Source organism: Myripristis murdjan, chromosome 23 (genome assembly GCF_902150065.1).
Source record: "Myripristis murdjan chromosome 23, fMyrMur1.1, whole genome shotgun sequence".
NCBI lineage: Eukaryota > Metazoa > Chordata > Actinopteri > Holocentriformes > Holocentridae > Myripristis > Myripristis murdjan.
In genome coordinates, this window is record NC_044002.1 from 399,989 (window position 1) to 472,077 (window position 72,089).

General features: G+C 41.6%; 1 protein-coding gene and 2 long non-coding RNA genes across 7 annotated transcripts; all 3 read right to left on the reverse strand.

The window, feature by feature from the left end:
* Positions 1–217: 217 nt before the first annotated feature.
* LOC115354949 (oocyte zinc finger protein XlCOF6.1-like) lies at positions 218–52,364 on the reverse strand. Of its 4 annotated transcripts, none has more exons than XM_030045506.1 (2): positions 51,916–52,364; positions 218–1,894 (listed from the first exon to the last, which is right to left on the reverse strand). In XM_030045506.1, the coding sequence occupies exons 1-2, from the start codon at positions 52,199–52,201 to the stop codon at positions 636–638; spliced, it is 1,545 nt and encodes a 514-aa protein (XP_029901366.1). In that variant the 5' UTR covers positions 52,202–52,364; the 3' UTR covers positions 218–635. The 4 variants fall into 4 exon arrangements, with proteins under 4 accessions (XP_029901366.1, XP_029901367.1, XP_029901369.1 ...); XM_030045507.1 differs by lacking the exon at positions 51,916–52,364 and adding an exon at positions 16,397–16,407; XM_030045509.1 differs by lacking the exon at positions 218–1,894 and adding an exon at positions 24,092–25,029 and having other exon boundaries at positions 51,916–52,360.
* On the reverse strand, positions 7,354–8,495 carry LOC115354952 (uncharacterized). The gene is made up of 3 exons (XR_003927832.1): positions 8,243–8,495; positions 7,917–8,021; positions 7,354–7,825 (listed from the first exon to the last, which is right to left on the reverse strand). It is a non-coding gene; the product is annotated as an uncharacterized LOC115354952 (long non-coding RNA).
* Positions 52,365–58,767: 6,403 nt separating the features above from the next.
* LOC115354951 (uncharacterized) lies at positions 58,768–60,369 on the reverse strand. 2 transcript variants are annotated; one of them, XR_003927831.1, is made up of 6 exons: positions 60,001–60,369; positions 59,427–59,542; positions 59,294–59,335; positions 59,080–59,151; positions 58,916–58,981; positions 58,768–58,829 (listed from the first exon to the last, which is right to left on the reverse strand). It is a non-coding gene; the product is annotated as an uncharacterized LOC115354951 (long non-coding RNA). The 2 variants fall into 2 exon arrangements; XR_003927830.1 differs by lacking the exon at positions 60,001–60,369 and having other exon boundaries at positions 59,427–59,736.
* Positions 60,370–72,089: the final 11,720 nt, after the last annotated feature.

Below are 72,089 nucleotides of genomic sequence, written 5' to 3' on the forward strand. Positions count from 1 at the left end.
TTTGATGCCTTCAGTGAGAATCTACAATGTAAATAATTATGAAAATAAAGAAAAAACATTAAATGAGAAGGTGTGTCCAAACTTTTGACTGGTATTGTACATATAAAAACTCTGTAGGTATGCAAATGCCATTAAATCAGAGATAGGTGTTATGGACTACTTTTATGTCATCATGATAAATATTTTTTAATTAATACATAAAAGAGTTAATCTACGGTGAAAGATGCATGAGAGGACTGACCACAATAATACAGGAAAAAAACAGCCACACTCCTCAAAGATGGTAATCACAAATATTGTTACATACTGAAGGCCATGGCCATGTTTGCATCTACAAAATCACATCATGAAGAAACACAGATGTTCATTTCATAGCAATATATTACATTATAAAGCATACTATTATTTTATTATATTTTCAAAAACAGTCCCTCCCATCTGTCCTTCCCTCTAATGTGAGTCTACATTAACACAAGATGTGTATAAGAAGTGTCCAGATGTGGCAGCATCTCTAACCACAACATTGACTAGAGGAGTTTGCGTTTCCTCCTGAATGCTGGACTGTAATCAAGTGACTCTGGTGAATTGCCCTGTAATTTGTTGAACAACTGAGTTCAAGCAGCAGTTCTGCAGCTTCACCTGCTGCTGCTCTCACCAGCACACTTATGGCTTCTAACATGTTCACGTCTCCTGAAACTTCTCCCACACACACTGCAGTGGAATGATTTCTCCCCTGTATGGATTGTCATGTGTCTGTTGAAGTCATCTTTTCGTGTAAAACCTTTACTACAGAACAAGCAGCTGAACGGTTTCTCTCCAGTGTGGATTCTCATGTGTCTGTTGACCTTTTGTTTTTCTGTAAAACATTTACCACAGACTGAGCAACTGAACGGCTTCTCTCCTGTGTGGATTCTCATGTGTCTGTTGACCTTCTGTTTCTCTGTAAAACATTTACCACAGACTGAGCAGCTGAATGGTTTTTCTCCTGTGTGGATTCTCATGTGTGCACTGACATTCTGTTTCAATGTAAAACTTTTACCACAGACTGAACAGCTGAATGGTTTCTCTCCTGTGTGGACTCTCATGTGTATGTTAACACTTTGTTTCTTTGTAAAACTTTCACCACAGACAGAGCAGCTAAATGGTTTCTTTCCTGCGTGGACTCTCATGTGTGCTTCTAAGTTTACTTCCAGTGTAAAACTTTTGCCACAGACAGAGCAGCTATATGGTTTCGCTCTCTTGTGCATCATCATGTGTATTTTGAAGTTTACTCTGTGTTTACAATTCTTATCACAAACAGAGCAACTCAATGGCTTCTCTCCTGTGTGTTTCCTCTTCAAACACAAAGATGGTTTTGCCACAATATTAGATCTATCATGACTGAAAAGGGTATCATTTGATGTTTTAAAACAAGACGCACATTCTCTGGTCTCTCCCTGGTCATCTTCACTGTCCTCAGTCTCAGGTTCAGAAGAGTGTGAAGAGAGGAGCTGGCCATCAATAGCTGGTTGTAATTCACCAACTGGATCTAAGTTCCTAGCTGGTTCTGATCCTACACAGTCCTCTCCATCAGTTTCTGTCTCTATGTGTTCAGATGAGCTGCTTGATAGAGGCTCTGCTTCCCCGTTCTCCTCAGTTGGCCTTTGATAACCCTGTGAGGACTCAGCTTTCTCTTCATCATCTTCACTCTTCACAGTGACAGGAGTGAAAAGTAACTTGGTGATATCAGCCTCCTGCATGCTTTGATGCTGCCCTCTCTCCTGACTGGTTGGGAGTTCCTCCTGTTCCTCTTTAATGTGTTGGTGCTCTGGCTCATCCTGGTCCAGACTGGGGCTGCACTCCTGCTGCTCAGGGGGAACCTCTTCTTTAATCACCATCAGCTGCTGAGGCAACACTGAAACACACACAAACACACATTCAGGAAAACCATGCTTGGAGGTTTCCATCAGCCTGTCACCGTTACTTAATATTAATGAGATACACAATACTACCTTTGCAGCATGGTCATCACATACAGAAATACAATGACATGTTTCCCTTAAGAACTGATAACAATAAAGAAAAGCTGACTCAACAATTTTTATACTGTCTTAAAATCACAGTGCTGACATCCATGGAGACTGTACAATGCAATTTACGGGCATCATCACATAGGATCATTACATTTCCATGCATATTTATTGCTTTCATGTATTTATCAATCATTAAACTCAATAAATGCCAGTTCTATCCTTGCATTTTACCAGGTTGTTAAGTCAGGATTTTACTTCCAAAGAGACTAAACTTAATCAAATTTCATTCTGTCAATCAGACCTAGCACACTTAAGCATTTTTTTTTTTTTTGCTATTATTTTGTTCTCATAGTATTGGCCATTATCCTGTTCAACTAAATTTTCTAATTTGACTGCACAACTGTCAAACATTTTACTGTGTGAATCGTTTCACCAGTGCTGGCTCAGGCACAGGAGATGAAGCTAGCCCCACTAGCTTTTTAAGCAAGTGGGGCTAGTAGAGCTGGTAAAGCTTCACATACTCCTGCCGTGTGAGCAGAAGTGTGGGGTTTTGTATTTCAAAAGAACCATGAATATGCACTGCAAATTTTGAAAATGGTATTTACTACATGTTGAGTGTTAAATGTCCTTTGAGACAAAACAGGGGAGAACTTTCAAGGATAAGAAAGACAAAGCAGGATCCATCAAACATACAGTGGTGGAAAAAAGTTTTCGGACACCCTTAAAATTTTACACAATCTCAAATACACTATATTACCAAAAGTATTCGCTCACCTGCCTTTACTCATACTATGAACTGAAGTGCCATCTCATTCCTAACCCATAGAGTTCAATATGATGTCGGTCCACCTTTTGCAGCTATTACAGCTTCAACTCTTCTGGGAAGACTGTCCACAAGGTTGAGGAGAGTGTTTATAGGAATTTTTGACCATTCTTCCAAAAGCGCATTGGTGAGGTCACACACTGATGTTGGTCGAGAAGGGCTGGCTCTCAGTCTCCGCTCTAATTCATCCCAAAGGTGTTCTATCGGGTTAAAGGTCAGGACTCTGTGCAGGCCAGTCAAGTTCATCCACACCAGACTCTGTCATCCATGGCTTTATGGACCTTGCTTTGTGCACTGGTGCACAGTCATGTTGGAAGAGGAAGGGGCCCGCTCCAAACTGTTCCCACAAGGTTGGGAGCATGGAATTGTCCAAAATGTTTTGGTATCCTGAAGCATTCAAAATTCCTTTCACTGGAACTAAGGGGCCAAGCCCAGCTCCTGAAAAACAAGCCCACACCATAATTCCTCCTCCACCAAATTTCACAGTCGGCACAATGCAGTCTGAAATGTACCGTTCTCCTGGCAACCTCCAAACCCAGACTCGTCCATCAGATTGCCAGATGGAAAAGCGTGATTCATCACTCCAGAGAACGCGTCTCCACTGCTCTAGAGGCCAGTGGCGGCGTGCTTTACACCATTGCATCCGACGCTTTGCATTGCACTTGGTGATGTGTGGCTTGGCTGCAGCTGCTCGGCCATGGAAACCCATTCCATGAAGCTCTCTGCGTACTGTACTTGGGCTAATCTGAAGGTCACATGAAGTTTGTAGCTCTGTAGCAATTGACTGTGCAGAAAGTCGGCGACCTCTTTGCACTATGTGCTTCAGCATCCGCTGACCCCTCTCCGTCACTTTACGTGGCCTACCACTTCGTGGCTGAGTTGCTGTTGTTCCCAAACGCTTCCATTTTGTTATAATAGAGCTGACAGTTGACTGTGGAATATTTAGGAGCGAGGAAATTTCACGACTGGATTTGTTGCACAGGTGGCATCCTATGACAGTTCCACGCTGGAATTCACTGAGCTCCTGAGAGCGGCCCATTCTTTCACAAATGTCTTGTTTCACAGTCTGCATGCCTGAGTGCTTGATTTTTTTCACCTGTGGCCAGGCCAAGTGATTAGGACATCTGATTCTGATCATTTGAATGGGTGAGCGAATACTTTTGGTAATATATTGTATATATATATATATATATATATATATATATATATATATATATATATATATATATATATATATATATATACATATGTGCACACACACACACACACACACACTCATATATACATATATATACATACATACATATATACATACGGCTGTATTTCTAAAGGAAACTTAAGAAAGCAAAATTCCTACGCCAAGTTCATGTCAGCTTCTACAAAGGAGCGATTGAAAGCATCCTGACTGGAAACATCACAAACTGGCATGGGATGTGCACGGCCCAGGACAGGAAGACTCTGCAACGAGTGATTAAAACTGCCCAAAACATCATTGGCACCCATCTACCAAGCATCAGTGATATCGGGGAGGTGAGGTGCCTGCACAGAGCCAAAAGGATCCTAAAAGACAACAGCCACCCCAGCCACAGCCTGTTCACCCTGCTGCCGTCAGGCAAAAGATACAGAAGCATTCGCTGCCGTACCACCAGACAACAGAGCAGCTTCTTCCCTCAGGCTGTGAGACTACTAAATGCACCATCTGAACTCCTCCAGGCTTGATAATTCTATTTTCTACACAATCAATCAATTAATCAATCAAGAGGGAACCACACTTTAATTTCATTATTCAACCTGTTGTATAATGACAAATAAACTTCCTTGTATCCTTGTATATGTATATATATATATATATATATATATATATATATATATATATATATATATATATGCCTTGTGTGTGTATATATATATATATATATATATGTATATGTGTGTATATATATATGTGTGTATATATATAGCATCTATCTATCTATCTATATATGTATCTATCTATATATATATACATACATACACATACATATATCTATATCTATATATATATCTATATCTATATATATATACATATATTATATATATAGACATATACATATATATATCTATATATATAGATATATATATACAGATATATATATATATATATATATATATATATATATATATATATATATATATATATATATATATATATATATATATATATATATATATACATATATATATAGATAGATAGATATATATAGATATATACAGTACAGGCCAAAAGTTTGGACACACCTTCTCATTCAATGCGTTTTCTTTATTTTCATGACTATTTACATTGTAGATTCTCACTGAAGGCATCAAAACTATGAATGAACACGTGGAGTTATGTACTTAAAGGAACAGTGTGTAATTTTACACACTGTGTGTAAGATTTAGCGGCATCTAGCGCTGACGTTGCAGATTGCAACCAAATGAACACCCCGCTTCGCTCCCCCTCCCTTTCCGACCAAGGAGGAGCAGCTACGGAGGCCTTCGCGTGCCATACAAGTGCCATCATGTCATCTACGGGTGCATCGAGTCTCATTGAGTCTTTGACGTCGGGTGATGAGGTTCGCTTAGATAAAACTTATTTATGACTCGTGTTGTCTGTATGTCTATATGTAATATCGCTAATATTACTGTTACTTGTTCCGCATTGTGATAGCAGTTCATTGCTAACGTTGGCTAGCTGGTTCGCATGCAAGTACAAGCTAAGTTTAGCTAAGTCGTCTGGTAGTGATGGAAGTTAGCAGGACGATTTCCCCCCCTCGGTTTGCAGCGGAGAGGACCGGATAGACCTCCCGGTAATGTGGCGGAGGAAAGAGGGAGAGGGAGAGGGAGACGGCGGAGAGGAAGACGTGGTGGAGCGGGCAGGGCGAGTCGAGGGAGAGGAGCCGGAGCGGCATCTTCTAGAGATGAAGATGAGGAGAGAGTGGAGGCCCTGCAAAGCCGACGAACAGAAGCGACCAAGGTCGGTAACGTTTCTTATGAAATGGTTTTATTGTATGTTTTTTCCCTATCTGGTCTGTGCGATATGAACAGTACCAATACAATACAAAGTGGTATTCATATAGCAGCTCAATGGTTACATTACTGTAATTTGTAGGTCGATGTGTTATTGCAGTGTAACGTGAGTCATTGTTTGGGAAATGTTAATAGTGGCGGTTCTGCCCATGTTGCCGCCCTAGGCGAAATTACTGGCTTGCGCCCTTTCATGTTACTACTCCTACCTCCCCGCGGCCGCGGCACCGGCCGACATCAGGCAGCTCACCTGTCAGATCCTGCAGACCTGACCGGGTGGGCGCGGTACCGGTGCCGTTGCCGCGGCCGGCCCGCCTGTTGCCGACTGATGGTGCCGCGGCATGTGCGGGTCAATGTGGTAGTCTAGAAAACTTTTTTTTTTTTTTTTCTTTTTTCTTGCGGGCGCCCCCAAGTAGATTGCGCCCTGGGCAGTTGCCCACACTGCCCATAGGAAAAACCGTCCCTGAACGTTAACAAGGCAAATAAATCATTTTACACACTACAAGAACAGTATGAAGAGATATTTTGGTATTTTGTAAATGCCTGTCATTGTTTTAGACGTTGACAACATGCTAGACAGCTTACAAACTATTACAGTGTTATTACCATACTGACATCATGGAACTTATTTGCGTTTTTCCTGGGTTTTATTTCCTCAGAAATTTCTTCAGGAGATGACCCTTGAGGAACACAGGGAGCTCACCTCACAGCTTCTGGAGAGGCAGCCAGGCCTGGTTTTTGATGCCCTGGCGATGTATCAGCGCAGGCATGGTGCCCCACCTTTTGCTGGAGTGCCAGGGGTGCCATGGTGTACTTGTGGTAACTGTAGGGATATGCCTACGGACCTAGAGAGGAAGTGCTGTGGCCAGGATCCAAATAATTGTGTCAGCCTATTACCACACTTCTCCCAGTACTGCCTTACTGAAGGATTTCTGCGTATTCACAGGCAGTACCGGGAGGACATTACGGTATTAGGCCAAGCCAGTGGGCCTGGAGATGACAACCGGGAGTACCGCTATGCTGCCTATAGACACATGGTTCCTTAGGGCAGGGAAACCGACGTGTCATCCCCAGCTGCTGTGTTTGGAGGATCAGGGACAGGTTCCCTGATCCCCAAGGACACTACACTGGTTTCGTACCTGGCATCTGAGTTTCCTTTCAGGCCCTCTGGTATGTCCATACATTACCACAAGTACTTACATACCTGCATGTCCATCATCAGGGCATCAAAACAATATCAACATCCGGTACTTTTTTGAAGGCAAAAAAATGTTACGGTTATAGTTTTAATTCATTATAATTGTTATTATTCTCTATATTTATACATTTGCTTTTATAATTATTTATTCATTTGTATTTGTTCCATTGAAGTTTTTTCAAAGTGCAATAAAAAAAGACAATCATCAAATATATGTGCTTTATTTACTGCAATTATATACATGTAAACATAAACTTAGTATATAGTGACTTTATATATAATTATATGGTAAGTATGACAGTACTGCAGTTACCTTTTAATTACTATCATTTGTCACTGTGACATATTGCCACACACAATGTATGCATGTACTGTTCATTACAAGGGACAAGTGTACCTTACAATTTTGATACCAAAAATGTGTAAAAAAAACTAAATACTGACATTTGTAAAATGAAAGACTTATTTATAAAGAAATTGTAGGCCACACATTTTTATGTAGACAATAGCAATAGATCTGCTGGCACACAATCATAAAAATGCAGCATTTAGTGTCAAACAGACAAAACATTTCAAGAGCTTATTATGTCTTATTTTGTAAACGATGTCCACCAGCGCATTGTGGCACTTCGAGTCCCTCTTGATCCACTCCTTTTCACGAGTGTCTTCCAGGTGGTCATGTTGGCAGCTTCCATATTCCCAGGTGTGATGGTTACAGACATGATGAAGGATACCAGTCCACAGTGTCTGCGAAAACCAAGAGCACTATAAATCAAGCATTTATATGGCATTGAATTAACTTATTGAGAGAAAAAAAATACATAAATTGTGTGCCTACAAGAAACTCCTCGGTTGTGTCAGCTGTCTTACAGCACCACCAAAAATGGTTTATGATGTCTTTCAGCCAGTTGAGGAGAAGGGACTGTCCTTTTATCTTTGCTGCCTTGATGAGACAAAACAAACAAACAAACCAACCAACCAAACATAGTATTAGACATGGGTATTAACACACCTTCAGCCAGAAATCAACTTTTGCTGTCTTTGATTAAAATGAAAGTGTGCATAATCTCTGCCATCAGTGTCACATTGCTGAATACTGATGTAAGGCAAATCAATTTTAAGACAGATATGTAGGTAATAACATGATCCACTTATTAAACTTACTGCAGCAATTTTTTTGGCCAGGTTTTTGGCACCATGCCACATGTCAAGACTGTGATGATGATCCATATATCACACATACGGAGAGGAAACATGAATTTAGAAAGAAAAACTTATAAATAAGCTACTTTACTTATAATCAAACATATTAGGACGGCACAGTTAATTCACTGAAATTACTTGCCTGTCTGTCCCACTTGAAGTACCTATCCTGGACAATGCTGGAGCTGGCCTTGAGGGGTTTTTCCCTTCATAGGGGTCGATGTTGCGGGACCTCGCTCATAGCTAGAGAAATAACAGCAACATTAAAAATATAAGTGCTACATGATACATTCGCACATTCTGTTGTGTCCCAACCTGCGGGGATCAGGCTTTCTCTACAAACATACCAAAATAAATCAAGTATAGCACTGCTGGCAGATCAACTAAAAACATGATATTGTGCGGAGCCCCCCGGTGTCTGCGGGAAAGAAGGCCCACGCGTAAATCTGTGCCCTGGGTTTGGAACTCTGTGCCTACCGCCTGATTACCAATTTGTGCCCGAGTAGTTTGAGCCCATGGACTGCAAACCCGATGGCACACCCGATGCGTGGGCATGGATTTGTAACGCCAGGACAAACATTTACACGTCTTCTCGACTAATCCCCGGGGGCAGGGGGCTTCGTAAATATTTTTCAACAGTGACAACATGGTAACTTGGGCTACTTGTGCTGGTAATTAACGTTATCCCCATGGCCAGGTTCAAGCTAAAGCAAGCATACACCACGTAACGTAGCAGTTACATAGAGAGTCTACATTACCTGTGAAGCAGAAAGCAGGCGACTCCGGCGTCACTGTTGAAATGTTTGTCCCTCATTAGTGATTTCCACCTGGGAAAGGCCACGCCGATGTTTACTCGTGTTTTCTGTCTTCATCTGTCTCGAAATCGTTTGGCTTCTTCGCGTTTTCGCTTCTTTGAAGGGGAAGGTTCGCCCTTCCTCGCTCTTTCTTGTGCTGAATAATACGTGTGATCCTCCATTTATCAAAGTTCTCACACTCAACTCTCAAAACACTCTCTTCCAGTCCTCGAAAGACGAAATGGCAAGCCTGCGTGCGGCACACAATATATACCCGGCTTCGTTAGCCGACTTCCGATCTACCTGTGCATTTGCACAAACGCGAAAGGCGCTCTCCAGAGGTCCTGTCTGGTTTATCCGTTCTGGGCTACTGTAGAAACATGGCAGCACAACATGGCAGCCCTAGCGGAAGTCGACCCGCACCCTAATGTAGATATAAATGGCTTATTCTAAGCGAAAGGAAACACACAGATTCTGATTTCCACATAATTGTACACTAATAAAAAAAATATATGAATACTAAGTTCCATTTCTACCCAAATATCACTGTAAATTCTACACATTGTTCCTTTAACAAAAAAAGGTGAAATAACTGAAAACATGTTTTATATTCTAGTTTCTTCAAAATAGCCACCCTTTGCTCTGATTACTGCTTTGCACACTCTTGGCATTCTCTCCATGAGCTTCAAGAGGTAGTCACCTGAAATGGTTTTCCAACAGTCTTGAAGGAGTTCCCAGAGGTGTTTAGCACTTGTTGGCCCCTTTGCCTTCACTCTGCAGTCCAGCTCACCCCAAACCATCTTGATTAGGTTCAGGTCCGGTGACTGTGGAGGCCAGGTCATCTGCCGCAGCACTCCATCACTCTCCTTCTTGGTCAAATAGCCCTTACACAGCCTGGAGGTGTGTTTGGGGTCATTGTCCTGTTGAAAAATAAATGATGGTCCAACTAAACGCAAACCGGATGGGATGGCATGTCGCTGCAGGATGCTGTGGTAGCCATGCTGGTTCAGTGTGCCTTCAATTTTCAATAAATCCCCAACAGTGTCACCAGCAAAACACCCCCACACCATCACACCTCCTCCTCCATGCTTCACAGTGGGAACCAGGCATGTGGAATCCATCCGTTCACCTTTTCTGCGTCTCACAAAGACACAACGGTTGGAACCAAAGATCTCAAATTTGGACTCATCAGACCAAAGCACAGATTTCCACTGGTCTAATGTCCATTCCTTGTGTTTCTTGGCCCAAACAAATCTCTTCTGCTTGTTGCCTCTCCTTAGCAGTGGTTTTCTAGCAGCTATTTGACCATGAAGGCCTGATTGGCGCAGTCTCCTCTTAACAGTTGTTCTAGAGATGGGTCTGCTGCTAGACCTCTGTGTGGTCTGGTCTTATCTGGTCTCTGATCTGAGCTGCTGTTAACTTGCGATTTCTGAGGCTGGTGACTCGGATGAACTTGTCCTCAGAAGCAGAGGTGACTCTTGGTCTTCCTTTCCTGGGTCGCTCCTCATGTGTGCCAGTTTCGTTGTAGTGCTTGATGGTTTTTGCGACTCCACTTGGGGACACATTTAAAGTTTTTGCAATTTTCCGGACTGACTGACCTTCATTTCTTAAAGTAATGATGGCCACTCGTTTTTCTTTAGTTAGCTGATTGGTTCTTGCCATAATATGAATTTTAACAGTTGTCCAATAGGGCTGTCGGCTGTGTAGTAACCTGACTTCTGCACAACACAACTGATGGTTCCAACCCCATTGATAAATCAAGAATTTCCACTAATTAACCCTGATAAGGAACACCTGTGAAGTGAAAACCATTTCAGGTGACTACCTCTTGAAGCTCATGGAGAGAATGCCAAGAGTGTGCAAAGCAGTAATCAGAGCAAAGGGTGGCTATTTTGAAGAAACTAGAATATAAAACATGTTTTCAGTTATTTCACCTTTTTTTGTTAAGTACATAACTCCACGTGTTCATTCATAGTTTTGATTCCTTCAGTTAGAATCTACAATGTAAATAGTCATGAAAATAAAGAAAACGCATTGAATGAGAAGGTGTGTCCAAACTTTTGGCCTGTACTGTATACACACAGACACACACACAGACACACACACACACACACACACACACACACACACACACACGCCAGTAGTCCTTGCTCAGGTCCAGCATAGTGATGAATGTGGATCTACCCACTTTCTTAGCAACTCATTGATGGGCAGCATGGGGTAAAAGTCAAACCAGGAGACTGCATTGAGGTACCTGAAATCAATGCAGAATTGCAGTGAACCATCTTTTTTTTAGGGACCAAGACAATGGGACTGCATCACTCACTGGTTGAGGGTTCAGTAATGTTAAGTTGCAGCATGAGGTCAATCTCCTTCCTCAGCTTTGGCACGAGATGTTCAGGTATCCTATAGCACTTCTGGCAAGGAGTGGCATTGCCTGTCCTCTTTCGTCCTCCTTGTTGAGGGCATTGATATTGAAAAGCTGCTGCTGGGCAGGCTGCTGGGTTGGCTGTGATGGCATCTAAAACTCCTTCAACAGGTTAGCATGAAAACGCTGATGCTTATTCAACTCATCAGGCATATACAGTTCATAGGTAGCCTTACCCAGGCACTTGGTAATTTGGTAAGGCCCCTGCCACTTGGCCAACAGCCCACAGTTGCTGGTGGGAAGTAACAGCAACACCTGCTGGCCTGGTTGGAAAGTCCTTTATCTGGCCTTTCTGTCATACCAGCTCTTGAATGAATGAATGAATGAGTCATTTATTTTTTGAAGATGTAGATCACACAAGCTCAATCATCAAAGACATGGGCTGGAAAATAGGAAAAAACAAAAAAATGTCTACAAGTTCAAAAAAAGGAGTAGGAGGAAGCTAAAGCTTATTATATCCTACCCCATTGTAACGTCATACATCTTCTGACTGGCTTGCACCCTTTTCATGTGCTCCTGTTAGAGCTGGGAATTTTTGGCCACCTAACTATTCAATTATGATGAGGGCAACGCTGCGATTATGAAGTGATTAACGATGCATCTTGATGCATCTCGATGCATATTTTTGTGATTGTCATTGAATCATTTTTTGCATCATTTTTCAGACAATTTGTTTTTTTACTGTGCGACAACTAAAACAAGGTGTATTTGTAGTGAACTATGATTAAAAAGAATGCTAAATAATTAATTCACTGTTATTTACTGTAATTTCATGTTGCCAAAATATTTCAGTGTTGTGTGACATAACTTATACACTGTTGGGCTCTTATCCAGGTCTTTTGTCACTTCCTCTTCATAAAATCTGAAATGCTTCCAAACTCTCGCTTTTAATGCAGAGGGTGCCGGTTTGATGTTTCTTTCAGCTTGTTCAGCTATCTTCACGTGATTGTTTTCTGTTGTGTGCGTCCTGTAATTGCCCAGCTGGACGCTGCTCTCTCACACTTAGGTTCTGTGATTTTGTTCCGCAATGTAACTGTCCGGCTAGACGCTGCTCATATACTTCAGTTCCGCATTTTTTAATCATTTTATAAGCATCGATTATTGACATTAATGCATTGATGTCAGCTCGCCCCACGTCCGCATCGCGATGCATTTGAAAATCGATTTTTTTCTCCCATCTCTAGCTCCTGTGCCAGGGCCGTCATTTGTTCAAGTTTCGCCCTCATTTTGTCCACATTGGTAATGATGTGCTCTTGGGCTGGAGCTGGATTCTCCCAGTGCTCCTTCAGGAGGTCCAGGGGCCCTGTCAACTGGCAACCATAGAGGAGCTCAAAGAGAGAGAAACCTGCAGCATGCTTTCCAGTGTCTGGTTGAATCTTTCCACCAGCCTATCCATCTGGGGGTGGTATGGGATGGCCTTGATGCCCCTGACTCCTAGCAACTGATAGACTTGTTGAAGCAGTTTGGACATTAAGTTTGTATCACAGTCTGTGAGGACCTCAATCAGTATGCCAACTATTGAAAGCAGTTGCACAAGACAATTAGCAACCTGTTTGGCCTTAACAGATCTCAGGGGAAAGGTTTCTGGGTAACAGGTAGCATAAGGCTTCTGGGTAACAGGTGGCATTATCACAAATCACCTAAATGTACCAGTTTCCAGAGCTGCTTCTCTCCAGGCACCCCACTACATCCATGCCTATTCTGTCACACAGTGCGTCAGTAGCTGGGTTTCCATCCACCTATATTTATTCGCATTTTCAGAAATTGCGAAAAAAAAAAAAAAACTTGGATGGAAACGCCAGAAATTCGAAAAAACGGCCGAAAATTCGCAAAAAAGTTTTTACGCTTGGAGGGGGTGGATTTCTCAGCGTATCGATAAAAGAAAATGCGACTTTTTGCTGTGGAAACAGATTTTGCGAATAAACGATGACTGGACCGGATACCACGTCACACTTCTACACTACAGTCTTATTATTAGTTATTGTTACTATTATTATTAGTCTCTTATTCCTTATTTAGGATGGTTCGGTACGAAGTTAGCGCTGTTAAAATAGTAAGCAGACTTCTCCCAAGAGCCGACGAGTTCAGCGGGAATCTGTCCATGATCAGCTGCTGAGTGTCAGCTGAGTGTTTGTTGTTGTTCAGTCGACACACAGACGCTATCTTATGATGTCATCTCACGGCGCACTCTTCTCCCAATAATCGCAAAACAAAACTAATGGAAACAGGCATAAATTGGCATTTTCCTTTGCGCATTTTTACAAAATGCGCTCAAAAATTTCAATATATTTGGATGGAAACCCAGCTACTGATTGGCAATGGTTGCAGCTGGGCATGGGCTCGTGTAGATGCCTGGCCACACAAACCTACTAGCAATTCTGAGGAGGGATTTCTGAAATGCTAGGTGGCCTGCCCGGAGCATAGAATGACGTAGCTCCATGATCTTCTGTGTAAGATATCGTGGCAAATCTAAGGCCTCAACCTTTCCCTGACGCTGGTAAAGAATGCCATTTTTGAGCACATAGCTGGCATCAGCTACACAGTCTGCCTTGCACTGTCTCTTGCCCCCAACCTCCGAGACCTTGTCAAACCAGTTTTAGCATAAGACTTGTTGCCTGCTGCAACAAGTCTAGCAGTGTGGAGACATCATGACCAAGGATGACTGAGTATGGCAGTCTGGGCACTAAAGCAACGGACAGGATGTTAGACTGACCACCTACACTGAAAAAAGTGAAACAACTGTGTCATTCACTTAAAGTGTATTTTTATATTAGTTTAATGGAAAATCATGATTTCCGGTTTAAAGTTGCTTTTTTCACTTTTCTTAAAAGCAAATGACACTTCCTATAGATAAAATTAAAAGCAATACTTCTTTTTGAATAGTATTTTCACCTCAAACCAGAGGTTTTCGTGTCACGTGACCTCATGACGTCACGTCAGCAGGCTCTCCTCGAGATTTGCCGTCCACCATTACTGTTCCCTCACTTGGAAAGTGCTGTGCCACAAAAACTCGTTTTAACAAGGTAAGAATTCAAAATTGTATTGTTTTATGGGCAACGTGGGGGTTCCATGCACATTTATGGTTACTGGAAGGACTGCCAGCTAACTTTACTTTAAAAACTGTCTTTGTATTTTGCACGCTAGCGCCAACGCTAACGCTAGTGCTAGCTAAACCAGGGTATTTACATTTATTTATCATGTAAAAGGGCAATGCTTTCGTCGCTTCTGTTTGAAAAGTGCAACGTTAAAGTTGTTGCTGATGTTATTTTGTTGTCACGTAAGGAAAAAATAAGGGGAAGTTAGTATGATAAGGCTCAATTTTCTGTAAAGTTAATACTTGAATAAGCTAGGAGCTGGAGCAGGCATGCCCGGGGCATGTCGGGGCTGCGGGCTCCGCAGTTACACACTGATTGAGGGGAAGAGGGTGAAACCCCGCGGATATTTTATATTGACCGAAAAGGACATTCCTGTAAGTGACAGAAAGCTTTAGAGTAAAAAGAATGACTTCTTAAAACCACTAGTATGCCTAAGACCCAATTAATAAATTGGAGTCTGTAGTGACAATTGTGGATAATAACTGTCCTAACAAAAAACTTAATGTGAAATCTCACGTTTTCCTTTCTGTTTGCAGGTTTGCGGCTTCGTGAAGAATTTTCTAGCCATATTGCTGAATTTGGTACGTCCCAAAATGAACAACTGTGAACATTATTTTCATGAATGTTGAAATAGAAATGACAAACACAATATTGAAATGCAGAATTTTAGAAAAAAGATTTGAACTTACCACAGATGTGTAATTAGTTATATAGTATGTAAATGTAATGGCAGGTCCACTTCACATTAGTTTTTTAAAATATTTTTTATTTATTATATACTAGGCAAAAAAAGTTCTGCACCGCTTTTTCAATCTATAATTTCTCCCCTTTATTTATACCCAATAGTGTTGTATCTTATTGTTGTAAAGCCACATTTGTCCTCTTTCCAATTAGATACAAATTGTAAGGATCCTGCATTTATGGAATGAGTGACACTGGTAACTGTGTGGGAAACGACCAATTTTTTTTTCGACAAAATATTGAAAAAATATGCAATATTTTTTCAGCTGATCATTTCTCCCATTAAACAATACCGATTGGTGTTGTCTTTCATACCGTTAGAAAGCCTGATTAGTCCCCTTTTCAATGAGAAATAAGTTGTAAGGATTGTCAATTGATTGGTATGACCAACATGACTAAACATGTCCCCTCCCCCCTTTTTTGAGGGGAGCAAAATCCCAGTCAGTGTTTGACTTTCACAAATATTGGTAATTTCCTGAAATTAATATTTAGTGTGAAATTTCTTCTTTCTCCACCAGAATTGTGAATCAGTGACTTTGTGAATAGGAATTGGATTTACGTTATGGCCAATTTTGTACTACAACTAATACTGCTGTTTGTATCCTTGCCTGTGCTAGATCCTTTTGGATGGGCTGACATGGCAGTGAAAAGGCCAGCCAAGCTGCGAGTTATTCTGAATCCTGATGACACCAGGAAGCTAATTCTGCATGATGGAATTCCAGAGACAGTGGAGCATCTTATGGAAGAAGTCAGGAAAGTGTGTGGGTTAAAAGGGAATTTAAGACTGCAGTACCAAGACAAAGACTTTGGAGATGCACTAATGAACTTGACATCTACTGCTAAACTTGAGGGTTTGGCAACTATCAAGGTCATCCCAATAACAGATGATACCAGCCAAGCCATCACTCTCTCTGATGATTTAGCATCTACTCAAACAGATGACACAGAGCTGCTGTCCTCACCCTCCAGCTCTGTCTCTACGAGGATCCTCTCCAGCCACCATATGACATTGGGATCATTATTGAAGGTGTGGAAGTTCTTAATGAGTTGCCATTACATGCTCATGGATGTGCCATGTTGTTTGGCCTCATCTATGCTCTAAACGTGAGCTATCCACGTAAGCTCAAACACACTTCTGATGCGCTGCAGAAAATATTCATGGACATATAACCACGGAAAATGACACGCAAAGTGTGCAATCTGAGTGTCAAGCTGTATATATTGGGTCGCTCATAGAAAGACATTTGGATGTTCTTTTTTATCGCTTGTATTCAAATACATTCCAGGATAATGGAGGGGTTTATTGTTAAATTGTTTGTTAAATGAGAGAAACCGGCTTTTATTCAAAACTTTCTTTATTTTTGATTTTCTCTTTTAACAGAATTCTTTCTGTGGTAAAAATATTGTGGCACTGACATTAGCACTGAAAATGTTAATAATGCTGAATTCAGAATGACTAGCAATTTAAGAGCACCAGTAATGGTTATGTGTTTTTTTTGTTTGTTTGTTTGTTTTAAATTGGCCTATGCACTTTGGCAAAATGATGAGAATGCACAAATATCACATTACTTTTAACCATTACAAAAAATTGCAAAATTCATTGTGGTTTTTATAAAGCTTTTTTGGTGTCTTTTTTTTTTTTTTTTTAGTAAATAATAAATAGAAAAAGGTGATGTATATCATAATAAACAAGGTCTTTTGAAGAAAAAAATCCTGTCTTCATATTGTAAGTGCGCTAAATTAAACATTGACTGTAACAATGTTTTTAGTTGTGTCTTAATTGAAAATTCTACTTTATATTATAGCGAATTTAGCTTTTATTTATGGTAAAATTTTAAGTTGTAAAAAAGCAAAAATGATGTTATATTGACCTACATTAAGTAATGTTTTGGCTTGTGACCAAAGAAAATATGTTGATTGTTGTAATTAAAAATTATAGTTTGTACTGAATCAGAAATTTAACTTGAGAAAACTTAATAGAATTGCATGTAACAAAATTACAGCAATTCAGTTAGTTAATTCCAAAGTAAAACTATACTTAAATGTAATAGTAAATATTAGGTATTTCCAAAATGAAAAATTACATTATAACAAAGTAAAAAATGGTTTATGGTCTTCATAATAAATAATATTTTTACTTTAAGTGAATGTAAATTTCTGTCTTTGGTTAAACAAATATTTTGATTGATATTAAATCAAAATTTAAGGTTCAACAAACTTATGAATGTAATTTGAGAGAACTTAAAAATTTAGATGTAACAACTTACAGTAATTTTTTAAGTTGATCCAAAGTATCATTTTTTTCAGTGTACAGTAAGATACACCTCTGCTTTACCACCCCTTTCACCCCTATTAGACTAACTGTGTCCGGTGAAGTGGCTGTTATGGCAGAGGGTGGGTTGTCTGCTCCCAGTTCTGGCAGACAGAAAGACCTCTGCAAGTCGGGCTGCATCCGCTGCTGACTTAAACTATTTATTACTACTGACTATCATTACTATCATTACTACTTAATTACTTATCGCTGACTATCACCACTTGTTGCACAGGGTGCAACAAATGGTGTCAACCCAAAAACTGCCGCAACAACTTCACCAACTTATCAAACATTATTGAGCATGGGAATGGCCATCATATGCTTCCATCCTAATGTTCTAACCTTATATACTCTAAAAAATAAATATAAAAAGTAAGCACCTAACCAAAACACAATGTTTATTACAGGTTTATGATTATAATAACACAGTTTGTTGAACTGCATCTCAAATTGATCTTCAGGTTCTCAGCTTTCAGATGGGAACCTGTTTTCCTTTTATCCTCTGGCCCCCTGAAGATCTTTGGTAAATCATCTCTGATACAGACCCTAACACTAACCCTAACCCACCCCCTTGAATTATAGTTATAATTAAATTATAATTCATGGAGTCTGGAAACCATGCGATTCCTTATGCCAGCCTATTCATCAAAACACATGAAAGGCAAACATCAGTTGTTTATTTGAAATGCCAGTTTGTCTTGCTAAACACCAAGCTGAAACCAAAGCCCTGACTCCACCTGCAAAGAGGGACAAAAAAAGAGAAGTTGACATAGCAGAAAAACAGTCAAGCTGGATGAACAGTGAGTCTCATGCTTTTCACTGCTTGGTCTATCTAACCTACATGGTCATAATTTGTTGGGCTGTGTATTTGGGGTCTAACTTGACTGATTATGTGGTGAAAATCATGGAAACAAACATATTTAAAGGTGCTACATCCCCTTGCAAGAGGCCTCTCTCTTTGCAAGTACTTCTGCCTAAGGAGCTGTAGAGTCTGAATATGTGATTGCAAGCCTCCTACTGTTCTGCAATTACTATTACTACTATAATTATAATAGTCCAATCATTATCAGTCATATTATCATTTTTTGTTCAGCCCTACCATAATCAGTCCTATTATCATTTTTATTGGCAGTAATATTTTCATTATTATAATCATTAATATTACTATATATCTCTATATGGAACTTGCATTGTACTATGTTCTCTCTCCTTCTCTGTGCCCCTTTCGCTCTCTCCCCATTTCTCTTTCTCTCTACAGCCATCTGGTAGTGGCAGATGGCTGGCCACGCAGAGCTAGGTTCTGCTCAAGGTTTTTTCCATTAAAATGTTTTTTTCCTCACCACTGTCACCAAGTGCTTGCTCATGGGAGAGATTTTGGTTCATGGGATGAGCCAAAATTTGTTGAGTCTCTGTAACCTCTGCACCTTGAGATAAAATCTGTTCTGATTTTCAACCATAGAAATAAAACTGAATTATATTGAAAGTGGCTTTACAAGTCTCAATCTTTCTATGCACTACTACAACAGCTTTTTAAATTTGGAGGTTGATATGTTGTATTAAAACACTGAAAAAGAAATGTGACATGTATTAATAATTGTATTGCTATGGATGTGGTGACTGAGTTATCTTTCCATGGAGAACACATTAATAAACACTTATTACAAATGACACTTACTTGTTGCACTCCCACCAACCTAAAATACTAGCTACTAGACAATAACAGAACCCTCCCTCGTCCTCATTTTGGTCAGTCAGACCACATCTCCTTGCTTCTCCTGCCTACTTACATCCAGCTGACAAAAAGGTCTCAAACCAACTGTAAAAACAGTTCAAGTGTGGACAGATGAAGCTGCAGCAGCTCTACAGGACTGTTTTGAATGCACAGACTGGCAGATGTTTAAAGATGCTGCTACCCAGGAGAACCATACGACACATCATCAGCAAATGTGCTGATGATGTGGTAAAAATAAGTTAAATCATTCCCAAATGAGAAAGCCTGGATGAATGGAGAGGTGAGAGCTCTATGTAGAGCCAAAAAAGCTGCCTTTAAGTCAGGTGACAAAGAAGCCTACAACACTGCCAGAGCAAAACTGAAAGCTGGCATCAAGGAGGAAAAGAGAAGGCATCAGCAGAGACTGGAGAGAGACCTCAACACCAACAACAGCAAAGACTTGTGGCAGGCGGTCAAAAGTGTTACAGGCTCCAAAAGCAGGAGCGCTCCCATCATGTGTGAGGCCACGTTACCAGACGAGCTAAACGCATTTGATGCTCGCTTTGATCTCCTCAAAAGAGAGTCAGCTGTAAAGTCTACTCCGCCTCCAGAGGACCGGCCACTGTCAGTATCCACAGTGGATGTGAGGAAAGTCCTGCTTGAAAGTGAATATGAGTAAAGCTGCTGGGCCTGACAACATCCCTGGCCGTGTACTAAAAACATGTGCCAACCAGCTAGTAGATGTCATTACTGACATTTTCAACATATCGCTGTCACAGGAGAGTGTTCCCACCTGCTTCAAGACAGCCACCATCATCCCTGTGCCTAAAAAGTCTGCAGTGTCTGATCTAAATGACTACCGCCCTGTGGCACTCACCCCCATCCTGATGAAGTGCTTTGAGAAACTGGTTCTCCAGCACATAAAGAACATCATCCCTGCCAGTCTGGACCCTCAGCAGTTTGCATTCAGAACCAACAGATCCACAGAGGATGCCATCTCCACTGCTCTCCACTCAGTCTTCACTCACCTTGAGAAAAGCTGCACCTACACCAGAATGCTGTTTGTTGATTTCAGCTCAGCTTTCAACACAATCTCCCCCATGAAGCTGATTGGAAAACTGAACACTCTGGGCATCAGTACCACTCTCTGCAAGTGGATACTGGACTTACTCACAAACAGACCCCAGTCAGTTCGGATTGGCAGTCTCTCCTCCTCCACTCTAGTGCTCAACACTGGAGCCCCCCAGGGCTGTGTGCTCAGCCCCCTCCTGTTCACGCTGTACACCCACGACTGCAACCCCCGACATTGAGAGAACTCTATTGTGAAGTTTGCGGATGACACCACCATCATCGGTCGGATTTCCAACAATGATGAGTTTTCATATTGGGAGGAAATCAACCATCTTGCAGAATGATGCACAGAAAACAACCTACTGCTCAACGTCAGCAAAACCAAAGAGCTGATAGTTGATTTTAGAAAAAAGGAGGCAAAGACACACAACCCTGTCTACATCAGTGTAGCTGAGGTGGAGCAAGTGAGCAGTTTTAAGTTCCTGGGAATCAACATAACAGAGAACCTGTCATGGACTTCACATATCTTTGCCCTGGTTTAAAAAAGCTCAGAAATGGCTGTATTTCTTAAGGAAACTTTAGAAAGCAAAATTCCCACGACAAGTTCTTGTCAACTTCTACAAAGGAGCGATTGAAAGCATCCTGACTGGAAACATCACAAACTGGCATGGGATGTGCACGGCCCAGGACAGGACGAGTAACGAGTGATTAAAACTGCCCAAAACATCATTGGTACCCATCTACCAAGCATCAGTGATATTAGGTGAGGTGCCTGCGCAGAGTCAAAAAGATCTTAAAAGACAACACCCACTCCAGCCACAGCCTGTTCACCCTACTGCCGTCAGGCAAAAGATACAGAAGCATACGCTGCTGTACCAACAGACTTCAGAGCAGCTTCTTCCCTCAGGCTGTGAGACTACTAAATGCACCATCTGCACTCCTCCATGTTTAATAAATCAATCAAGAGAGAATCACATTTTAATTTCATTGTACAACCTGTTGCATAATGACCAATAAACTTCCTTCTATCGTTGTATAATCTAGTATATTCTCTTATCAACATAATCATCGCTTTTGGAACTGGGATGGTCATCTGAATGGTCATGTAAATGAGCAGGATGAGTCATTAACCAAACATACAGTAAGTGTAGCTTCTCTGTTGAGTTGGTGGCTAACTCAACATTCTCACCCAGTACGCATTTCTTCAACCTGCATCTAGACTGGCATGTCTAAAAGCAATAGAGTTTGAACTGTTAACCTTGGGAAAATATTTTGAATACCCACAATCATCAAGAGCTTTACCCAATATAGCTTTGCATGTAGTAATATCCCTGCACACCACTGTATTAGTTAATTAAGATTTTTTGAGATACTGAATCTATGGCAGCCATTGGTTTTAACCCATCTGCCCCTTCCACTTGATATCTACTGTCTGACAGACACACAGTCACAAGCCTATATGTGGAATTCTATCTTTCATTGTTCAAGGATTAAGTAAAAATCACATAATTTAGCCTGGTTTTGCACCGCGGAGTATTAAGATACTCGGAAACTACTTTGACATTCATTCAATAAAAAGCCATTTCTTACTTAAAATACCTAGAACAGACCTATTCAACTAGCGGCCCGTGGGCCAGACACAGCCCTTTTTATTTTTTCGGTGGCCCGCCACACACTACCTGCAAAACAGGTACGTATTTCCAGTGTTGGGCAGTAGCGGCATGACTAGTTTGACTACATTTTTCAGTAGCGTGGTCGTAACGTCACAGTTTTCGAAATCAATTAGCTTTTAAGTAGTGAAACTATTTTACTGATCAAATAGCGCGGTAGCATCCACAGAAGCTACATTTTCCCAGGCATTTCTAAACTTTAAATGCAGTGGAGCTTTTGCTGCGGTTTGAAATCTAACCAGGAGCAGCAGGTGACATCACCGCCGCTCACGGACCTGTACGTGTAGCCGACAGACTGTCGTCTTCTGTGTGATGTCGCGTACCTGTCCTGCCGCTGATGTGGATTTGTCGGCTGCAGCGGGAAATGTGCATGCAGGCGACAAAGATGACATGAGATGCCGATGTTGAAAAGCTTCTGTTGTGTCACGTGAACAAGCAGCTGTAAGAAAGATCAGGATGCCTGGCCTCCATATCCACTGAAAGGAAAAAAGTTTGGAATGCAGAGGTTTCTTCTTTTGCTCCTGTGGTTTGAACCAATTTATTGAGTTTTAAGGTCATTTACACTTTGTCCTCCAAATGGGCCCTAATTTTAGCAGACATGCAAACACAGGTGTGCACACACACAAACACACACACTAACATGTATACACACTTCCCCCACATTAGTATGTACACACCACCTGCTTTTTGTCATTATGTGAAGCATGTTGTTTGTTTTTGTTGCCGTGGTTTGTAGCAGTAAAAGCAGAGTTTCATAAACTATTGAACTGAACTTTTTTTGTCTATCTGTTTGACTGACACTTTATTGACCACTAAGGTAGCAATAACTTGAAATGAAGTTGGTTTGATGGTTAAAAAAAATAAAATAAAAAAAATAGTAGCTTTGATGTAGTAAAGCTACATTTTGTCATTGTATTGTAGCTTAGCTTGCTACATTTCTCTGGAGGGTAGCTTCAGTGTAGTGAAGCTTTATGTAATGCAGAGTAAGTGGTAGCTTAGCTAACTACAAGTAGCTTGCCCAACAATGCATATTTCTGAGCCATAGACGTATAATATATCTGCTGAGATTTTTTTTTGAGACATTGGAACCATTTCCTGTATGCAGGGATCTCAAGTCTCACGCATTTGGTGTGAGACACACGCATTTCAGCCCGTTCACGCGCTCACACACCACACCTTGTATTTCTCAGATGTCAACTGTTTATTTTATTTATAAATAAATAAAATAAACACTTGCGAATACTGAAATTCCTAAATATTACACAATTGTAGCTTGCTTCTGTGTCTTATATTCATCCTAAAATATAATGGCCATTGCATCAGAAATGCATTTATTTGTCACAACATCAACATTTTCATGAACATTTTACCAAATCTCTTAAGCTGCACATTCATACAGTAAGGGTTTTCGATTCCAAATGGCTATTTCCACATTGAAAAAATTGTAAAATGTCAAACAGAATGGGCACTGTTCTTCATTTGTTCAATTTTGAAGATAATCACACCAAAATGGTTTCAATTTGTAAAGTAGTCAATTTTATGCATATTTTATGTATGGTGAAATTCAGAATGGGTTACTGTGGAAATAGCCACAGTAAAGTACCTGAGTGATTCTATAATTAGGGGTACATTTCGTATCAACCAAAAAGTGAGAAAATCAGTTTTCTTTTTTGATAAACAATTTTTTTTCCATAGTATACCACTTAAATGCGCAAAATTCATCAATTGCCAAGCTTAAATTTTAATGATTTTTTAAATATTTTAATGAAAATATGCATTTGAGTCATTCTTTTGTCAACTGTGCTACGGACAAATGTTGTATCATACAAAACATGAATGATGTCCTACACATTTGATAATATATTTGTTTTAAAGTTTTGGAGTCTATTCACCATGGGTTTTATGGTTGCCTGTGCAGCTGATTTGAAAATAAAAAAAAGTGAGAAAATCAGTTTTCTTTTTTGATAAACAAATTTTTTTCCATAGTATACCACTTAAATGCGCAAAATTCATCAATTGCCAAGCTTAAGTTTTAATGATTTTTTAAATATTTTAATGAAAATATGCATTTGAGTCATTCTTTTGTCAACTGTGCTACGGACAAATGTTGTATCATACAAAACATGAATGATGTCCTACACATTTGATAAAATATTTGTTTTAAAGTTTTGGAGTCTATTCACCATGGGTTTTATGGTTGCCTGTGTAGCTGATTTGAAAATATTAGTTTTGAGCTAAATAATGAACATTCTGTGGGACGGTATCAGGAAGGAAGAATCAACATAAATCCACATTACTCGTAATTTAGAGTTATTCACCATCCTTATGCAAGACTACCCCCTCCATATCCCCCACTTTTTTGTTACAGTTTAGCCAACATTTAAGAGATTTATGACACAAAAACCACACAGTTGACATGTAAAGTAACACAGCTGAAGATCAACACAGTTGACAGGACACATTTGGAAAGAGAAACCTTTCTTTAAAATGAAAACTTTAATTTGATTACATAAATTTGAGGGTCATATGCATTAAGCTGATGAGTTCAATTTCAATTGAATAGATTAAAAATATTACATCATTAAAACTTTGACAGAATGTTTATGGAAGCTCAATCTTAGGAAACTTGAACATTTTTAATGCGTAGTTCTTTAACATGTTGTTAATACTGAATTATTATCAATTTTAAAGTCCTCACCAACTCATCCTAATAATAATCTCTTAATTATTCACAAAACAGTCCAGATGCATTTCTCTGTGGTGTCTCTCCAGTCCAGATGTGTGTCTCTGTGGTGTCTCTCCAGTCCAGATGTGTGTTTGTTCTCATGACAAGTCTCTCTGTGTCTCTGTAAACGTCTCTCAGGAGCAGCTTTACGCTGAGCTCTGTACTATTGCTGCTTCTCAGCAGCAGATGAATCGCCTCCCTGAAACACAAATCAGTCTGTTTAATATTATGTTTAATATTATGTGAGGATAATTTCAACCCACTCAATCACCTCAAAATTATCCGTACTCCATGAAATCATTGTGATACAGAGTGTTTAGATCAGTTAAGTTAATCCCTTCTGATGCAAATCATGTTTTTAGGCAATTCTTATGTAATTGTGTAATTTCTGTTTTATAACAATAGCTCATGACTCTTTTTTTAATTAACAACACTCAATATAAGGATAACTTTGCCAACATTGTCAACTGTGTTACAGTTGATGGGTAACACAGTTGACAGGTAACGAAGTTGACATTTTGGCCATCTTAGGACTTTTTGCTAACTGTAGACTTTGGACCGGTCACCACATACCTCAATCAACTCCCATACACATTTTCTGCATTTTTATAAATATAACATCTAAAGCAAATTCACAGAAACATGTTGATAACACAGTTGACGATCAATTTACCCGCTCTACGTGCACACAGTAATATTGATTAAGTACTGAAGAGAAGGAGTAAAAACTCACCACAAAGTAGAGCTGAAAACAATTACTCAAAGTAATCTAGTACCTCGATTACTTTTTGCCTTGGGTAATTTTTCCTGCCTCGAAGAATCGTTTAATAAATAAAAAAATAAAAATATAAATCCGGTGTTTCGCATGGACTATTTTTAATGTGGCACAACCGGCGCAACGTGCTTACGTCACGCACGCAAAGGAAGGAGGAAGGCAGGCGTCTTTTTAAAGTAGCGGCAAGATGTCAGAAGGGAAGCGAAATGGGGATGAGGAAAGCGAAGAGAAATGTGTTAGAAAAAGGCAGAAAACATCCAAAGTATGGGAGCATTTTGATCTCAACACCAAGATGCATACAGTGACCTGCGTTCACTGTAAGATGGTCCTTATGTACCACAATAGATGCTCCAACACCTCCACCGAAGACACCCGGGATCAGGGTCGGAGACCTGGGGTCTGTTTCACGAAGCAGGTTCAACAAACTCCGAGTCTTACCCCGAATTGAGTTGATCTACTCTTAGATTGGAAAGCTGATTTGAGTTAGCTGATTTTAGTTAGTTTTATCAAAACAGAGTAGTTTCACCGTGGGGGCGAAGCACACTTGGCAGCAGCTTAAGATGAAATATAAAAACATTGTTCAAACAGTGTTGTGTATAGATGATCGACTGTGATGTGAAACGGTAACGCTCAAAAAGATAAACATCTATGCGCGGTCTTATAATCATCTCCCAACGAATATTTAATTCTCTGCGCAGTAACACTGCACCTTCATCCACGGGATCGTTGTCGAAAGTACATGCCATGTTTGTGAAAAAAAGATGCCAGCTAACTACTAATGGACTTCTTATAAAGGCCTACTGACTGTTTTTTAGGGCCCTCGCCTCTCTGACAGAGGGCCCTATTGTATCTGTAGCGTTTCTTTCTCCTTCTTTTTCCTATTATTACGTCTGCTTGACGCTTAATTTGACCCCCTCAACATGCTCAAAAACTCACCAAATTCGGCAGGTACATCAGGTCTGGTGAAAATTTCAATAAAATAAAAAATCGGACCCCCTAGGTGCAAAAATGGGCTCGCTAGCGCCACCTAGGGATGCAAAGGCAGCTGCTGATGCCCACAGGAATGTGATAGAAAGACCAAACAACGCCAAAATGCAGATCTCATCAAGCGCGACATTTTTCGTGCTGCCGCACCCACCTAAAATCAACAGGAAGTCCACCATTTGCGTTTGAAAGTCACATTTTTGCCCAAATTTTCGCTTTGCAGAAAATCTATCTCCTCCCAGGGCGTAAATGGCAGCGGCTTGAAAATTTAATACATGACAGATCACACAGTGCTTAACAAAAGTTGCTCAAAACTCCGTCATTACTCCATTCGTTTGGTAGATATAAGCCCTCAAACTCAGAGTGTCGACAACCAAAGCCTCTAATTTTTCCTATGGACTCTGGTGTGAAAAGGCAGGATCTTGGCAGACACTTGGCACTAATTAGGTCCCTACTGTCTAAAGTAAAAGTATGACAGCTTCCAAACCTATACTGATGGACAGGATGAAAATTCCTACAAAAACATATATTATGGTGTGGATTGGAAAAAGTTTGTGGCCGCTGTGAAGACTTGTTTAACAGTTTTTGACTCTGGTCTGCTCTCCTCTGCACTCTGCCTGGTCTATTGACACCCCCTTAGCTGCCTGCACATCCCCCAATACACATACCCATTGTAAGGAGTGAGAGGTCATGTCAAGCACACACTAGGACATGCTAAGGGCACCATCTGCTGGAGGGGCGCCAGAGGGGCACCAGCAGCGGAGGTACTACCGGTGGGTTTTTGTCGGCATCAGGAGTGTGTGTGTGTGTGTGTGTGTGTGTGAGTGAGCGAGTGAGTGATAAAACACTGGAAAAAACAGACAATCCCCAACAGGCACAAGGGGGATGCGGGGCACGGGTGCGAGGGCCCGTCATACGCTGCTTGCAGCTTTAATTTTTTATTATTATTTTTTAAATAACAGATGGCAGAACTAATATGCCACGCCAAAACTCGCCTGCTGACTGAATGAATGAAGAAGTTAAATAGCTACCGTGTGTGGCTGAAAGAGGGCAGACATAGAGAGAAACTCGAGGTTTCATGAGAAAAACCTGGTCCCGACCAGGGGCCTCATTTATAAACATTGCGTATGCACAAAACGGGGCCTGAAATTGGCGTACGCCACTTTCCACGCAAAGGTTGTGATTTATAAAAAAAAAAAAAAAAAACTTGACGGAAAAATGTGCGGTCCTCCACGTAAATTCTGAACCATCCGTAAGCCTATGCACATCTTGGAGACAAGGGGAATTTGGCAACACAGATAGTGAGGTGGTGAATTGAATCCAAACTGCATCATGATTCATCTCTTACACTCCATATCAATGCCGGCTCTACCTATGTTGGCGCTCTAGACAAAATAACTCCCTTGCACCCTTCCATAAATACAGTGGTGAAAAAAGTTTTCGGACACCCTTAAAATTTTACATAATCTCAAATATTATCATGAAATATTTGTGGAAAAATCTTTTTAGACAGATACAAATAAATACAAATTATATTTTTTGTTTATTGTTTACAAGAAAAACTAACAAAACTAAATTCTTGACAGTTTAAATATGTCAGTTCTCAACACTGTCGGTATCAAAGTCAAATACCAGAAAATGTGTTCAAAACTGAACAAAAAATAAATAAACCATCACATCATCAAATTAATATTTAGCAGTCCTGCCACTGGCATGTAGCAGAAGTCTAATCCTGGCTGGCATGTTCTCCACGAGCCTTTCACACTGTTGAGGGGTAATCTTGTCCCATTCTTCTTGAATTACTGCTTTTAATTCTTCTAAATTCTTTGGTTTACGCTTTGAAACAGACCTTTTGATAATCCACCACAGATTTTTAATGGGGCTCATGTCCAGGGATTGACCTGGCCACTCTAAGACCTGGATACTGTGCTCCTGGAGCCAAGTTCTACTGGCCTTGGATGTGTGGCAAGGGGCATTATCTTGTTGAAACATCCAGTTTTTACCTTGATGGAACAGTGCACGCGCAGAAGGGAGCATGTGGGTTTCGAGAATGGTACAATACTTGGCAGAGTTCAATGTGCCATCACAGACAGTGAGATGACCAACACCAGCAGCACTCATGCATCCCTAAACCATGATATTGCCTCCACCATGCTTGGCAGTAGGTACTGTACATGATGGAGATAATGCTTCGCCTGGCCTTCTGCGTACCCTCACATTAGTAGGAGGAAGATGAAGCTGGAAACTGGACTCATCTGACCACAGGATCTTCTTCCAATTCCTGGCTGTCCAGTTGTTGTGTGCCTGGGCCCAACGATGCCAGTCTAGCCTCTGTCCCTTAAGCCATGATCTGAAAGTCGGCTACGTACAGTGCGGGTGGAACACTGGACACCAGTTTGGTTTGATTACTGCTGGTGAAGCTCCTGTGATGTCATTCGGCGGTTTTGCCTGCACATGCGGATCAGGATGCGGTCATTTCTTGCTGAAGAAACTCTTGGACGCCCAGATCTTGGTTTGTCTTCCATGCTGTTGGTTTGTCTGTATTTCTGCAGAGGGTATCCAACTGCTGAAGGACTGTATCTGCACTTGATGATGATGTCATCATAAATCAATATAGTTCAAATACATTCATCATGTCTTCCTTTTCGCTAAAAGAGGTTTTTGTTTCTCTTAATCAGACATGGGATGTTTATTTACCTTGACAGTTTCGGAGGTAACTTCCTCCTTCTTCAGAAAGCGTCCAACTGACAGCTGGAGTGGCACCTGTCAGATCCAGCAGACCGGGTGCCGCAGACCGGGGGAGCGCGGTGCCGGAGCGGCATGTCAGCTGGCTGCTACTTTAAACCGGGTGGTGGCGCACACCGGCCGGCCCACCTGATGCCAGCTGGCACTGCGCCCACCAGGTCAGGTCTGCCCGATCTGACAGGTGCGCGGCGCACAGAGACTGCCATATATACCTTTCATCATAAATCAATTTTTGTTTATACGCGGTTGCAGCAGCACGACAGCGACAGACGACAAGGCGGGGGCTTTAAAATCAGTATCATTTATCAGGAAGCTGTTTATCTCTCTCCTGCAGTAACGGTAAAGCACTATACCACGCAGTGTGGAGTTATATGATGCAGTGCGAAATACGACTGATAGAAACTCATTAGTTTCCGTTATAGGTAAGTATCAATACTCCTGCTGGTATTAGACGATCATTACTAGTTATAGCCTAATACGTGATAGCAAACTTTACAGTGTTGTGATGTGAACACAGTGTTAGATAACGCTTGCTAACGTTCATAGATAAATGCGTATATCTACAAGCTAACCCTGGTCACTGACCAACACACCTGCCCAGTCTTCCCCTGGTTCTCCTCGCAGCACAGCTGAATCTCTCTCTGACCATTATTTCTTCTGACTCTGGTCTGTTCCTGGTCTCTTTGACGCCTAACAGGCTCGTAATTATAAGGCTGTGGTCCGTCATATTGATATGAATACACATTCACAGCCTCTTCAGTGTCACAACTAGCATTAAGATCCATTATATTCCTATTGTTCAAATTGACCGCACTCCCTCTTCCTACGTCACTTCCGGTTTAGCTTTTTTCAGATGCGGAAGTAAAATTCTGCCACAAAAACAACTCCAGAGGTCACTGTAAAATATATATATATATATATATATGCATATTTCAATGAAAATTCAGTTCCCACATCATTTTCCTACACATTGATTCACTGGGGTCTCCAACCTGCAATATGCTCTTTAATGCAACATTTCACAAATGCATGGGGTGTCCAAAAACTTTTTTCCACCACTGTATAGATTCCATATATCAGCGGTGAAATCATGCTGTGGTTCCAATTTCATGCGAGTGCCCACAAGGGCGCGAGCTCTAAAATTTTTTGGCATTTATTTATTAATAAAAACGCATAAAATGGTTTTAACTATATCAACTCGACAACTCGATTTTGATAGACACGCGTGCGCAATTTGCCCCAATGTTACCAACAACAATGTTGGAATTTACCATGAGATCGGAACTATTTGGACGTGCCACAGGGTGATGCAAACACACAGCAATGTCACCAGCTAACCTACATGGTCAATGAAATGACACACAAATATGCCCATCAGGCAGGCTACGCACAAAAGTGATTAACGTCAGAGAACACCTCTTTTTCATAACACCTGCAATAGCCTAAATCAATGAAACATGCCAGGTTACTCAACTGAAGATGTATATTCACCCATTTTGATTGGCACGATACAGATGAAAAAACAAACTAATGTTAACGTTCCTGTACTAGCTATCCAGCTAACGATGTTAGCGGTAGCTAGCTGTCAAGTGAATGACTTGCAGTTGCCGCTGAACATTTCAAGCGAGCTTGGTACGTAGCTACTCGTGTTGCGCATGCATTCAAAACGCCCACGTACAGGAAACACCGGCTACAAAACTACTGTACATACTCGGTATCACAGAGAGCATGCGCACGTCAAGCTGTCAACTTTCCAGCATTTCCCTAGCAAATTAAGATAGATACGTGTATATAGGCAGCGGTTTGCAACCAAAATGATAGAAATAAGGTATATTATAAAAGGACACCCTAGGAGACAAACATTTTAAAGATTTTAATTTTATAGCTTATTATGACCGCTCGCCCCTGTCATATATATATACAATACTCACAAAAAGTTAGGGATATTTGGCTTTCGGGTGAAATTTATGGAAAATGTAAAAAGTTCACGCTACAGTGATATTATATCATGAAAGTAGGGCATTTAAGTAGAAGCATACACTGGTGATTTCCTCATCTCAAACAATTTATTGAAACAAAAGCCAACACATATGTATATGTATATACATATATACATGTATATATACATGTATATATACATATATATACATATGTATATATATATATATATATATATATATATACATGTATATACACACAGTATATATTTATACACACACACACACACACACACACACTACTCACAAAAAGTTAGGGATATTCGGCTTTCGGGTTAAATTTCGGGATGAACCTAAAATGCATTATAACCTTTACAGGTGAACTTAATGTGACCTTCTGTAAACTTTTGAATGCACATGTCCAACTGTTCAGTGTTTCAGTACTTTTTGCACAAGTTGCTGTTCTCTAATAAGGAGCTTAACGGCAAAATTCACAACAGGTGTTTGATCCATGAATCGACCAATAAATTTCCTGGTTCAATTAGAATTGGTATTTAAACAGTCCTCCTCATCATGCTGCTCACATTTTGACATCATGAGACCAAGACAACACCAAACAATTGATCAACAGTACCTCGCCATTGCGAGGCTTCAAACAGGATGTTCTCAGACTGAAGTGGCCACTGAGCTTAGAGTGTCACAGAGTGTCATCAGCAGGTTGCAACAGAGATAAAGAGAAACTGGAAGAGTCACAGAAAGGCATAGAAGTGGACGTCCTTTGGCCACATCCCACACTGATGACCGCTTCACTTTTAACAGTGCCCTGCGGAACCGGATGATGAATGCCACTCAACTCCAGGCACGTTTAAGGGAGGTGAGAGGCACCCAAGTGTCACGTCAGACTATTCGAAACCGTTTACATCAGCATGGTCTGCGTGCTAGACGACCTGCAAGGGTACCTGACCACACCACCAGGCACAGGTGTTATCGTCTTGCATAGGCCAGGGAGCATTTACGCTAGGCGAGGGACCAGTGCTGTTCTTTGATGAAAGCCGATTCATGTTGAGCAGAAATGATGGCCACCAACGATGTTGGAGACGTCAAGGAGAGCGCGATGCATCAGCCACTGTTGTCACCAGACGAGCCTTTGGTGGTGGTGGTGTTACTGTGTGGGCAGGTGAGTCTAGTTAGTACAGAACTGCCCTACACTTTGTGAATGGTACAGTGACAAGCACATACTACCTGAATAACATCATTAATCCAGTCATTGTGCCCCTGCATGAACAACACAGGCCTAATTTCATCTTCATGGACGACAATGCTCCAGCTCATCGAGGTCGCATGATTAGGGAACGGCTGCTGGAGACTGGGGTACCTCAGATGTAGTGGCCTGCACTTTCTCCAGACCTGCATCCCATAGAAAACCTATGGGGTCAGCTAAGTCGCCGTGTAGAGGCTCGGAGGTCTGTACCCCGGAACCTCAATTACCTGAGGGCCGCCCTTCAAGAAGAGTGGGATGCCATGCCTCAGCAGACAATAACTCGATTTGTGAACAGCATGAGACATCGTTGTCAAGCTGTAATTGATGCTCAAGGGCACATGACAAGTTATTGAGACACTGATATTTTTTTGTTGTGGTATATCCACCACTGTTGTTGGCTTTTGTTTCAATAAATTGTTTGAGATGAGGAAATCACCAGTGTATGCTTCTACTTAAATGCCCTACTTTCATGATATAATATCACTGTAGCGTGAACTTTTTACATTTTCCGGCTTTCACCCAAAAGCCAAATATCCCTAAGTTTTTGTCAGTAGTGTATATATATATATATATTTCATCACGGTTTTCTCACCATAGTGTTAATTACAGCACACTGTGTTCACCTGTCACACTTCTAATTATGCCAGGATATTGCAGATTGAAATGTAATTTGTGACAAGGTGTGAGGCAATCACTCTAATTGTTATAAATATATAAATACCATGGTGACACCAATGCATAATGCTGCGCGATGGATGCATTGCCACTGCTAGAAGATTATGCAAATGGAAGGATCAGGAGGGAACGAGTCTTCAGAGACCACGAAGATTTCCTGGCCCATGATGATGACTGGCTAATAAGCCGATTTAGATTCCCTAGAGCAATGCTCTTGGATCTATGTGCTGAACTGGGCCTATTATTAGAGAGGCCGACCCACCGGAACCACGCTGTCCCTGTTCAATTACAGGTGTTGACAACCCTGGGGTTTCTGGCAACCGGCTCTTACCAGCGCGAATTGGCCGATAGGTATGTGTTTAATATAGTCAACAATATCATGTTCAACTCTCTGCCTGAAGACACTTTTGGGAATAATAAAATTCTTTGACATTATCCATAGGTCTGGTATATCGCAGCCGGCCCTGAGCGCACTAATGCCTGCAGTCTTGGATGGCATTGTTAAAATGACCAGTCGATACATCAGATTTCCCTACACCGTGGGTGAACAGGCCAACATTGAAAGGCAATTTGCAGCAATGTCCCGTTTTCAAAATGTACTGTACTGTACTGTAATCTATTGTATCACCCAACTAAGGTGTGCAAAATCATCAGGGCTTCTGGTGTGCTGCACAACCTTGCGCTGAAGAATAGCATTCCTGTCTCTCCTGGCCTCCTCCCACCCCAGCTGGCTCATTTAAATATTTATCAGTATTCATGAGGTGCTTTGCATTGACCATTTATGGTTGAATGTGGGCGTGTTGTGGGCGGAGGATTAGACGCAATCTTGTCCGCCAACGTTCAGGTGGTCTGTGATTTATAATGGGAAATTGCTTGCAGGTGTGCGTGCGCATGGTTTTATAAGTCTGGATTTTTCTGGGCATACGCCATTTTCGGCTTTTGGGCGTACGTACACTTTTAGTATGAATCCTACGCAATGTTTTATAAATGAGGCCCCAGGTTAGTTTCATGGCGTCTGTTACTGCGGTAACTGACCAAGAGCTTAAGTTACCTTCCTCTGTGAAACTGTTAGCCCCTGATTCTTTTGTTGAATGCCCAAGTACAGACCGGAGTCAGTCTTCAGCTCTCAGATATAATATTTATTTGGTCACATATAAAGCAAGGCAGCGCTGGTCTCAAAGTGACAGGGCTCTCGCCGGATCTCTATCAGAATGAGCCCCGATATCAGGAAATGATGCACATTTATCTTCTTGGGCTTGGGCCTGCCCCGTACATAGGTTGGACTCACGCAACCGAGTATAATTGGCCGGTTACCCGGACAGGGACAGGCCAACCACTGTCCATGCCTTGTTCACAGAATGTGTGATGCTATGTGTGTGAATGCTGACTGGACGTGTATCTAAGGGGAAAAAAAAAGGGGGGGGGGGGGCAAACAGGAATCAGAGCCTACAATTACAACATATTAAACAACAGGATAGTAATCATTCAAGAGATTTCCCTGCATTATTGTAATAATATAGGAGTAATATGTCACTGAAAGAGAAGAGATATGAAGTACAATTAGATGGCTGTTAAAGTCTACATATACAATTGCTGTGCAAATGACTTGCCAGGGCATGTTTAAACAGTCTGAACGATGAAATAGAGCGGATGTTTGCGGGCAGATTATTCCAGTCAGATGGTGCTTTGAACATAAAAGCTTTTTTTGATGTAGACAATGAAACATTAGGTATAGAAAAGAAACACTATACAGTATGTATTAGATGATGAGTAGAGGAAAAAGGAACCAACAACTGCTTTAGATAAGTAGGATAATTGAAATGAACACATTTAAAAATAAATTGCAGCCAGTGCATCTGCCTTCTTATCAAAGGTGAGGGCAGGTCAAGAAGTGCGTACATTGTGCAATGATGAGTTGTAGGCAGGGGTGGACTGGCCATCGGGCACACCGGGCATTTGCCCGGCGGGCCGATGTGCTAAGTGGGCCGACAGTCCCCCGACACTTTTTTTTTTTTTTTTTTTTTTAATTATTATTGAAATAGCTGACCGTAAGATCAGTAGATCAGCGGCCCGATTGACACTGGGCTGGCCCAATCACATTGCTAAACAACCCGTTTTGCGTAGTTTGGTCCCGCCTGCATAATGATTTCGGCAAATAAAGTCATTGCAAGAGTTTGTTTACTCAGCACCGGGCCGGCCCCTGAGACACGCTGCTCTGCAGCCCATTGGTTATTTTTCTTCACTGACACGGGACTGGCCCAATCAGATCACAGCCTGTGGCTCGGTGCGCCGGTGTGCAGTGCAACGCGGGGCGAACGTTATCTCATAGGATCTACTGAGATGGAGAGGAAACGCAAAAGTGGCGCAGAGAAACTGCAAGAAAAAAAGCGGCTGTTAATCGGTAGCGGCTCTACCCGATGGTAGAGCGGATAGTGCCCCCGTCTGCTATGCAGGAGATCTGCGGTTCAATTCCCCACCCGGACAAAAGGCGGATTTTACTTTATTAGCCTACCTCACTTTGTTGTTAACCATGAGAGTGAAGTGATTCTTATCATTCTGCCTGTCACTGGCTAGATGACACACACAGTGGCATTTAGGGTTTCTGTAATTTTCATTTCTGTACTCTTTTTGTGAATTTGTAACCCAGGTGCTAAATTATCATTATTATTATCATTATTATTATTGTTATTATTATTTTGCCTTGTTTTGTTTTGGGTTTTGTTGTTGTTGTTTTTTTGTTTTTTTTTTGCCTTTTTTAATGCCTTGTTCTAACTTTATGGGGAGATATATATACCAATCGAATCAGATTCAGATTTAAAGGATTTGTGTGATATACTTTACTTTATACCATGACCTTCCTATGTGCAGTTTGGGCTCATTCTCCATTCATGTTGACAGGCACCTACACTTACTGATCTGAAATAGATGCCCAAAAGATGTTGGCCAGTTGTGGCCTGTTCAATAGAATAAAAAAGTTCAATTCCTATTCATCTATTGTATTTTATTGTTCCACTATAGTACTATAGTCCAGTATGATTGGGGCAGCCAAGTAATTTGACATATTTGAACAATTTTTTAAAAAGTAACGTAATAGTTACTTTTCCTGGTAATTAATTACTTTTTAGTAGAAGTAACTAGTAACTATAATTAATTACTTTTTCAAAGTAACGTGCCCAACACTGCTGATGACAGCTAATTAATTGCATGGCATTATGGTTTTAAAGAGTTGCACAGTTGGTATACACATTTAAAAGAGCAAAAAGACCGGAAAGGTGTGCGTTATCGAATGTGGTGGGCCGGTCTGGTCCAAAATGCCCGGGCCGATTTTTTGTCCCAGTCCGCCCCTGGTTGTAGGTGAACATTTAAGAATAAATCCACACAATCTATTATAAACTATGGTAAGCGGAGCAAGAGAGGTATTGGAGGCAATACAATAAACAGAATCAGCATAGTCCATTATAGGCAATATTAGTTGAATTGCAATCTTTTTTCTGACCTTATATGAAAAACAGTTTCTAGAACGAAAAAGGAGACCAAGACTAAAGTTCATTTTTTGGACTATATGATTAATGTGATAGTTGAATGAAAGCTCAGAATCGAGATATAGGCCAAGGTATTTGATATGGTCAACTTTCTGCAAAGTAGTGCCATCCTGACATGAAATACAGCACGTATGTGTTTTGCATTTGGATTTGATGTTCTGTCGTGTGCCAAAAATCATAGTATGTGATTTATTTTTGTTAAGGAGTAGCTTATTAGCTGCCAGCCAGTGTTGCAAATTATTAAAGTCATTCTGCAAATCTGATTCAATCTGTAATATATTTGTATGAGATGTATATATAGCTGTATCATCAGCATAAAGCTGAACAGAACATTTACAGATAAGGGGCACACCAAACTGCTGCGTTAAAATATCAGATTTAACTCCATTAATAACAACACATTGTTTCCTATTGTGAAGGTATGAATTGAACCAAAGTAATGCAGTGTGTGAGAGGCCAATAGCATGGAGTTTATCAAGTAGTATATAGTGATCAACCAAATCAAATGCCTTTGTTAAGTCAATAAAAATTGCACCAGTTAGTTTAGAGGTATTTGAGGCAGTGAGAATATCATTGGTAAGTTTTAGCAGTGCAGTAGTTGTAGAGTGATTTGAGCGAAAGCCAGACTGAGAGGGTGACAGAATATTTTTTTCATTTAAATAACATGACAATTGATTATAAATTAATTTTTCAAACACTTTAGCGACTGAGCAAATAATAAAGATTGGTCTATAGTTATTTAGATCTAGTATGCTGCCTCCTTTATGTAGGGGAGTGATGCGTGAACATTTCCAAATTCTAGGTAATTCGTAGGTGGACAGTGACATATTGAATAGATCACGTAGAGGATACATAAGTATATGAGCTGCTATTTTTAAGAATCTGGCCTCAATGCCATCCAACCCAGGACCACTGCTGATTTTAAGGTCCTTTATAGTATTCAGTACCTCAACCGGTGTAATAGTCCTAAAAGAAAACTGACTGTTAATAGAGTGAGCATTAATATGATGTAGGTTCATGCAGGTGGATGATTCAGGCACTATGGATGAAACTGATAAGAAATGCTCATTGAAGGCTTGAGTAATTGAAAGTGGTTCATGTACTGTTTTATTATTAACTTTAATTTGTTTAGGTACAGATTTGTTAGATGCATTAGTTATTGTTTTAATCTTAGACCAGAATTGTTTGGAATTTTTGAAGTTCTCAGAGAGAGATTCTTTGTAGTAATTTGATTTGGCATTTCTTGTCATAGTTTTACTTAGATTTCGTAGCCTCTATATTCTTCCCAATCAGCAGGGTTCTTAGATTTACAAAATGTAGCCCATGCACTGTCCCTCTGCCTGAAAAGACTAATTAATTCAGCACTTATCCAGGGAAGGTGTCTGCCTTTTACCTTGGTAATTTTCAGAGGAGCATGTTTATCAATAATTAAACTCAGCTCAGAATATAAAAAATCCCATGCCTCCTGTACATAAGATATTAACTGAAACCTTTCCCAATTAATTGAGATTAAGTCGTTAATAAATTGATCTATATTTAGTTTTTTATATTGTCTTATTGAGATTAGCTTGGCAGCTTAATTTTCCATATACAGTACACAATTGCATGGTCGCTAAAGCAATCAGACATAATTCCTGACTTTAGAAATCTGTCAGGATGAGAGACTAATATCCAATCAAGAAGAGACTGACATGATAATGTAATACGAGTAGGTTCACTGATTAACTGGGTTAGATTTAAATTTGCAAAACTATTTTTATCCTTATTTGCAGATTTATCCAACCAGTTTTTATTAACGTCTCCTAAAAGTATGATTTCATTTTTGAATTTAATAGAATTAATGGTAGAGATCATATGATTTACAGATTCAACAGGTGCAGATGGAGGTCGATATATATTTCCAATAGTTATGTACTTATTAGCATGCAGAGTTGTTTTTACGAAAATGCGCTCAAAATTTAGGGGTTCAATATCTGGAGTTATTAGCTCTGAGACCAAGGTAGAAGACACATATGTGGATACACCACCTCCACTTGAGCCCCTATCAGCCCTATATAAAACATAATCAGCAATTTCAATTTCCTTATTAGATATTTTGTTTGTAAGCCAAGTTTCGGATAAAGTAACAACAGCAGGTTTATACTGTTGAACCCATGCTCGCAGCAAATCAATTTTGGGTAAAAGACTTATATTTAGGTGAATAATTTTCAGACCTTTATCACCATCCATTATTGATATTTAAAGTTTAAGTAACTCCACTGATCGGACATAGGAGGGCTGAAAAGGTCAAACTAAGTAATTTGTAGGACTCAGAATTAAAAAATAAATAGACATTACAATTAGACAAACAAAAAATATCACAATACATAACAGATAGACACACACAAGAACAATATGACACAGCAGTAGACAAAAAAAAGAGTAGCCTATTAACCCAGGTCTCCATGCCTAGGTTTTTGGTGAGTAAACCAGTGAGAGATATCCCTACTGAGCTAGGCCTGCTTCAGAGAGAAAACATTAGGGTGGCTAAAAAAAAAAAAAAAAAATTATTTAGAGCCTAAGCTGTTTAAGCTGTCCTGTTTTCTCTTGTATATTCATAATTGCTCTTTATCTTGGCAAAAACGTATTTTATCCGATTACTCGATAGAATTTCTGGTAAAATACTCGATTATTAAAATATTCGATAGCTGCAGCTCTACCACAAAGTCTTCAAATTTCCATCCCTGAAGAGAGTGACGAGTCACGTGATGAAATTATAGAATCACTCACCTGAGTAAATTTTTTTTTTCATTTTTGACGGGCTGACATACATACCAGTTACGATGTATGACAGATGCTTTTGTATATTCTGAGAGACTAGGTGGAAGTGTATTATCGTACCAAATTTCAGTATCCTAAGTGGTGTAGTAGGAAAAATAAGTGTAACCTATAGGAATAGCAAATTATAAAAATGTGTTATATAAAGTAAATTTAAATAACAGTGGGGCTAGAAATCAGAAGAGGGTTCGGCTCAGGGAGGAAATGAACAGTACTGAATCACACAAGATGCAGTTTGGTGAAGGAATGGTACCATGTATTGACAACAAAAAAAATAAAAAAAAATATGCAACAACTGTTACATTGGGAGAATGGCCATTAAGCAAAACAAAACAAAATAATTCTAAATAAATTCACTGTTCACAACTTAATTCTTCAGTTCTTTTTTCCACAATTCATTTCATAGCACAAACAGAATGACACACTCAACCCTTACTGCCAGTTAAGGCTGCTGTCCATATAAGTGTATAGTCCAAAATCCGTGAAGGTTATTTGTTGTGGTTTCAGTTATCAACCAGAGTTCCTTTCGTAAAAGAATAGAGTCCTCCAAAAGAAAAGTCCTTCCCAAAAGAGAGAAAAAAAACACTGGCTGCAAGGAGCCTCCTACCAGGACCGGCAGGAGAGAAGTAGAAGCTTGGCTATGAAGTCAACAGTCCTGGTAGCTCGCCATCAACCTGGCCTGTGTATAGGACAGGATCCTGGGTTCATTATTGTGTACACATTCAATTATATACTCATGTTAACAAGAATACACTTCCACTATAGTGCGAAATAAATAATAAATAAAGTAAATAACAATTAAGAAAAATAAAGTAATTCAATCAATTCAGCTCATGTAAGCTAGCCGCTATGGCCATGCTAGCCGCATCGTGTTAGCCGCGCTAACCGCGAAGCTAACAGAGACAATTATTCAAACAAACACTCACCAGCGTTTCTGGCCAATTCGCTATGAACACTCGCTCTCGGCGGAGCAAACACACTCGCTCTCGGCGGAGCAAACACACTCGCTGTCGGCGGAGCAAACACACTCGCTGTCGGCGGACCGAACACACTCGCTGTCGGCGGAGCAAACACACTCGCTGTCGGCGGACCGAACACACTCGCTGTCGGCGGAGCAAACACACTCACTGTCGGCGGAGCAAACACACTCGCTCTTGGCGGACCGGACACAAGGCTCCTGCAGCAACTCAGCACACCTGTGGCTTAGCAAAAAAAACCCCGCTATGCCACTTCCGCACACACCTTTATGCGGCGCTGAGTGGCAGCACATCAGTCACGTGACGCATGTGACTGCATTTTGCATCCGGGTTACATAAGGACACACGAAAATCGCGCCAAAACCGACACATAACCCTCACTAAACTGGCCATATCTCAAAGAGTATCCATCCGAGCAAACTAAAATTTTACAGTGTGCCTATTGGATACAGAAACAAACTTTTAGTCTTTCAATGCCCTCATTATTCCACATGTAAACAGTTTTGACTTATGGTTTGCTTTTTTTAAGCAAGGTCTACTGTAGGCTATATGGAAATTAAATGGACAGCATTATGGTTTGTCCAAAATCCTTTTACATGTTACTTGGCATATTCCCGTGTTTCAGCGTATTCCACTCTCTTACGTAATGCGAAACTCAGCCGCGGGGGGCAGCAGTACGCGTATAGGCGTCTGGTCTGCCGGAAATACAGAAGAAGAAGAAGAGGCTGTCGCTATTTCTGTGTTTTCTCCCATCGATATTTAAGTCTTTCATTAGCTGAAGGCAGACTGCAGTCTCCTCCTCACTCCAAAAATGCTGGCTCTTGCTGCTTTTCCCCACGCTGTTCGCCATGTTGTTCCCCCCATTTGCAGTAACCATAGCAACGAAGATGCCCCAGGATTCCTTGTGAATCGAGCATGCGCAGACGTAACTGAATATTCCGCTATGGTGCATTTTCTGATTAAGGTGTTTAAATGGCACAGTATTCCGGTTGGAACAGGCATATGCCAGAGGTCTTATTCAGAATTTTCTCCAACCGGAATATGACCTTAATCAGGTTCAGTGCATGTTTACACGACTCGTGCGCAACCGGAATATTGTGGATATTTCGAATAATACAGGAATATACCGTATTTCACCAATTAATTGCCCGGCTGCAAATAGCCGCCTGGTTCTTATAAACGCCTGGGGTCTGCACCCATTTTGCGTATTAAACGCCCACCCGAATAACCGCCGGGGCGATTATGTGCATCATAATGAGGTAACCCAAAATAAGGCTACTCACCTTATTTTTGCAGAAGTAAACAGTTAGCCGCACAATAACTGTGCGGCACTTCCGTTTTCTGTCAAAATAAGAGCGCTAGCTAACGTCAGAAAAAAAGGGTGTACCGTAATCTTAAATTGCCCGACTGTAAATATGTTGGACAGTAACTGTCATCAATATAATGGCCTGGTGCAGGTCTGTGCAAAAATAAATAAAGGCCTGCAGCGAATAGCCGCCTGGTTCTTTTAAACGCCCGGGGTCCAAGTTGATTTTGCATATTAAACGCCTGGGCGATTAATTGGTGAAATACGGTAGTGTGCATGTAAACGCACTCAGTGATTAAAATCACACAAAATGCATACAGATTGGCTGGTCTGGTTTTAACTTGACCCTATTTCCATTGATAAGACCACTGAACACCACTGCCTATAATATATTATGTTGATAGGTTTCCAATGCAATGAACACCCGGGACCCACAGGTAGTGATATGACTGGGTCCTAGGAAAAAATTAGTTGGTAATAATAACATAAGCTACACATGGCACTAACTAATGTCAAGTGTCAAGAACTCTGAACCTATACCTCCTCAGCAGACAACAGAAAACAGCAGATGCCACCATGTCATAAAATGCTCCTGACAGTGGACTGCACACTCCAAAGGGCCTCAGTCCCCTCAGCAAATATATGGGTATATTCATGCATGTATTGAAAATGTATCTGAAAATTAAACAAATAAAATCCAAAATCTGAAAAACATTATTTACAAAACAATGTCACATCATCATGACATACTTAAAAATGTGTTTATGTAGTGGTTTGATCAAACTTAAACCAGTCAACAGTTGAGTCAAAAACCCACAAAGTATTCATACTTTCAAAATTTCTCACAGCATAAACAAATTTATAATTAATTGCAAAAACAAGTTTAGATGTGTCCAATTAAGGCACTTTGAATTTCCTTTGTAATTTTGAACCATGTCTTATGCCTTTAACATAAAATCTTTAAGACTTAGTTTATAGGGAGCATTTTTTGACAGGCTTTGCATTACATAATTTTTTTGCATAACATTCTAACATTAGCTCACTGTTGATAACAAAGTGGGTTGTAGTGAATGAAATGTATGCATATTCCTGCGTCAAATGGCATCAGTACATTTGTTACTTTTAGAACCACTCTGCTGTGCATTCTCTCGATGAGCTTCAAGAGGTAGTCACCTGAAATGGTTTTCCAACAGTCTTGAAGGAGTTCCCAGAGGTGTTTAGCACTGGTTGGCCCCTTTACCTTCACTCTGCGGTCCAGGTATACACGGTATGACAGTAGAAACTATATAAATGGAGCCACGGTAGATATTTGACGTCATCGACGATACCGTCATCGCATCTGCCACTGTGTGAAAATGGCCGCAAGCACAGTGACGGTGGAGAAGGAGGTGCTGGTCAAAAAAAAAAAAACGGTGCCACATATGGGATATGGACGTGGTTCGGGTTTAACAGGGATGCAAACAGCGCGCCGAAAAGCACAACTCGCTTTTTCCGTGTTTGAGCAACATATCTCCTCTGTGCTACAAAAGATCCGTCGTAACCCCCCAAAGTCCTCTAGTCCAAAATTTTGCACTTTGGACTAGAGGAACCAAAGTTCAGTGTTTATGTTTGCAGCTAATTTTAAATATTAAACCAAATGTTCTGTGACACTTTTTGCACAAGAGAACTGTTAACAATATTCACTTTATTTTTGTGAGAATTTTTGTACTTCTACATCCGTACCTCTCTTGCTCTTTTGCACAATAAATGCTCAAAAAATTATATTATATCTTTGCTTTTTTGTTGTTATTGTTGTTAAAAATATTTAGCCTTGCAAAAGGTCTAAAAAACCCATTTAGAAACACTTCCATGATAAGTTTTACACTGCAACATTTATACCGCAATATATACCGTTACCGTGAGGGATGCAATTTATACCGTGATATGAATTTTTGGTCATATCGCCCAGCACTAACACACACAGACACACACACACACACACACACACACACACATATATATATATACATACATATATATATATATATATACATACACACACACACATACACACACACATTTATACATATACGTATATATACACACATACGTATATATACATACATATATACATATATATGTATATACATACCTATATACATATACAGTACAGGCCAAAAGTTTGGACACACCTTCTCATTCAATGCGTTTTCTTTATTTTCATGACTATTTACATTGTAGATTCTCACTGAAGGCATCAAAACTATGAATGAACACGTGGACTTATGTACTTAACAAAAAAAGGTGAAATAACTGAAAACATGTTTTATATTCTAGTTTCTTCAAAATAGCCACCCTTTGCTCTGATTACTGCTTTGCACACTCTTGGCATTCTCTCCATGAGCTTCAAGAGGTAGTCACCTGAAATGGTTTTCACTTCACAGGTGTGCCTTATCAGGGTTAATTAGTGGAATTTCTTGCTTTATCAATGGGGTTGGGACCATCAGTTATGTTGTGCAGAAGTCAGGTTACTACACAGCCGACAGCCCTATTGGACAACTGTTAAAATTCATATTATGGCAAGAACCAATCAGCTAACTAAAGAAAAACGAGTGGCCATCATTACTTTAAGAAATGAAGGTCAGTCAGTCCGGAAAATTGCAAAAACTTTAAATGTGTCCCCAAGTGCAGTCGCAAAAACCATCAAGCGCTACAACGAAACTGGCACACATGAGGACCGACTCAGGAAAGGAAGACCAAGAGTCACCTCTGCTTCTGAGGACAAGTTCATCCGAGTCACCAGCCTCAGAAATCGCAAATTAACAGCAGCTCAGATTAGAGACCAGATAAATGCCACACAGAGTTCTAGCAGCAGACCCATCTCTAGAACAACTTTTAAGAGGAGACTGGCGACTCAGGCCTTCATGGTCAAATAGCTGCTAGGAAACCACTGCTAAGGAGAGGCAACAAGCAGAAGAGATTTGTTTGGGCCAAGAAACACAAGGAATGGACATTAGACCAGTGGAAATCTGTGCTTTGGTCTGATGAGTCCAAATTTGAGATCTTTGGTTCCAACCGCCGTGTCTTTGTGAGACGCAGAAAAGGTGAATGGATGGATTCCACATGCCTGGTTCCCACTGTGAAGCATGGAGGAGGAGGTGTGATGGTGTGGGGGTGTTTTGCTGGTGACACTGTTGGGGATTTATTCCAAATTGAAGGCACACTGAATCAGCATGGCTACCACAGCATCCTGCAGCGACATGCCATCCCATCCGGTTTGCGTTTAGTTGGACGATCATTTATTTTTCAACAGGACAATGACCCCAAACACACCTCCAGGCTGTGTAAGGGCTATTTGACCAAGAAGGAGAGTGATGGAGTGCTGTGGCAGATGACCTGGCCTCCACAGTCACCGGACCTGAACCCAATCCAGATGGTTTGGGGTGAGCTGGACCGCAGAGTGAAGGCAAAGGGGCCAACAAGTGCTAAACACCTCTGGGAACTCCTTCAAGACTGTTGGAAAACCATTTCAGGTGACTACCTCTTGAAGCTCATGGAGAGAATGCCAAGAGTGTGCAAAGCAGTAATCAGAGCAAAGGGTGGCTATTTTGAAGAAACTAGAATATAAAACATGTTTTCAGTTATTTCACCTTTTTTTGTTAAGTACATAAGTCCACGTGTTCATTCATAGTTTTGATGCCTTCAGTGAGAATCTACAATGTAAATAGTCATGAAAATAAAGAAAACGCATTGAATGAGAAGCTGTGTCCAAACTTTTGGCCTGTACTGTATATATCTACACTATATTACCAAAAGTATTCGCTCACCTGCCTTTACTCATACTATGAACTGAAGTGCCATCCCATTCCTAACCCATAGAGTTCAATATGATGTCGGTCCACCTTTTGCAGCTATTACAGCTTCAACTCTTCTGGGAAGACTGTCCACAAGGTTGAAGAGAGTGTTTATAGGAATTTTTGACCATTCTTCCAAAAGCGCATTGGTGAGGTCACACACTGATGTTGGTCGAGAAGGCCTGGCTCTCAGTCTCCGCTCTAATTCATCCCAAAGGTGTTCTATCGGGTTCAGGTCAGGACTCTGTGCAGGCCAGTCAAGTTCATCCACACCAGACTCTGTCATCCATGTCTTTATGGACCTTGCTTTGTGCACTGGTGCACAGTCATGTTGGAAGAGGAAGGGGCCTGCTCCAAACTGTTCCCACAAGGTTGGGAGCATGGAATTGTCCAAAATGTTTTGGTATCCTGAAGCATTCAAAGTTCCTTTCACTGGAACTAAGGGGCCAAGCCCAGCTCCTGAAAAACAACCCCACACCATAATTCCTCCTCCACCAAATTTCACAGTCGGCACAATGCAGTCTGAAATGTACCGTTCTCCTGGCAACCTCCAAACCCAGACTCGTCCATCAGATTGCCAGATGGAAAAGCGTGATTCATCACTCCAGAGAACGCGTCTCCACTGCTCTAGAGGCCAGTGGCGGCGTGCTTTACACCATTGCATCCGACGCTTTGCATTGCACTTGGTGATGTGTGGCTTGGCTGCAGCTGCTCGGCCATGGAAACCCATTCCATGAAGCTCTCTGCGTACTGTACTTGGGCTAATCTGAAGGTCACATGAAGTTTGTAGCTCTGTAGCAATTGACTGTGCAGAAAGTCGGCGACCTCTTTGCACTATGCGCTTCAGCATCCGCTGACCCCTCTCCGTCACTTTACGTGGCCTACCACTTCGTGGCTGAGTTGCTGTTGTTCCCAAACGCTTCCATTTTGTTATAATAGAGCTGACAGTTGACTGTGGAATATTTAGGAGCGAGGAAATTTCACGACTGGATTTGCTGCACAGGTGGCATCCTATGACAGTTCCACGCTGGAATTCACTGAGCTCCTGAGAGCGGCCCATTCTTTCACAAATGTCTTGTTTCACAGTCTGCATGCCTGAGTGCTTGATTTTATACACCTGTGGCCAGGCCAAGTGATTAGGACACCTGATTCTGATCATTTGAATGGGTGAGCGAATACTTTTGGTAATATAGTGTATATATATATATATGTATGTATATGTATATGTATACATACATATAGATATAGATAGATAGATATGTATATAGATATATATAGATATATATAAAATACAATTTACAAAAACTGGGATTATAGTAACAGGAGAAGGCTACAGTGTGTCAATATTTCATTTAAAAAGGTTCAATTCATGACCCAAGAAGATGCTCATTGGACTCACGGGGAGATATTTCCATGAGAAAGTTCAAGAAATCCAAGGCAGCTCTTCTTGTTCATTAACAAGCCTTTATTAAAGGTAGCTTACGTGTAAAAAGTCTTTTTTTAATCGTGTAATTTTTTTATTTTTTTTTTTAAATCGTGTAAGCCACCTTTAATAAAGGCTTGTTAATAAACAACAAGAGCTGCCTTGGAATTTTTGAACTTTCTCACTGGGATTATAGTATTGCAGTACTGGACTTTAACAACTATGCACTTCCTGAAAATTGAGATTAATAAAGTTCAACTAAACTATAAAATTAAAAAGTAAGTGCATTGTCTATTATGTATTTATTTAACTAAGGGTTATACAATGATTCTGACAGCAGTGTCACCCTTCCATTCCTCAAACAGCAATTTTTGCCAATTCAGATTTACCACTGGATTCCACAGCATCTGAAAATATTCCATAAACAAGCAACAGTGTGTGTGGCACCGCGCGAGGTGGCAGCCTGTTGCAGCAGCTCCCGTGTGCGTCTTAGTTTTTTGTATTTTTCTATTGTAATTTCTGTACTGCCACCTGTACTTTTCTACCAGTCATTGTCTAATCACTAGTGACAACGACTTTTTTCTCGTTTTAAACTTTCGGGCCGTTTTTTAGACACTTTTTGTACTTATGGCAGCGGAGGGTCACAGATGCGACGGTGAGTGCATTGTTTACACTCGCGACCAGCTGATTGCGCTGCGTAAACCTGTGCTGCTCCCCGGAGCGAGGCCTGACATCCCGGAGGAGCTGCGGAGGAGGCGCCGGGGGTGCAGAGCTGGAGCCAAACTGAAGGCAAAGAAGAGGAGATTTCGCCCAGCGGTACCAGCTATTATCATGGGGAACGTGAGGTCTCTGGGGAATAAGACGGACGAGCTCGCCGCGCTGATTAAGACTCAGAGGGAATATCGTGAGTGTAGTGTGCTTTGTTTCACTGAGACATGGCTGCACTCGCACATCCCGGATCACAGCGTGGCGGCACCCGGCTTCAGCGTTGTTCGTGCGGACAGAGACGTTATTAGCAGCGGTAAGAAGAAGGGAGGAGGGATTGCACTGTATGTGAGTGAGAGGTGGTGTAATCCCGGACATGTGCATGTGAAGGAACGTCTCTGTAACCCGGACATTGAACTGTTTGCTGTGGGAATGCGTCCGTATTATCTGCCGCGGGAATTCACGTCCGCCATTGTGATCGCTGTTTACATCCCCCCATCAGCTGATGCGCCGACGGCCTGTGACGTCATCACATCCACGGTTGCCAGGGTACAGACTCAACACCCCAATGCCTTCACTGTTATTACTGGAGACTTTAATCATGTCTCACTGGACAAACTACTGCCAACCTTCCACCAGTATGTTGACTGCCCCACCAGAGAAAATAAAACCCTGGATCTGCTGTATGCAAACACCAGTGATGCATACAACACCACAGCCCTTCCTCCCCTTGGCAGATCAGATCACAACCTGGTCCTGTTAACCCCCAAGTATGTCCCCCTTGTTAAGAGGCAGCCTGTTCACACCAGGACGGTGAGGAGGTGGACTCAGGAGGCTGCTGAGGCACTGCAGGACTGCTTCGAGACAACAGACTGGGATGTACTCTGTGAGCCACACGGGGAGGACATCAATAACATGACGGACTGCATCACAGAATACATCAGGTTCTGTGAAAACACCACCATACCAACCCGGACTGTACGCTGCTACCCCAACAACAAGCCATGGATCACCAGCGACCTGAAAGCACTCCTCAACAAGAAGAAGAGGGCTTTCAGGTCTGGAGACAGAGAGGAACTGAGGAGAGTGCAGCACGAACTCAGGGAGAAATTGAGAGGGTGCAAAGATAGCTACAGGAGGAAGCTGGAGGCCAAACTCCAGCAGAACAATGTGAGGGATGTGTGGACTGGGATGAAACAGATCACCGGATGTAAAGGGAGACAAAGGCAACCATCAGGCAGCCTGCAGAGAGCCAACGAGCTGAACGTCTTCTTCAACAGGTTCAGCTCACAGCCGTCTGTCTCCCTCACACATCCAGACCCCCACACACCCCCACCGCATCCACCCCTCCCCCCTCTCCCCCCTGTGGTGAGTACTCCTGTGGAGCACCTCTCCTCCCCCTCCCCCTCTATCTCCTCCTCCACTGAAGACACCAGCTCCCTCACCCGCATGACTGTGACTACGGGCCAGGTTAGGAGACAGCTGGAGAGACTCCACCAGAGGAAAGCCGCAGGACCTGATGGTATCAGCCCCAGGATCCTGAGGACCTGTGCCAACCAGCTGTCTTCTGTCATCCAACACCTCTACAACCTGAGCCTGAGTCAGGAGAGAGTCCCGGTGCTGTGGAAGACGTCCTGCCTGGTTCCTGTCCCAAAAAAGTCGACTCCATCGGACCTCAATGACTACCGACCAGTTGCCCTCACATCTCATCTGATGAAGGTGCTGGAGAGGCTGGTCTTGGCCCACCTGAGGCCGCAGGTGAAGGAGCTGCTAGACCCTCTACAGTTTGCCTACCAGCCCCATTTGGGAGTTGATGACGCCGTCATCTACCTGCTGCAACGAGCTCATATGCATCTGGATGGTGGTGGCAGCACTGTGAGAATCACATTCTTTGATTTCTCCAGTGCTTTTAACACCATCCAGCCTCTGCTGCTGGGTGAGAAGCTGCGGGTGATGGGTGTCGACCCCTCCATTGTCTCCTGGATTACTGACTACCTGACAGGCAGGCCACAGTTTGTCCGTCTGGGCAGTGTTCTGTCTGACGCGGTGGTCAGTGATACAGGAGCTCCACAGGGGACTGTACTGTCCCCTTTCCTTTTCACCTTATACACCACAGACTTTCAGTACAACTCCGAGTCATGCCACCTGCAGAAATTTTCTGATGACTCGGCTGTTGTTGGGTGTATAAGTGAGGGAAGGGAAGGGGAGTACAGAGCAGTGGTAGATAACTTTGTGGAGTGGGCTGGACGCAATTACCTGAGGCTGAATGTCAACAAGACCAGAGAGATGGTGATTGACTTCGAGAAGAAGAGGATGGCTTCACAGTCACTGTGTATTCTGGGAGAGGATGTGGAGGAGGTGGAGGACTACAAGTACCTGGGCGTCAACATCAACAACAGACTGGACTGGAAATCCAACACCGAAGCTGTGTACAAGAAGGGGATGAGCAGACTCTACTTCCTGAGGAAGCTGAGATCCTTCAATGTGTGCAGCAAGATGTTGGAGATCTTCTATCAGTCTGTTGTGGCCAGCGTAATCTTCTTCGCCATGGTTTGTTGGGGGAGCAGCATCGGAGCCAGCGACACCAACAGACTCAATAAACTGATCAGGAGGGCTGGCTCTGTGATTGGCTGCAAACTGGACACTTTAGAGGCTGTGGTGGAGAGGAGGACACTGAACAAACTGTTAACCATCATGGATAACCCTGATCACCCTCTCCACCACACACTGGACAGACAGCGGAGCTCCTTCTCCAACAGATTGTTACAGCTCTGCTGTCGAAGGGACAGATACAGGAAATCATTCCTGCCACAAGCCATCACACTGTACAACAAATCACATCTGTCAGACAGAGACTTGCAACTGTCTGCTGTATAGTTCTGTTCTTAACACTGCATTACCAGCACCTTAACTGTTTTTGTACTTATTGTACATCACCCAGCACCTTTAACTGTGTATTTATTATCCATCAGCCAGCACCTTAACTGTTTTTGTACTTATTGTACATCACCCAGCACCTTAACTGTGTATTTATTATCCATCACTCAGCACCTTAACTGTTTATTTATTATCCATCACTCAGCACCTTAACTGTTTATTTATTATCCATCACTCAGCACCTTAACTGTTTATTTATTATTTATTATCTGTATATTACAGCCTAAGTTAATATACACTCACACTGTTTTTCAGACTGGAGGGGAAGTGGATTCCTTAAGAGGCTGAATCAAGGCGGTTAGTTCCTTGTCCCAGTCCCGGGCGTTCAGGTTCTGCCACTTGGTTCTTAGTCTCCTGGTTTCATACTAACTCTCCTTATCTATACAATCTATACAATCATGCATATACTTCAGCGCCATCTGTATATTGTCATGCTCATTCCATATGTATATTTTCACATCTCGTATCTCCTTTCCTTAGGTTACCCCTTATTGTATTTTTTTGAGTCTTTAGTCTTTATAGTCTCTATTGTATATTTTTAGCCTTTATTCTTTTTTTAGTTAACTTTATTGTATGTTTCTACTGTTGCTGCTGGAACACCAGAATTTCCCTGGTTGGGATCAATAAAGTATATCTATCTATCTATCTATCTATCTATCTATCTAACAACCTTTGTGGAAGTTTGTTTACAGTAACTATAGCCTATCTAGAGATTAAATCATCTTTGCTGTTACCCACAATGTTCGCTATTCACAGTGTGTGAATGCTTGCATGTTCCTCCTTATTCTGTGGAGTCAGTCAGCTGCGCCAGTGTTTCATGATCATTCAAGCCATTTTTGTATCTCTATAATGTAATGTGAATCATTCACTGAAACTTATAACTTGGTAATCATTCTTAGTGACTGACAGACCTCTGGAGGGCTCAGATTTTTGGTCTGCGTAGGGCCTTGGTCATGAGAACGATTATGGTAGCTGACAGCTAAATGCCACTCTTATTTGTAATAAGTGTTTAACTTAACAGCAATAGTGTTTGACTTAAATTTTCAGGATAGTTGCCATAACATTTATATGCCAGCAAGACTTTTGGCAGCAGTGCGTCTGGTGAAGTGTCTCCTGGCTAGCTCGTAGCAACAGCTGCTGGAACAGAGGACATTGCGGACTGACTAACCTGCCCTGTGCAGCTTGACTTCGGGGTTCAGAACGATGTTGAGCAGGTTCCTCTGGCGGCACATCTCTTTCTCTGACTGGTGAACTTTGTCCTCATATTCCGCTACGGTTTTCTCAAACAGCCCTAAAATCTCCTCCGCAGCCGCAGTTAGCCGCTGGTTGAGCAGCGTTCTGAGGTCCGGGATTTCAGCTGTTTCTTTTCTGGTTTCCAGAAACAGCAGAAAGTCTTCAGCAGCAGCGGTGATCCGCTCATGTACCGTCACCCTGAGCAGCTGCACGGCACACATTTTCCTGCTTTGCTGTCCACTTTAGCCTGAGTAGGAAAACAAAGAGCAAATAACCGCCTCCGTACTCTTTCTCCCACTCTCTTCTCCTTCAGATCTCGCGAGAGAAACAAGCAACCAGGTCAATGGGAAAAAAGGCAACCACAGCAACAAGGCCACCGTGCCCTTAGATAAAGGCTAGATGTCTCGTCCGAGCTGCCGGCCAATGGAGTCGCACGTCCGCACTGGCGGCCATCTTGCCACAGTCAGCTCGCTCACCCATAACATTGTAGTAGTGGTGCATGTACTTTTTAATGAACCATAACTTAATCAATTTTCTACCGATTCTCAAACGGTTTGGTTTGTCATAAACGTCAGAGGTGTAGTTATAAAACTGCACTTATGGATAATTATGTTACACTTCCGGTCAAACATCCAGAATTGTAGCCACTTTACAGTTTTTCTCAATTGCTAAAACACTAAACCCTATTGTCTGAACCAAATGCTTCATTGCCTGAACCCACTAATTGAATCAGTCACTCTTTTGGCAAAACCATAAGCACTTTTTACCTGTTTAGACACAACTTACCAACACATTTTCATTGTAATGCACCTGTGTTGCATAATGGTGAGCGCTGGTGGCAAAAGTCAAACACAAGTAAAGCACTGGTGTCACTGGTTGAACACAACAACTCAAAATTGAAAACACTTGTGGCTAATGATGTGAGGGAACATATATAGCCAGTTCAGAGAGCACTGCTTTGTGAGGCCCTACAATGGACAGAAATCTGAGAGGAGGAGTTTGAGTGAGAGGAGGTCAAGGTGGTTGAGGAGGTCGACCCAGTACGGAGAAATGATGCTGTGGCTGAGTAATGCACTTCTCATTTGTATATTTTTGTACTTTATTTTGACGTAGGCTTACTGTATACGTATATGTACATATATACATATATACTGTATATGTTTGTTTTTGTACTGTGCAAGTGCTATGTGTAAATGCACACAATTTCTGTTTTTTTGTACTTTTTTTTTTTTTTTTTTTTTTTTTACTATATACAAGTGCTAAATGCACAAGTTTTTTGTTTTGCAACATGCATTTTGCCTACAGTGAACAATAAACATTTATTTCTACAGCTTCATGTCATGAGCATTGTGTTTTCTATGTAGTGTTTAGTGACTGCTCAGTAGTGTTTTTAATTTTGATTGACTCGGGGCACAATTTGACAACATAGTTCAGTTTTGAGCACAGATTGAACTGTTTTGAGGTGAAAGTTTGGTTTTGCAAGAGGAGTCTGAGGTTTTGTGAATGTAGCTTGAAAATTGGGTTTTGTGTTCACAGTTTAGAGAAAAGGAGAGCAACTTTCGAGAAATGTGTCTTAGCAATCGAGAAAAACTGTAATAACATTTGTAAGAAACCAAACCGTTTGTAAACCAAGATTTCAGCGAGATAAGAGTAGCCTATTTACGTTTGTGCAGATCACTCACCTTCCCTCAGGCAGGGGCGGACTGGCCATCTGGACGTTCTGGAGAATACCAGAATGGCCGGCCGGCCAGTGTTCTGAAAATTTGCGCTACCCTCTCAGGATGAGCTACCAGTAGCTCATCCTATCAGACTAGTCTGATTAACTAAGCTTCTCACTGGAAGTGACCTACCCTAGCAAAAAAACACTGTTTAGTAAGGATTCAGGTCAGATATGTGTAAGAAGCAGACATACAGCCTCTATAAATGTGGCTATGAACGTAGCACATTCTGTCAGGTAGCAAATATCTATCAGAATGACCTGCTACCTCCATAAATGTGGTTATAAGTAGAGTAGCACATTGTGTCAGGTAGCAAATATCTATCAGAATGGACTACTACCTCCATAAATGTGGTTATAAGTAGAGTAGCACATTGTGTCAGGTAGCAAATATCTATCAGAATGACCTACTACCTCTATAAATGTGGTTATAAGTAGAGTAGCACATTGTGTCAGGTAGCAAATATCTATCAGAATGACCTACTACCTCTATAAATGTGGTTATAAGTAGAGTAGCACATTCTGTCAGGGTACTATAATCATGCTCAAAGTAGACTAGTTTATAATGAGCAATCAGCACATTTATCAACTTTACTCTTTTCATTATTATTTGCTATATCACAAGCACAACAATTTTCTCAAAAACTTTTTTTTATTTATTCTTTGCATGTTTGCAAGTTGTTGATGTGCCCATCTATGTCAGAGATGTGCCCATATGTCACACTGCACCTGAGGAGAATAACAGGGGTCAGACATTTCTCAATAGAGAAAATGAAAAAACATAAATAGTGTTGATATATCCTGTAAGGTTGAAGACCTACTACCATTTTCAATGAGCTTGCAGACAATATGTCATCTGGCAGCTTGCACAGATGCAGGATCAGTCTTTACTTCCATAATCGAACCCGACTTCAGGTATTCATCCAGAAACTGAAAAAAATGCACCACTCCAGACTTACTAAAAACTGTAAATACCATTATCATACACCTAACATAATAATTGTTTCTAAATTGTCAGTCTTACATTTAAAATAAGGACACCGCAGCTGCTCCCATCCACCTGCAGCTCATGCCCCAGTGTTTCTGTTGGCCATTGTGCGCTGCTCAGTTGGTGCTGTCTCATCCTTAAGAAGTTCCTAAAAATATTTAACATTATAATTGGTATAAAACAGTGAGAAAAATGAAACGATTACAGGGTTTTTCCTGGCTCAAATTGAGGCAGAGGTGGTACCATCCTGATCATACTTTTTACCACAGACCTTTTGTAGCACAGAGGAGATATGTTGCTCAAACACTCGGTATTTAGTGTTAATGTATGTTTATGTTAACAATATGTTAAATTATTATTATTTTAAAAATGTAAATTACTTATCAAACAGACCTAACAATTCAGCTACCAATGAATGAGCAGTAGTATGCATGTGATAACACAGATTGAAAAATAATCTGAAGTGATACCTCTTCTCTGAATAGACAAGCTAGGCCAGTGTGCTGCTGTTAGCCAGTGAAAATAAACAGAGTGGGAACTCTTCACTTTGTTACACAATCTATGTCAGTGCGCTGCTGTAGCCTGGAAATCCCAGTAAAATAAGACAGTCGCCTAAAAAGTAACTTGTTTTTAGACTTTCACTTGTTTCAAGATCATTTTCCTTGTTCCATTGGCAGTTTTTTTTTTTTTTTTTTAACTTACTGAACTATGTTTTAAACACAAACAGCTAGCTAAGAGGATGGCTGGGAAAGTGGAAATTCGAGAGAGGTCGGTTGGTTTGACATCCATCCATCCATCCATCCATCTTCTACCGCTTATCCGGGACCGGGTCGCGGGGGCAGCAGTCTAAGCAGGGACGCCCAGACTTCCCTCTCCCCAGACACTTCCGCCAGCTCCTCGGGGGGAACCCCAAGGCGTTCCCAGGCCAGCCGAGAGACATAGTCCCTCCAGCGTGTCCTGGGTCTTCCCCGGGGCCTCCTCCCGGTGGGGCATGCCCGGAACACCTCCCCAGGGAGGCGTCCAGGGGGCATCCGAAACAGATGCCCGAGCCACCTCAACTGGTTCCTCTCGATGCGGAGGAGCAGCGGCTCTACTCCGAGCTCCTCCCGAGTGACTGAGCTCCTCACCCTATCTCTAAGGGAGCGCCCGGCCACCCTGCGAAGGAAACTCATTTCAGCCGCTTGTATCCGCGATCTTGTCCTTTCGGTCATTACCCAAAGCTCATGACCATAGGTGAGGGTAGGAACGTAGATTGACTGGTAAATTGAGAGCTTCGCCTTTCGGCTCAGCTCCTTCTTCACCACGACGGACCGGTACACCGACCGCATCACTGCGGAGGCTGCACCGATCCGCCTGTCAATCTCACGCTCCATCCTTCCCTCACTCGTGAACAAGACCCCGAGATACTTGAACTCCTCCACTTGAGGCAGGACTTCTCCACCAACCTGGAGAGGGCATGCCACCTTTTTCCGGTCGAGAACCATGGCCTCGGATTTGGAGGTGCTGATTCTCATCAGACTTTCCCAGGTAGGCTGAGGAGTGTGATCCCCCTGTAGTTGGAACACACCCTCCGGTCCCCCTTCTTATAAAGAGGGACCACCACCCCGGTCTGCCACTCCAGAGGTACTGTCCCCAACCGCCACGCGATGTTGCAGAGGCGTGTCAGCCAAGACAGCCCCACAACATCCAGAGACTTGAGATACTCAGGGCGGATCTCATCCACCCCCGCCGCCCTGCCACTGAGGAGCTTACAAACCACCTCAGTGACCTCAGCTTGGGTGATGGACGAGTCTACCTCTGGGTCCTCAGCCTCTGCCTCCTTAACGGAGGACGTGACGATGGGATTGAGGAGGCCCTCGAAGTATTCCTTCCACCGCCCGACAATATCCCCAGTCGACGTCAGCAGGTCCCCACCTGCACTGTAAACAGTTTCGGCAGAGTACTGCTTCCCCCTCCTGAGGCGCCGGACGGTTTGCCAGAATTTCTTCGAGGCCGACCGATAATCCTCCTCCATGGCCTCCCCGAACTCCTCCCAGCTCCGAGTTTTTGCCTCTGCCACTGCCCGAGCTGCAGCACGCCTGGCCTGCCGGTACCCGTCAGCTGCCTCGGGAGTCCCACAGGCCAACATGGACCGGTAGGACCCCTTCTTCAGCTTGACGGCATCCCTTACTTCCGGTGTCCACCACCGGGTTCTGGGATTGCCGCCACGACAGGCACCAGAGACCTTGCGGCCACAGCTTCGAACAGCTGCATTGACAATGGAGGACGAGAACATGGTCCATTCGGACTCAATGTCCCCCGCCTCCCTCGGGAGCTGGGAGAAGCTCTCCCGGAGGTGGGAGTTGAAGACCCCTCTAACAGAGGGTTCAGCCAGGCGCTCCCAACAGACCCTCACAGTACGTTTGGGCCTGCCAGGTCTGTCCAGCTTCCCCCTCCGCCAGCGGATCCAACTCACCACCAGGTGGTGATCGGTTGACAGCTCAGCCCCTCTCTTCACCCGAGTGTCCAAGACATACGGCCGGAGATCAGATGAGACGACAACAAAGTCGATCATCGACCTCCGGCCTAGGGTGTCCTGGTGCCACGTGCACTTATGGACACCCCTATGCTCGAACATGGTGTTTGTTATGGACAAACTGTGACTAGCACAGAAGTCCAATAACAAAACACCACTCGGGTTCAGATCGGGGAGGCCGTTCCTCCCAATCACCCCACTCCAGGTATCACTGTCGTTGCCCACGTGAGCGTTGAAGTCCCCCAGTAGAACGATGGAGTCCCCAGTCGGAGCACTATCCAGTACCCCTCCCAGGGACTCCAAGAAGGCCGGATACTCTGCACTGCCATTCGGCCCGTAGGCACAGACAACAGTGAGAGCCCTCTCTCCAACCCGAAGGCGCAGAGAGGCGACCCTCTCGTTCACCGGGGTGAACCCCAACACATGGCGGCTGAGCTGGGGGGCTATAAGCAAGCCCACACCTGCCCGCCGCCTCTCACCGTGGGCGACTCCAGCGTAGTGGAGGGTCCAGCCCCTCTCGAGGAGCTGGGTTCCAGAGCCCGAGCTGTGCGTGGAGGTGAGCCCGACTATTTCTAGCCGGTACCTCTCAACCTCCTGCACAAGCTCAGGCTCCTTCCCCCCCAGCGAGGTGACATTCCATGTCCCCATCGCCAGCCGTTGCATCCGGGGATCGGGTCGCCGAGGCCCTCGCCTTCGACTGCCACCCAATCCACAAGGCACCAGCCCCTTACGGCTACCCTTGTGGGTGGTGAGCCCACAGAGGGTTGGACCCACGTCACCAGTTCGGGCTGGGCCCGGCCGGGCCCCGTGGGCAAAGGCCCGGCCACCAGGCGCTCGCTCACGAGCCCCAACCCCAGGCCTGGCTCCAGGGTGGGGCCCCGGCTCCGCCGTACCGGGCGACGTCACGGTCCTTGATTGTCTTCTCTTCATAAGGGTTGGTTTGACAAGATCCTTTAATTCACACGTGAGCGGGCAAATACTCCCCGCAAACACACACGCCGCACAGATCAGCAGCGTGTGTGAGCTCGTCGTATATCATCATATAGCAGTCAAACTAAGCTGCATTTTCACTTCCACTACCAGGATGCCGATTAACACACACACTAGCGAAGAAACCGAAACACAAAACAAAATCCTCTAGGAGGGGAATTTCTCGGCTCTGTTCTTCCTCTTTGGCAGGTTTGGCAGCGACGTCCAGTGCACTCTTGTTGATACAGCGCCACCACATCGGCGCAATGCTGCAACTGCAGTTAAAATGACATCCATCTACTACGGCGCTTGTCAGAAAATAACAATTTTCCTGACGTCAGAGTTTTGAGAGCCGGGGGCGGCACAAAATTAGGCTGAGGCAGCCACCTCGTAATTTTATATGCAGGAAAAACCCTGGATTAGATGACATAATTAAAGCATTTGGTAATATAGTATAGCACATTACAGTGTTTCTATAGTTTTTTGTTTACCTGTATGACTATGTTTACAGGGTTTAACATTAGATAGAATACAATAGAAAGGCACTGGTACTTTACTGACACACCTTGTGTGTACTCAGCTAAAACATTTAAATAATTACCTCTGCTCATTTCCCAAGGGGTCCATAACAACTAGGGCCTTTCCTGACATTTTCACAATCTGTAACAAATTACAGTCAATCTGCTTTAAGTCACATATCTATGTGGAATATTGTTAAATATATGAATATTGTTAGATTTACATACCACAAGAATCCAATGCCCTCCTGTGTTGTATGGACACAGCCACAAATCCCTGTTTGGGATGATCATCTATAAAAGAATAGTGTTTACACCACATTTTTTTAGCAGGATATTACTTTTATGAATGAAATAAGTGTAGCTCATGAAGTTTCACTGTATATGCTCACCTTCCTCACACATCTAAACTGTCCATTAAACAGAGATGTTGACACAACAGAAGACAGCAAAAAAATGTGGTCCTGTGGAAGAATCTAACAGCCTGTTTAAACTGAATTCACAAAAACTAAAATATATTGTACAAATCTTGTTATATCAATGCAACTAAGTTTTCTTTTACACAAAAGAAGAAACATACAGAAAAATATTATACTTGACATTTACCTTCTGCTCCTCTGCAAGGATGTGAAGGTAACTGTCAATTACCTGCATCCAATAGTGAATAAATGTAACATGTGCAATTTTATATCCAATGTTCAACAATGATTTTCATGTTCCAGGCATGTGTATATTCTACCTCATCTGAAAGCCAATTTGTCCCTTGAAGTGTTTTTAACGATGAGTCATATAGTTTGTATGGTCCCACCACAGCTTCAACCCTGTGAACTGCCTCTTCTGACCAAATCTTTAAGACTTGGGGAAAAAAATACAATACTTTCATATTAAAACCCCAAAATCAACATCTTGCTCTAAATACTGGTTTAAGTATGGAAAGTGTTCTGTAATATAACAAAAAAACAGACTGTTATTATGACCATATTTTAACGTTATATTATATAATACCAAATAACATACTCTTTGTTTCACTTCTTTCCCATCCAACTTCCTCTGTTCTCTTTTCTCGACTTTCTTTTTCTTTTCTGCTTGCATGTAGTTCCATTCCAACTTCCTTTGTTCCCCTTTCTTGACTTTCTTCATCTTTTCTGCTTGCATCTCCTTTCGTTCCAACTTCCTCTGTTCCCTTTTCTTGACTTTCTTTTTCTTTTCTGCTTGCATCTCCTTTCCTTCCAACTTCCTCTGTCCCCTTTTCTTGACTTTCTTCCTTTCCTTCCACTTTTTCTTGCATTGTAAAGCAGGACTTCATTTCCTACCTCAAAAGTTAAATTTTTGTATTTCTTTTGCATTCGCTTTGCAAAGGCTTCTTGTTGCTTCTTCTGTGAGTTTTTCATATTTTCACATGATTTTTCTTTGAGAATTTCAGAGTCCTTTTCTCTTCGTTCAGCAAATGTCCTGTAGTCATCAGTCACAGGGAGAACCACATTCGAAAGCAGTAAGACAAAATAAAAGGTTACATGGAGGGGTGTGTTGTGAAAGTACAAAACAAACTTAAGCATTTCATTCTTTCACTATTATACATTTTAAACCTTTTACATTGGAGGTTACAACACTCATGTATTCATGTTGATGCAATCACAAGAGAATCATTTGTTATACTAAAGTATAATATCACTTCATTGTTGGAATTACAGTTTTTCTCGATTGCTAAGACACATTTCTCTAAACTGTGAACACAAAACCCAGTTTTCAAGCTCCATTCACAAAACCCCAGACTCCTCTTGCAAAACCAAACTTTCACCTCAAAACAGTTCAATCTGTGCTCAAAACTGAACTATATTGTCAAATTGTGCCCCGAGTCAATCAAAATTAAAAACACTACTGAGCAGACATTAAACACTGCATAGAAAAATAGAAAACACAATGCTCAGGACATGAAGCTGTAGAAATAAATGTTTACAGTTTTTTTCGATTGCTAAAACACAAAAAGCAAAAATTAGGCACAATTTTCACAACCTTTACTTCTGTCCCCAATCGCTTGACTCAATTTGTTACTACTTTAGATTTCCTTATCATATTAGAACTCCGACTTTCCTTCTTTACACTCTGATGTCAATTTCACATCACCTTGTTGTCAAAACACAACACACAATTTTTCAGGTTTGCACACACTTCTCACATAAAATCTCAAAGCATCAATCGACAACACACAAATATTCAAATCTCTAAACTTTTGGGTCTGGCGAGCAATTTGCAATCAAGGACTGCAGCATAAAAGGAGGCTTGACCCTCTGTTTTGTTTGATGAGCAATAGAGAACAGAGACAACAGTCAGAGAAGGAGAGGGGTACGAATGAGAGGAGGAGGAGAACGAGGAGGAATAGGAAGAGGAGGAGGAGGACGAGGAGGAATAGGAAGAGGAGGAAGAGGAGGAGGTGGAAGAGGAGGAAGAGGAGGAGGAGGGGGAAGAGGAAGAGGAGGAAGAGGAGGAGGAGGACAACAAGGAGAAGCAAGAGAAAGAAAAAGGAGAATCCGAATCTCCACTGAGATTCGTGCTACTGTATTGGACCATGTGCTCAACCATGGGTTGAGCATGAGGGAGGCTGGCCAGAGGGTCCAGCCAAACCTCAGCCGCTTCACAGTGTCGACCATCATTAGGATGTTCAGGATGGAGAACAGGTACGAAATCTATTTTCCGTGTGTATTGTAATACTGCATTCAATAGACTACAGTTTTGGGACGCATTTGTGGGTTGCAGTCACATTGTTTTGGGTCCCTTTATTTTTTGATTCCTACATTTTGTTATTACAGTTTTTTTAAATTGCTAAAACACAAAACCCAATTCTCTAAACCAAATGATCAGTTCTCTAAACACATTTTATAAAACTAGCCCCCATTTGCCAAAACCATAAACACATTTCACATGAAGACACAATTCACAAAATGCAATCCTCTTTTTCTCATAAATCTAAACACATTTTGTCTTGCTAAAACACAAGTTGCAAAAAACTCTGCTCAAATTCTCAAATTAAAGCTCATGTGATGCAAAATGCTTGCCACAGTCAGCAAAATTTGAACACAGTGAGCACACCTGGCTTCATTCATTACAGTTTTTTTCGATTGCTTACACACTAAGAACATACTCTTAAACCAATGTGACAAAACTTGAAGTCATTGGAACTAAACCTTAAACACAGCGTGGCCATACCTTAGACACAAGTGCTGCTTTAAACTGTGTTTGCAATTCTGCAACACACTTCCTCCTGAACACTAGACACTATTTCCTACAGAAGACACCTCGCTCAAAAATGAAAGCATGTGGTTACAATTGGGAAAACACTTATGTTCAAAATATAAAACACATCAGGTTATAAGAAAACCTGAGACACACACGTGAAAGCACTTACTTAGAAAACTGAACACCAATCATTCAGGGCCGAAGCTCTACACACAGACCCCAGGTCAGCCATGTTGAGGACTTTGCGTGGAGGCGGTGAGAGAAAGAGGCACAGGAAGACATTGTATGCGATGTGGATGATATTTTGTAGCTGTACGTAGTTTGATTTTGTTGTACTGTTTTATTTTTGCTTTACATACTATGTATGTATGTTTATTTATGTTTGTCAACTCACAAACCCTGGTTTCAAAACAGTAAATCCATCAGCCTAATGAGAGGCTCTCTTCCCAAAATAACACATTTTGTTTGCAAAAGGCTCTTACCATGACAAAACATTTCAAACATGCAGCAAAAGCACATTTTGTCACCGCCCAACACAACTAATCCAGCCACTCACTCACTTCATTCTCAACACCAGAATGCAACACAGCCTTTTCAGTCTGAGCAGGTTCAACCTCACTTTTTCCTGCGTGTACGGTAGTCATATTTTTTTGACGATTTACATCGTCACATATTGTAAAGCAAGTAGCAAAAGCCAATATTTCCCTCAAACAACTCAACTTCTGCCCAAATGAGTAGATTCCTTCAGTCAGCTCTACTGTACTGTAACACAGCTGACAACAGAATACAAAATACAGCTGTCAGTTTGAACAAGGTTCTCCTGTGTGCTGCACATTCAAATGTGAACTTACAGTAAAGAACTGCATCCAAACTCAGAAAGACTTTGAAGTGAAATTTTACTGTGTTGATGGAAAAACTGAAATACTGTAATTCACATACAGTATTACACAGAAAAACTCAAAGGAGTTGAAAAAAATACAGAATACAATTTATAGGCCCTTTTTTTTGTAGGTGCATACTGACTGCACTGCAAAAACTCAAAATCTTACCAAGATTATTTGTCTTATTTCAAGTCAAAAATGTCTTATTCCTAGTCAAAATATCTCATTACACTTAAAATAAGACATGATCACCTCAGAAGTAACTTGTTTTTAGACAATTGTCTCTTGTTTCAAGTGAAAATTTGCTTGAAACAAGTGAAAATTTGCTTGTTTCATTGGCAAATTTTGTTTCTTGTTTCTAGCTAATTTTCACTGATTTCAAGTGAATTTTCACTTTTTCCACTGGCAAATTTTGCCAATGAAACAAGCAAATTTTCACTTGTTTCAAGCAAATTTTCACTTGAAACAAGAGACAATTACCTAAAAACAAGTTACTTCTGAGGTGATCATGTCTTATTTTAAGTGTGATGAAATATTTTGACTAGTAATAAGACATTTTTGACTTGAAATAAGACAAATAATCTTGGTAAGATTTTGCGTTTTTGCAGTGTGATTGGTGATTGGTGGAAAGGGCAGTGATGCAGGTGCACTAGTGATTTCATAGAGATGCAGGTGCAAAAGAGTGTGAAAAATGTGTGAATCCAATGAAAAGGTATGAACACATTTGCAAAAGAAAACCTCTGCTGTGGTTTAGAGGTGAAGATGACGACAAAGTGGATCCCAGTTTCATTATACTGGAAAAAGTGATTGAAAAAACTGTACTGTAAAGTACAATATACTGTATACAGTTGACAGAGTTGACACCTTTCTTATTTATTTTTATTTTTTGGTTATTTTGGAAACAGCTGTTACTGTGAAAAGATGCTCAATTTCTGTTTTGAGCTTTGCAGAATTCTTTTTGAAGAAATAAATGAAAAGCAGTAAAAACTGCAGTGTTTTGTGTTAAGTATGTTATTGTGTTGCTTGCTGCTGTGAAAGTGTGTTCATATTATAGAAATGTGTATCCTTTTGTTATCAGAGTTGCATTTTGACAAAGGATTTTTAAGTTTTGATGACTGAGTTTCAGTTTGCAATAAATGTGTATGGTTTATTTCCAGGTGTTGTGTCTTATTTGCGTTGTGTTTAGAGTTTTGGCACAGTGAGCAAAGCATTTGTAAAATGAGCTCAAGCAATCAAAAAAAACTGTAAACATAACAACTCAAAATTGAAGACACTTGTTGCAAATGATGTGACCACACCTATAAAAGCCAGTTCAGTGTGCACAGTTTGCTGAAGGTTCCAAACGTACACAGTGTACATGTACACAGTGTACAGTACAGTGGGTGCACATATTGTGTTGCTCAGTGGCCTACAGTACTACTGTACAATTCTGTGCAAGTGTATTGACTGTTCTGAACACCTGAAAACACTTTCACATTTTCACAGAGGATATTCCGGTTGGACTCGATGGCTGCACAAATACCTTTTTTGGAAAAGTACTATTTAAATGGACAAAATCTTGTTTGCATAAAAAAGCCACTGGCCACCATCAGGCGAGCCGGCCGGCATCAGGCGGTCAGGTCTGCTGGATCTGACAGGTGAGCGGCACACACACTGCCATATATACCTTTCATTATAAATCAACTTTTGTTCATACGCGGCTGCAGCAGCACAACGGACAATGACACAGACAACATGGTTGATTAGTGACTGTGCAATGCAGCCATTCGCTGGTAATCGTGGCATCAGGCGAGCCGACCTACTGGTTTACATATGCAGGTACAATACATGTATATTTGCTTAGACCCCCAATATTAGATGAGGGTGTTTTTTCAGGGCATTTTTTATTTTTTTTTTACCCTCGTGCTGTCCCCCACGTAACATGAAAAAAATGTCGCCCCGGGCGGCTGCCCGCTTCACCCATTCCTAAAACTGCTACTGGTGATGCCGCACAATGATTGTGGTGTGTGTGTGTGGTATAGTTCCATAAAAAAAAAAAAAAAAAACACACCCTGAACATTGTGTTGTATTGTTGTGTGTAATGGATCCTCCGTAGTGTTTACACTGAGTTGTGATACAGTACTGTAGTGTACATACTGTATTTTCTGTAGATTTACATACTGTACATATGAAACACACAAATCTATGAATGCCCAATACTCTACAGTAATATATTTTGAGAACAGATACTGTAAGGTTTCTGTGAAAAAACATAAAAAGAACATCCTCACACACTGAACACTGTGTTTTCAGTTGTTTTGTTGTAGTGTGTAATGATGTGTATAGTGTTTAAATTTTTGCAGGCTTTGAGCAGCTGTTTTGGTGTGAAAGTTTGAGTTTTGAAAAGAGAAGGTGTGGTTTTGTGTATGTAGCTTTAGAAAAGTGTGTTGTGTTTAGAGTTTTGGGAAAATTGAGGAAAGTTTTGTGAAATGTGTTTTAGCAATTTAAAAAAACTGTAATTATTATTATTATTTCAAAACATTTAAGTAAAGAAAAATGATTCCAAGAAAGCAACGTTTAAAAATAAAATGTTTTGTCTGAAAATTTGTGTGATGTTTTATGTTTGTCTATGAGAGAAGTGGGCATTGTCATTGATTCAGTGTGTTCCATTTCTATAATTGTGTTTTCAATTTTGCTCTTCAGTGTTCTGTACATGCTTGGTAGTGTTCAGCCAAAAGCTTGGTTGTGTTTATTCAATGAATGGTATGTGTGTGTCATGTGAAAATATGGCTGTGTTTACCAAATGAAAACACGAGTTCCATTTTGTGAACATGTTAAGAGATTTGATGGCAAAGAGTTGTTTTGCAAAGGGATGCCAGGGTTTAGCAATTTGTGTGTGATGTTTGGAGTTTTGTGTGTGCAGTTTTGAAAAATAGTGGGAAAAAAAGTACAAAAAACAGAAATCTTCTGTATTTACACGTAGCACTTGCACAGTACAAAAACAAACAAAAATCTTGTGCATTTAGCACTTGTATACAGTAAGCCTACGTAAAAATAAAGTACAAAAATATACATGGAATACTAGCCCTACAAACAGTTAGCCTAACCCTCCATTACAATACTACAGTACATTGGCACAGTGATGTACTGAAACATATATTTACTTACAGTGTACTGTGGTACAGTATATAGTATATCATCATAATAGGGACTGCTGGTGTAGAAAAAGTCCATGAAAGGCAAAGTCTTAAAAAAAGGGCCCAAGTGTTAGGCCGAGCGCTGGGAGAGTCTTAGTCTTAGGGCCCTATCTTGTGCCACCCGCTATCCGCTGCCACGACCCGCTACCCGCAAATTGCGGATTTAGGAGCTTCCGCTATCCCTAAACGGTATCTTGCACCACCCACTACCCGCTATCCTTATGCCGACTCCGTCATTTGCTCCTGGAGGTGTGTTCGTGGGCGTGTTTCATGCGCTTTCCCTAAAGTTGCTATCTTGCGCACACACTTTAGGGATAGCGGATAGCGGGTGGTCAGGACCACCCGCTATCCGCTATCCGCTAAGTTTGGGCTGTTAGGAGAGCGCGCCCAGGCGGCTTCAATGCGCGCCCCGACGGAGCCTCACCACGCACACGGTCGGACTGATACCGGGACGCCGCCGGAATGGACTGAGTATATTACTCATATAGACTGTTTGGAGGAAAGACTGTTTTAATTGGACACTTACGCCAGCACGTTTTATTGTTTTATCATAAGCCAGCAGCTGTGCTATATTTTTATTTTTAATATTTTAGTTGCCCAATCTACCTTGTCAATAAATTAGTTTACACATAGTTCCACCTCTGCCTCTTGTGTGTGTGTGGTGTGGCCGGGGATTTTACTCAATCAGTACAACCTTGTGACACGTCCACTTGGACACATGTGGCTCCACCTCCCGAATTAACTCGCCTATAATATAATATATAATATGCATAAAGCCACCTTGCTTTAGCCTCAGTAGAAGCCCTGAGAAAATCTACCTTCCTCTCTCCATCGCGGGTTTAGGATTTAGGATTTAGGATAGCGCAGCCTGCCCTTAAAGGCAATGGCACCTGGCACACTGATTGGTTTAACTGGCGTAACGCCCAAAACACACCTATTCATAATATAGCGGGTAGCGCAGGTGTTTTGCGGATAGCGGGAGGTGCACAAGATAGCAACTTTTACGGGGGAACGCCTCTTCCCAAATCCTAAATCCGCAAATAGCGGGTTTAGGGAGTCTGGCGCAAGATAGGGCCGCCCTATCTTTAAGGGCAGGCTGCGCTATCCTAAATCCTAAATCCTAAACCCGCGATGGAGAGAGGGAGGTAGATTTCTCAGGGCTTCTACTGAGGCTAAAGCAAGTTGGCTTTATATATATATATATATATATATATACATATGATATATTATATCATAGGCGAGTTAATTCGGGAGGTGGAGCCACATGTGTCCAAGTGGACGTGTCACAAGGTTGTACTGATTGAGTAAAATCCCTGGCCACACCACACACACACAAGAGGCAGAGGTGGAACTATGTGTAAACTAATTTATTGACAAGGTAGATTGGGCAAATAAAATATTAAAAATAAAAATATAGCACAGCTGTTGGCTTATGATAAAACAATAAAACGTGCTGGCGTAAGTGTCCAATTAAAACAGTCTTTCCTCTAAACAGTCTATATGAGTAATATACTCAGTCCATTCCGGCGGCGTCCCGGTATCAGTCCGACCGTGTGCGTGGTGAGGCTCCGTCAGGGCGCGCATTGAAGCCGCCTGGGCGCGCTCTCCTAACAGCCCAAACTTTAGGGATAGCGGATAGCGGGTGGTCAGGACCACCGGGGTCGTGGTCCGCTATCCCTAAATATCATCCAAGTGTGTGCGCAAGATAGCAACTTTAGGGAAAGCGCATGAAACACGCCCACGAACACACCTCCAGGCGCAAATGACGGAGTCGGCATAAGGATAGCGGGTAGCGGGTGGCGCAAGATACCGTTTAGGGATAGCGGAAGCTCCTAAATCCGCAATTTGCGGGTAGCGGGTCGTGGCAGCGGATAGCGGGTGGCACAAGATAGGGCCCTTAGTACCATATGAACTCATATTTGGGCTCACCTGTTGCTCTTCTCTTTTTTTGTGGTGTTTCCTGTTGTCCTCCTCCGGTGGGCAGACCTAGTGATTCCTTTCGGAACCACTAGGGGGCGGTGTAACCCTAAGGTCATCAAGGTTTCTTCTGTTTTTCCTGTTTATGTATCATTGATAGTCATCCCAGGTTGGCCAACCTTTCTTAGCCATTTCATGTGCCTTTCATGTGCCTTGCTGTTTTTTAATTTTGTGGCTCGTGTTTTGGGTTTTCTAGCATTTTGCTCAGGTATGTCATTTGTTTTTATCTTGTTTTTATTTCATGTGTATACACTATTGGTTGCAGCCCCTATAACGTGGTCATGTGACTAAATGTGACTCCATGTCCACCCATGTGACCATGTGACTACCTTTTAAATACACACCTGTGCACATTATACTCTTACACCCCTGATGAAGATGTAACTCATCGAAACGCGTTGGGTCTCCCTTCTGAATAAAGGATTTTACATTTTCACACTCAAGAGTGCCTCGGGATCTCCCTCCATGACTGCAACAAACATATGTATTATTTATGTAACCCGGGGTGTGTGTCGTCAGCCGTGCCGATCTTGCTGGAGCCTCCTTAACACCCTGGACTCTGCGTTGTGTTTGGTGTTACGTTGGGGGTGTTGTGCGGAGAGGAGAAGCATGGCGCACACACAGGGAGAGTTCAGGTTGCGGCTGAGTCCCGTTGTTTTATTTTCCCCAACAGCAAAGGCACTCCACATTCTTCCAAGCGGTAACATAAACATAAAAACATTTAGAATATATATATATCATCAAATTAACTATATGGCCGTCTTATATGACAAAATATTCTATATTGATACTGGGAGTAGTGATGGGACGTTTGAAGCAAAGGTCCGAGGCGTGTACCGAGAATGAAGGGGGCGTGTCTGACGAAGCCCCGCTTCGAGGCTTGCATCGGTTTGCTGGAAACCATGTGACGAATTACAAACGAGGCCTCGCATTACACAGGTAACGTGACTGGTTCATTTTGCGCGTCGTTTTTCAAAATAAAAGCACGACAAAACCGCGACGCTTTGTGGGTTGTAATAGGTGGTATTTTGGTTCTCATGTTCGTAGCACAGTTTGTATTATAATACAATATATAATGATTACCCTCTCCCCTCCCTGCCCCCCTCTGAACATACTGTGTCACCTAAGCACTGCACTTCCAACACACAACACCTAATGTGTTCAATAAATAATAAACATTGATGGCCATGAAAAGCACAAACCAAAATGGGAAAGAAGGTATAGAAAATGTTTAGGAATAAAAGGGAGAGCAGGGTTATATAAAACACTATAGACTTTATTATTATTGTACAGGGATTAAACACTATTCTATATTGTGATAACATCCATCCATTCCTTTTCTGTCACTGCTTAATCGCACTCGTCATTGTGATAACATTTGAAATCTATTTACAGTTTTTTTTGATTGCTTGAGCTCATTTTACAAATGCTTTGCTCACTGTGCCAAAACTCTAAACACAACGCAAATAAGACACAACACCTGGAAATAAACCATACACATTTATGGCAAACTGAAACTCAGTCATCAAAACTTAAAAATCCTTTGTCAAAATGCAACTCTGATAACAAAAGGATACACATTTCTATAATATGAACACACTTTCACAGCAGCAAGCAACACAATAACATACTTAACACAAAACACTGCAGTTTTTACTGCTTTTCATTTATTTCTTCAAAAAGAATTCTGCAAAGCTCAAAACAGAAATTAAGCATCTTTTCACAGTAACAGCTGTTTCCAAAATAACCAAAAAATACAAATAAATAAGAAAGGTGTCAACTCTGTCAACTGTATACAGTATATTGTACTTTACAGTACAGTTTTTTCAAACACTTTTTCCAGTATAATGAAACTGGGATCCACTTTGCCATCATCTTCACCTCCAAACCACAGCAGAGGTTTTCTTTTGCAAATGTGTTCATACCTTTTCATTGGATTCACACATTTTTCACACTCTTTTGCACCTGCATCTCTATGAAATCACTAGTGCACCTGCATCACTGCCCTTTCCACCAATCACCAATCAGTCAGTATGCACCTACAAAAAAAGGGCCTATAAATTTTTCTGTGTAATACTGTACGTGAATTACAGTATTTCAGTTTTTCCATCAATACAGTAAAATTTCACTTCAAAGCCTTTCTGAGTTTGGATGCAGTTCTTTACTGTAAGTTCACATTTGAATGTGCAGCACACAGGAGAGCCTTGTTCAAACTGACAGCTGTATTTTGTATTCTGTTGTCAGCTGTGTTACAGTACAGTAGAGCTGACTGAAGGAATCTACTCATTTGGGCATAAAGTAAGTTGAGTTGTTTGAGGGAAATATTGGCTTTTGCTACTTGCTTTACAATATGTGACGATGTAAATCGTCAAAAAAATATGACTGCAATACACACAGGAAAAAGTAAGGTTGAACCTGCTCAGACTGAAAAGGGTGTGTTGCATTCTGGTGTTGAGAATGAAGTGAGTGAGTGAGTGAATTAGTTGTATTGGGCGGTGACAAAATGTGCTTTTGCTGCATGTTTGAAATGTTTTGTCATGGTAAGAGCCTTTTGCAAACAAAATGTGTTATTTTGGGAAGAGAGCCTCTCATTAGGCTGATGGATTTACTGTTTTGAAACCAGGGTTTGTGAGTTGACAAACATAAATAAACATACATACATAGTATGTAAAGCAAAAATAAAACAGTACAACAAAATCAAACTACGTACAGCTACAAAATATCATCCACATCACATACGATGTCTTCCTGTGCCTCTTTCTCTCACCGCCTCCACGCAAAGTACTCAACATGGCTGACCTGGGGTCTGTGTGTAGAGCTTCGGCCCTGAATGATTGGTGTTCAGTTTTCTAAGTAAGTGCTTTCACGTGTGTGTCTCAGGTTTTCTTATAACCTGATGTGTTTTATATTTTGAACATAAGTGTTTTCCCAATTGTAACCACATGCTTTCATTTTTGAGCAAGGTGTCTTCTGTAGGAAATAGTGTCTAGTGTTCAGGAGGAAGTGTGTTGCAGAATTGCAAACACAGTTTAAAGCAGCACTTGTGTCTAAGGTATGGCCACGCTGTGTTTAAGGTTTAGTTCCAATGACTTCAAGTTTTGTCACATTGGTTTAAGAGTATGTTCTTAGTGTGTAAGCAATTGAAAAAAACTGTAAATGACTTGGCTGTCATAGTTTAACTCTAGCAACAGATGGGGCTAGCGAGCACTGAATGAAGCTTCGAGTAGCGAACCTTAGGGCAAAGCAATGGGCTGGAAAGCCTTATTGCTTCAGGAAGCTTCATTTTCCCATCACTAACTGGGAGCCGTTTTATCGTGCTTACCTTCCAAGCGGTAACATAAACAGAAAAACAAAATTGCGCCCGCCGGAAAACGAAACTACAGTGTCCTGTAAGGGACAAACTAAAACAAAAGTCAAACTATGGTGTCCTGTAAGGGACAAACCACAGCGAAAGTCTCGATTCTCAAGGGAATGCAAAGCTCAACAGCGACACCTTCTGATGTAACTCAGTCACTACGTCACAGTTATATTACTTGCAATTGGGATGAAGTAAAAATCTGTTGAGTATCTTAACAACAAAAGCTTTGATTATGTTGAATTAAAAGCCCCAATTTGCAGTGGGTCCACCAGATCCAGCAGGACTCCCTGTGTAACAAAAAAAAAAACGAATACCATATAAGGGTTAAATTTCCAGTTCAACATTAACAAGCCCAAATAGCCTGTTGTGACCTGATGATGGCGCTAGATGATAAAGCAATCTTAGCGTCTGTGTTGCTTGGCAACCACTCTGTCTTGCTTGGTGGAAGAATGAATAGTTCTCAATTTTATTGTTGCATTATTACCAATAAATTATTGATTTTTTTCTTGTGTGTTTATTTTATGGGCTATATGTAGGGTAACTGTTGAAGCCGTGGGTTACAGTGATTTTACAATGGCTGAGGGGCGTTGTAAAATCACTGTAACCCACAGCTTCAAGGGGCTTATTGCTCGGGGCTGCCATGAAAAATAGAAAACACATGGCTACTGCAGTTAATGCAGAACAACTTCTGTTTACACAGTAACTTTTAAGTTCGTTCGTTTTTCTTCTTGTTTTGCGTCATCTTCGTCGTCTTCTTCTTCTTCTCTCACACAAAA

Bases quoted from the DNA above. Each gene is read 5' to 3' on its own strand.
- LOC115354949 (XM_030045506.1), bottom strand. From the start codon at position 52,201: ATGTGTGCCGTGCAGCTGCTCAGGGTGACGGTACATGAGCGGATCACC. The intron at 1,895-51,915 runs GTTAGTCAGTCC...TGTGTGTTTCAG, and splicing joins AGTCAAGCTGCACAGGGCAG to TGTTGCCTCAGCAGCTGATG.